Source organism: Tursiops truncatus, chromosome 12, assembly GCF_011762595.2.
Source record: "Tursiops truncatus isolate mTurTru1 chromosome 12, mTurTru1.mat.Y, whole genome shotgun sequence".
Lineage (NCBI taxonomy): Eukaryota > Metazoa > Chordata > Mammalia > Artiodactyla > Delphinidae > Tursiops > Tursiops truncatus.
In genome coordinates, this window is record NC_047045.1 from 28,766,847 (window position 1) to 28,827,794 (window position 60,948).

The 60,948-nt window shown below is 36.6% G+C and overlaps 1 non-coding gene and 1 pseudogene across 1 annotated transcript; both read right to left on the minus strand.

Moving 5' to 3' along the window:
- Positions 1 to 4,848: 4,848 nt before the first annotated feature.
- LOC117307562 (U6 spliceosomal RNA) lies at positions 4,849 to 4,955 on the minus strand. Its single transcript, XR_004521329.1, has one exon. It is a non-coding gene; the product is annotated as a U6 spliceosomal RNA (small nuclear RNA).
- Positions 4,956 to 46,567: 41,612 nt separating this feature from the next.
- Positions 46,568 to 46,855, minus strand: LOC101325620 (COMM domain-containing protein 6 pseudogene; annotated as a pseudogene).
- Positions 46,856 to 60,948: the final 14,093 nt, after the last annotated feature.

Consider the following 60,948-nt stretch of genomic DNA (forward strand, 5'->3'; position numbering starts at 1 on the left):
TTTAGCCCCCATTCCATCACTTTTTAATGCTTAAATGCTATTCTCACAGGGCTGCCCCAATTCCATTAGAGTCCTTAGAATCCCCAGAGTGCTTTTTCATTTCCAATTAGTCAGTCCTATTTGTCCCTGCTTTACAGAATGGCATTAACCCGTTGAAGCTTGCAGATACTACAACCAAACACCGTAAGTTTAGTTTGCTTACACACTGGCCACTGTAGATAAGCAGGCATCCGTGTAACATCCAGGCCATACAAACAACCCTCGGCTCGTCACCAAGCCTGGCCCACTCCTCCAGTCCTATCTGGAGCAACGTTGCTAAGGTCAAGACCCTGCTCTGGTTTCAGATCAGCAGCTGCCTGTCTTGGATGCTGTCATTCTTCATAAGTTTCAAGGGAGAATGGTTCTCTGTGTGGATGCCCTCCACTGCATGACCATGGTCAGCTAAAGTACTGTTTTGGGCTCGCAAAGGTATAACACTTCAGCTTTGCTCATGTTTTATCCTTCTTTGGTATAAGAGGGCTAGATAAGGACTAAGTTTGTTATCAGAGGCATGCCTACTTCAGAACCACTGGCCATGTGCAGAGACCAGCCCACTGGTCCCATCCTTTTTCTACCATCTAGTGATGTGAATATCAAGGGCTTCTTTGTTCTTCCCTGTTTCCAAGTCTTGGTCAAGTGTGCTCTGCCCATTTAACAGATTTCAGTAACTTCGAATCTCAGGAGAGTTTAAGGTTTCTGTCCTTTGCCTCTCAGGAGCAATCCAAGCTCCTTATGCAAAGTTACCAAATTCCTTCCCTGCAAATATCAACATCTATATATCAAATTTTAAAAGAATAATTAAAATTAAATTGGGTTCACTGGCTACCCTGTCACATACACATACATTGTCAGGATAATCTTCAAAGGTGCTTCCTTGACCATTCAAGTCTCCCAAAGATTTTGTTGTAAATCATCTTCACGGTGTTTGCTGGCCCCTCTTCTCTCACTAAGATACAGCGCAGGCTGTATAGGGCCAGGCCAGAGAACAGGGCTCTAAGACAGATTCACAGGGCTTGCCTCCTGTTTCCCTCCATCCCTGTTTTAAATACTCTCTCTATTGAATGGCTCTCTGTCCTCCTCTCTCTGCTTCTTGTTTTTTGCATCTCCCCTAGCATTCAGTCAAAAGTCCATCTGGCCAAATTCTTGATTATCACTTCTTCGAGTTTTCCTTCATAAAATTTCTTTGCTTTAAATGTTTAATAAACAGTAGATAATTTATTATAAAACATTGTATATAGAGTATATGACAAATACTTAGAAAATTGTTTATAAGTAATGGTTCTAATGTAATTTAATATTTTTACTATATGCTCATCTGTATTCCCTTAAGTTTCTAAAATGCATACATATTATTTATAATAAAAAGTCAATTTTTACAAAAGTGCTTAAATGCTCAAACTTCTCTGTCCAGTTAATCGGCATTGACTCAGCCATTTACTTGTTACAAAATATTTATTGAGCACTTACTACATGCTGGGTACTTTGCTAAGCACTGAGTTACAACAATGAACATGCAAGAGAAGTCAACTGAGCCAGAATGTCCTATGCATTTTAGGCTTAAGTGAAGCCCACAATAGCAACAGAAGCAACATGATTTAATCAGGAAGCATAATTGTTTATAAAACCAGTGTTTAACATCACATGAGGGATAAGTGATCAAACTTTTCTCTGTAGGGATCTTACAGATAAAGTTGGGCAAGATTAAGATTAATAATTGTTAAAAATTATTTAATGTTCTTAAATGGACTATTCTTTACATGTTTTCTTTGGAATTACCTGTCCATTATTTAATGTTTATGTTCAAGAATTTTAGAACAAACACTTATGTTTATCAAAAATAGTATGTGCTAAAATATTTATATCGGGCAAGCCATAACCATGGCATGTATCTACTCTTCAGAACACTCACTGTGGCTATGATGGAGGTTCCACATTATACCTCTTTATGACCTTTTATGTCCATAGCAGTCAAAACACCTGTGAGGAACTTAAAATCTTCATGAGTGATGAGGTCACAAATCAAAATAATGTCCCAATTGAAAATGGAAACAAATTTAATTCATAATGCTCAAAAACTAGGTAGGAGATAGATGTGAGGAGGAACTTTGAATGAATCAAATTAAGTATGGAATGTTCAGACTGTTTAAAATAACTGATAGGTGGAGGAGCAATACATTATTGATAATTAGTTAATAATTATTGTTAATTGGATAAAAATTCTTAAAGCTCCTCTTGTTTTACAGTGGGACTTGATGTTGAGTTCTGATACTTCATCTTACAAAAGTTAAAATTGCAATTAAATATGAGATTTAAATTTTCTTTCAACACTGCAAATGGAATCTAAGTTTTATTTGGTTATAAAGGTTTATTGACCAACTGGAATTTTAGAAAGTATTTTTCCACTTGGAAAATGACACAACATATTTTCAAATTTATATTATGCAAGGCAAACCACCATCTTCCATGTTTTGAAGCAGGTAGAGACATAGCAAAGGAAATGTAGAAAGAATGTGAACAACAGATATTATGGTGTATGCCTTATAGGGTGCTTCTAGGACTATTGCTACTACACAGTATTTTTTAAATGCCAGTTAGGTGCTAATTGTAGGCTATGTCATTTAACTCAAAATGTTATGAGATAGGTACCACTTTATTCCCATTCAGATATGAAGAGAGTAAGGCAGAGAGATATTAAGTAGCTTGCTCAGGGTCAGCCAGCTAGTGAATGATGGAGCCCAGAATTTCAGCCCAAACAGTTTGAACCTAGGCTTTTTAGCTGCTACTTGGTACCACTTCTTTCCAAGGACTTATACTCTTCAATGGCCCTGTGGTTTTAGGTCGTGACAAGCCACAGGCTGATGTGATGCCACTGAGACTAACTGATCCTTGAGCCCTCTGACTTTAACCCTCCTGGCACTGGCACCAACAGGTGCAGCTTTTAGCTTATCTGAGCACCTAAAGTAATTGTTCGAGATTTTGGCTGTTTGCTGGGAGAATCATTGAAAGGGCAGAACCTTGCCTTGCTTGTTAAAGCACTTTACACATGTGCAAAGACTTGGTGGAAAAAAGGACTCAGTTGGAAAAAGGACAGTTTCTGAGTTTACATGGCATTACATAGACCAGAACAATTTCTGATTTTTTTAAATTCAACATTTAAAAACTGAATTGAGTCAATAATTTTACTTTGCTAAACAAAACACAAATTTATTTGGGGCAATTAATATGAAATTACAGATTACCTCAAATGTTCATCCTCTGCTTAAATGAATACCGTCCACATTTGCCAAGTTTTTTTTCTTATGTAAACTCATTTTTTTCTAAATATAAGCATTAGTGATTTAACTAACTCTTAAAAAGCACGTCTTTTTCCAGATTATAGAGTCTTATTGTTGTATTAAATGTCTCAGCTTGTAAGCTTTGACCACACAATAAACATAGCACCACATGATATTAAAATTTAATTAGCCAATTCCATATTCATAATTCACAGTCATCATAGGCAACATCTTACACATTCTGAAACTTTTTAGTTTATAGGGAATTTTTTTAAATGCCCAGTACCTTTTGCAAAACTCAGTTGAACATTTCCCTGCAGTTTTGCATTATTCATTGATAAAGATGAACCACCTCAAGAGAATTGAAAGATAACATATCCTTTATTTTACCTTTAATCTTTCATCAAAAGAATCTACATATTACTTTCATAGCACTAAATTTTATATATGATAAGGTCTATTAAAGAAACATGCACTAAATATTCCAATTTCAGAAAGAAGGGCCAAAAAATGTAAGCTGTGTCTCTGGTTCATTGAATGAAGTGTCAGGCATCTCATGCAGCACAGTGAGCAAATTATTATTTCTGAATTGTACATCAACCCAAATCTCCTAAAAGCTCTTTCTTATACCAGCTGCTAAATGATTAATAGTGTTGCATTGATAATTTTCACAAAAGACACTGCTGAATAAGAGAACAGTGTGTCCAAGAAAATGAGTTTGAGGTTCAGGGAAACAAAACACTTTTTCATAGTTTTAAAAGAAACATAGTATTGAGTTATACAGACTATCAGTTTCTCCCAGTAAATAAGCATGTGCCAACCCCAACTTTCTTCACTAGGACATGGCTTAGGAAGTTTATTTTCAGTACTCGGCATATATATTAATATTACATATTAATATAAATTAATATAAAATTATATTATATATTGTATTTTTTTTCAATATTTTATATGCTGAGTATTGAAAAATAGATATTTGTATACACACACATACATATGTGATCTTGACTATGTATGTTAGACTGATGGTTTTAATACAGATATCGTTAATAAAAATATTTTCTTTTGAAACTTTACTAGTGATTTGCTTTATGGCTTTTAATGTGCCAACTTTCCATCTCTCCTACTCTTAGCAAGACTGTCTGTTTGTGGTCGGAAACCATGGACTTTTAAGGCATAAAAAACTGGACATGAAACAGAGCTTCACCACTTAGTTGGGTGATCCTAAGGAATTTACTTACCTCCTTTTTATTTATTTATTTTTTTAATTAATTTTTATTAGAGTATAGTTGCTTTACAATGTTGTGTTCGTTTCTGCTGTACAGCAAAATGAATCAGCTACACATACACATATATACCCTCTTATTTGGATTTCCTTCCCATTTAGGTCACCACAGAGCATTGAGTAGAGTTCCCTGTGCTATACAGTAGGTTCTCATTAGTTATCTATTTCATACATAGTATCAGTCATGTATATATGTCAATCACAATCTCCCAATTCATGCCGCCCCTCTTCCCCCTTCGTATCGATACTAAAATATGGAACACTTTCACGAATTTGCATGTCATTCTTGCGCAGGGGCCATGCTAATCTTCTATGTATTGGTCCAATTTTAGTATATGTGCTGCTGAAGTGAGTACTACTTACCTCCTTTTTAAACTGTGAATGGTCAGCTTCCTAAACTGAGAAATGACAAAAATTATACCAACCTCATTAGATTGAAAGAGGATGAAATCAAGTCTGCAGGTTTTGCAGTCAGTGATGTAAAATGAAATCACATTTTCTGTAATTCTCCAATTCTAATGGCTCTCTAGCCAACATCTTCTCTAAGAAATTTGCACTTTCAAAAATTTCTTTGGCTCAGATAATACAGAGAATCTCATGTTGTATGTACATTTGCCATTGTAATCCACAACAAACATATTAGCAAATCAAACCTGTTAGAAAATATTTGCATAACATATATCTGATAAAGGACTTTTATCCAAAATATACAAAGGATGTTTAAATCTCAACACTAAGAAAACAAACACAATTTCTCAAATGTGCTAAAGATCTGAAGACACCTCACTGAAGAAGATATACCAGTCACTTGCCCTTGGGCACTAAGAAACCACTACACACCTATTAGAATAACTAATATCCCCATAACTGACAGTAACAGTTGCTGGCAGATGCCTATAAAATCTGATAGTATGCTAGTGCTAAGAAAGAAACAACAACAGATAAGTAATTCAGTATAAGGCAGGTAAGGTGTTCAATCCCAGCCAAATGCAAGAAAGAGTGGCAAAACAAAGTTTGGGAATGGGAAGAATAAGTAGAAAGCTTGCCCCCGCCAGGTATGACAGTGTACACAGGAAGACGGGGATCAGCACTGTGGAAGCCATCAGAAGCTGGAATAGCCTCAGAGGAAATAACTTTCTGATCGTCAGATTTCAAACCCATGAAACGTTTAGAGGAAGGATGGAAAGGAGCTTGGCGTGTATCGAGCACTTACTTGTTAATTTGCAAAATCATACTATGAGGAAGGTTATGTTTCCATTTGAAACAGATCAGAAATGGCACTGGTAATAATTAGACAATCTAGAATTTGAGCCAAGCTGCCAATGACTTTATGACTATCAAGCCAAAAACACTGATGATCACACTGACATTCGATGAAGTTCTTCTGGTATCCAAGTATGATGGGGTAAGTGTCCTAAGAGCTATTACTAAAATTCTTCCTAATAAGGGGTGTGCCTTTGTTTAAAAACGGAACTTAAGGAACCATTTAGGGAGAAGGTGGGACCTGAGGTTCAGCTGAAATGAGGCTGTAGATGAGAGAGCTAAAGTGGGTCTGGGGTAAGGAGTAGTCAAGAAGAAGGCAGGGAAATTGGAAAAGTGGAAAAGAATGATGGAGGAAAAGAGAAGGTGAAGTCATGTGACAGGCGGATGGTGCCTCGTTACTGAAATAGCCAAGAGACTTTTAAAACCAGGAATATCTTACTTTGATTTTGTAATTGTTTGTATTGCTGCCATGTTCCTTCATCTTTTCAAACCTTTGCCAAATCCATCTACTCAAATGCCTTTGTGTGAGTGGTTTGTTTGGCAAAATTTAAGAAAAGGTATTGAGTTTCACATTTAGATCAACATGGTATGAACCAGGGACCACACAACAAAAGTGGAAAAACAACCTTTAAAAAGAACAAAGGCAGCAACCAGAACTAGAGAGCAGAAAGAAAGCATATGCCCTCTAGGAAGTCACAAAAATGTTCATAAAGACATTGTGATCTTCAAGAGTGGAAGGTGGATTTTGAGGATTAGAGAGATGCTGACAACCAAGTAGCCCAAGTGATTTGGAGAAATCATTTATGAGTGAACATCCTTGAGGAGGACTTTAAATATCAGATTTATTCCTTAGTAGTAAATCAGAACATTACTATTTTTGAATCACAATTCTTTCTCCTCCACCCAGCAAACTGTCATGTTGAGTTTCTTTATCAGTGTCTGTATGTTGATATCACTCCTAAGCAAGTTTAGGAATTGCCTACAGAATAAGCCAATGAAACATGTTCCTCGTGTAGTCTATATCTCAAATTAAACAGTGAAGTGTTGTTATATATAGAGATGTTGCTATAGAAATGTATAGTTGAAAATGTGCTTCCTGACAGTAATGAAATTGTCTGCTTTTTATTTAAATGTGTTCTGATATGAAAGTAATAATGCACCTTTCAAATAATTCCTTTAAACCTTTCATCAGTTCTTTTCCAGTGATGGCACACCTTTGGAGTAATTAAAACTTTAGCTTTACGTGTCAAACCCAGACAAGTATTGTAGCCTCTAAAAACAGAATTGAATCATTGTGTAAAGACAGCAGTGCCATCAGAGTGGTGGTGTTTGAAAGTGAACCTGTCATGAATTCTAAGTGTGGCGCAAATAAAATCATTCTCTGCTTATGTCAAACCAGGACTCAGATAGCAAGAATACTTAACTATGTTCAATGGGGCTTAATGTTTTGTCAGTCATTTATCTGCACATTGAAAATATCCTGTCAAGCAGAGGTAGACTTTTACGAAAATGAATTCCCTCCAGAGGGAAAGTACCCCATTGCCCAGCTGTAAAGTATCCACAGAGACCCAAGAGATTGTTTGTTTTCCTTTCGTTTTTTAACCAATGGCAACTCTAGTACCCAGAAATGCTCTTCATTATAGTAAATATTTAATAGATTTATTTTTCCAAGGTTAGTTTTCGAAGGATGTGTTTATAACTGGTGTTTAGTGTTTAATAATTAGAAATAAGTATAATAAAGCGCCATCTATTGGGAATGCAAACAACCAACAGACTCAGGTAAATGGTGCTTTAGACATTTTTAATAGGCTGAAAAAAGTTAACCTGTCATTTCAAGAATTTACAGGAAAATTGGACTAAAAATGAGTTTCAAGTGAAGACTGGATATGTCTGTTTACTGATTATAAAAAAGTAAGAAATTATCGAGGACATCAACAGAGGACACAGAGGCCACTACAGAATAGAAAACTATGTGAAAAGAGTAAGGGAAAGGTGATGGAGACTTATTCTTTTTTTTTTTTTTTTTCCAGTACACGGGCCTCTCACTGTTGTGGCCTCTCCCGTTGCGGAGCACAGGCCCCGGGCGCGCAGGCTCAGCGGCCATGGCTCACAGGCCCAGCCGCTCCGCGGCATGTGGGATCTTCCCGGACCGGAGCATGAACCCGTGTCCCCTGCATCGGCAGGCGGACTCTCAACCACTGCGCCACCAGGGAAGCCCGAGATTTATTCTTTGGTATGCATTTTATTATTTGAGACATTGTAACCGGAAAGGTAAGAGACGAAACTAGCCAGAGGGGGGGCGGTCTATGTACATAATTATAAAATCAGAGCGTTAAGGGAGCAAAGGTGAGCTCAGGAGGTGCTGTGGGTAAAAGAATTGTCATTCCATGGATCTCAGAAAATTGTGCTGGGCATGGTAGGTGCTCAGTACACTGACTAAATGAATTCTGAACTTTAGATGAAGGTGAGACTGGATATCCGCAGTTGACCCATGCATACGGATGACAGAATACGATAATATGGACTTTGGTCTCTGGAAGACTTTGGTTTAAACTCTAGTTTTGCATTTTTAACCATGTGAACTTTGTGCCTTTCATCAAGTCACTTGACTTAATTAACTCTGGTTTTCCTTAGGTGTAAAAGAAGGATAGATAACAATAGGAGAAGCTATAAAAGGCTGCTGAGAGGACTGATTAGGGTAGTATATGAAAAACATTCAGCAAAGTGATTCGCAAATAGTAACCTCTCAAACAATGGAGGCTTAAAAAGGATTGATGATCTAAATTGTGACTTTAAAAAAAATTTGTATTGAAGTTATTTTAGACCTACAGAAGACTGTGTACAAAGGAAAATAGTACACAGATGTTCCCATATACTAGGGGTCTGTAGACTTCTGTAAAGGGTCAGATAGTAAATATTGTAGGCTTTGTGAGTGAGATGCCTCTATCACAGTTATTCAGTTCTGCCACTGTAGGGTGAAAGCAGCCCTAGACAATAGGTAACACAACGGGCACAGATCCGTTCTAACGAAATTTTACAAAAACTGGTGATGGGCTAGGTTTGGCCCATAGTTTGCAGTTTGCCAACCCTAAACTAAGCTATAGACTTTATTCAGATACCCCCAGTTTTGGCACCAATTCAGATACCCCCAGTTTTGGCACCAGTGTCCTTTTTCTGTTCCAGGATCCAACCGTGATTGATAGTTACTTGTTGTTTAATTTTCTTCATGGACTTGACACTTCTGAAGAGTACCAGCCATTTTGTAGAATGTCCCTTAATTTAGTTTTTCTTATATTGTTTAATGATTATACTGAGGTTATGAAATTTTAGAAGAGTACCAAAGAGGTGACATTCCCTTCTCATGGCATCGTACTGGTGTATATGATATCAGCTTGACTTATTATTGATGCTGTTAGCTTTGACCAGTGGTTAAGGTGTTGTCTGCCAGTTTTCTCCAATGTAAAAAGTATCGTTTACCCTTCTAAACTCTATTTATCACAAACAAATCACTAAGTCTGGCCCCCTTAAGAGGAGCGGAAACTAAGCTCCACATTTTGGAGGGAGGACTATTGCTATAGACTGAATATTTGTGTCCTCCTAAAATTCATATGTTAAAACCTAAACCCCAATATGAAGATATTAGGAGGTGGGGCCTTCGGGAGATTATGAGGGTGATGCCCTCATCAATAGGATTAGTGATCTTTTAGAGACCTCAGAGAGCTCCCTTCTGCCAAGTCACAACTCAAAAAGGGAGGGTGGTGGTCTGGGAGGGGAGGTCTTCTCTGATGTTCCGCTTAAACCTCATTCTTAGGCAGTAACTGTGAAGCTGTGCCTAGATGTTTTGCTTTCACCATTATTCCTGTTCCTTCTCCAGCTGTAATGATGGGTCTAGCACGTACTCTTGCCCTTTTCCCAGAGGTGGAGTATTTTTTTTATTCCCCTCCTCATTTTTCTTCTCCCTTCTGCAAAAATCCAGTGCTCCAATGCAACAGTTTTTTTCTGTTCTTCCCTGTGCATATCAACGCTTTTGCTCCATAGATGAAATAGAAAACATGGATCTGGGTGGCCTTTTGTCAGTGACTGCTATTCCCCTCATCCAGTCAGAACCACAGGGAACTGTTCTCAGGATTCTTTATGATCTTCTGTGTGAGCATTTGATGGCTGTCATGGAGAAAAAGCCTACAAAGGGATATAAACTACCTATCCTGTGGCCCCCAAAGGCTTCACACTCACACTAGCCCATATGTGGCTTTTAACAACGCCTTCAAAAGAATGTTAGCTCCATGTTCTTACTGGTCAGTATGGTTTTCTGGCAGCATCTACCCAAGTAATCAAATTCCAGGGTCCCATTTTTCCCTCTCTCACCATTTTTTTTGGAGGTAGTTGTTTGCTCTGAAAATTTTAATTTGTAGTTAGTCCATCATTTTTCTTGTTATAAGGGTGGGAGCAATGTCCTTTCCAGCTCTCTACATCTTTGAGCTCTCAGCTGACATTTTAAAAGATCCTTTAAATATATTCAAGGATATTGCTAAGATTAGAGTCTTTATTCAGCTCAAAGAGCATCATGATTTGCAGTGATGCCACAGATATGGAAATAGGTGAGTCCTTATGTTAGCAAGATATAGATTGGCAAGAACTATGATATGAGTATATAAGGATGATTAAAAAATTCAAAATTTAATCACAAATGCTACAACAGATGTTTTGCAAATGTTAATGGCTTAGCTGTTCTGACGGTAAAACATACTTTATAAAATAAAAGTGAACAACACAGGGAATGAATTTCATTAGAGTTACATCAACAGTTGTATAAGAAAAAAAAAAAACCTATAGCATGGCATTTACAAGTAGTGTCACTCTACAAGTTGACAAGAAAAAATATCCAGAGTGTGGACTTGGCACTCAGGAAAAAAATGGCTAAGAAATCCCAGAAGAATGTGAAGAGAGTTCAAACAACAACCTCCAAACACCCTTCAAGGCACAGCCAGAGAAGAATCTCACTCTAATTGTCACTTTCACAGAAAGTCTGGATGCACGTATGCTTACAAGGTAATCCCAATAGTCATTTACATCTCAGCTTTGTATAAACCAATGAACAATATTACAAAAATATTTACAGATAGAAAATGCTACACAGACCTCACAGAAAAATAACTATTATATATAAATACAAGTGCCTCCAAAGGAGCAGGGATATTGTTAATTTGTACTCCGTGCACTTTTATCACTGTAGATTTGCAAGTTTGGGCCAGGAACTAGAGATCAGTGTTGCTCTACATAATGGTGAGAAAGTCATAAGGAGAAGTGATGGGAAGATCAGCAGAAGAGCAAGGAAGTTGGCAGTCAGCCCGGGTGCTACCTGGATAGGAACAGCTACAGTGGTCTCTAAGTGGGAAATAAACTGTGTGATTTTATGTTATTGTGAGGTGAGCAAGCTGACCCTTTAGTAAAGCTTTAGTAAAAAAGCTGCTTCATGTAATTTCCTTCTATCTGTGGTGCTTTGCAGTGTTCTGATCCCAATGTAGAAGATGTTTCCACATTTGGATCAACCCCAGGGCAAAGATAAAGGACTTTGTCCCGAAACAGGAATTAGTCAAGAGGGACTTAAAGAATTTGAAAAAGAACAGATACATGTATACGTATAACTGAATCACTTTGCTGTACACCTGAAACTAACACAACATTGTTAATCAACTATACTCCAATATAAAATAAAAATTAAAAAAAAACGAATGAAAGTCCCTTTATCTCTTCCCACCCCCATTCTATGACACAGAACTCAGCAAAGACTTGAAAGGGATTTTGGATTTTCACAGTTCCTGAAATGAGGCAGTCTCCATGCCCCCTGTGTCTGCCAGCAGCCATGTATCTCCCTATGTGTCTCATTCTATGTAACACTGGAGTCCCATTGCCCCCTTCTTCCCAGCATATATCACTCATCTGGGAAATTAGGAGAATGTACTTGGTGATTTTGTTTATGACAATTCCAGTGAAGAAAAGAATCCACTTGCTCCTCCATCCTTGCAGCTTCAAACACATGAACCACAAAGCCCCCAAAGGGAGCACGATGACCCAGGACCTATAGAACAAAATGTTTCATGAAAAGTCATCACAGCAATCCACTGGTACTGGTTCCTGGCATTATTTACAACACACTGTTCTTTGTAAGGATCTCATGTTTTCCTAAAGCTAACCCAGTAAAATGTGCTGTAAAATCTTCAGGGAACTTAGGTATTTGACTCTAAACCCCAAACGCTACCCACCAACCACAGCTGTCTACTCCTCACTTTATCATCTCAGCCAGAACTACCCTCCTACAAGTACACAGCATTATCAGTCATGAGCACTGGTATATTTTCAACATGCTCGTTAGCTGTATAGAAAAAAATTGAAAAAGTTCCTTGAGAAAGAAAGAACACTTTCTCTTAAACATGAAGTGTTTAGCTAGTTGCCTAAAAAACCTGAAAATAAGGACTTTGAGCCATGTCATTCAACACTGAAAATACTTATGGATACTGACAGACCATCAAATTTAAGTATTAAACTTCACATTTTCTCTAATTGTAAACAACTAGAAGACAGTGTTAACAGTGCCCCTCAAAAATTTCAGAACAGAACAAAACGTATTAAAACTGTATAACAATATTTCACTGTTATCTCTCTGTGGTGAATTACCTGTGATTTTTACTCCACAAATTTTTTTTTTGGTATTTGTCCAGTTCTCTCCAAGTTGTGTGAATTTAATCTGTGAACTAAAGAAACTAAGAAAAATTTGGTTTTTCCACTATTAGATTCTTTGTGGCAGATATTTATATTCTATAGTTAGAAGGGTTTTTCTCCCACACAGCTTAACTGTTCTATAATTTTAAAAATGAAATGTTATTTTAAAAATAGCCAAGAAACTATTGAATATGTAGAGGGGTACACTATCTTAGGTAAGCCAGAAAGGTCACAAGCTTGGAAGCAAAAATCAATGTATTGGGCTTCCCTGGTGGCACAGTGGTTGACAGTCCGCCTGCCAATGCAGGGGACACAGGTTCGTGCTCCGGTCTGGGAGGATCCCACATGCCACAGAGCGGCTGAGGCTGTGCGTCTGGAGCCTGTGCTCCGCAACGGGAGAGGCCACAACAGTGAGAGGCCCACGTACCACCAAAAAAAAAAAATCGATGTATTTTAAAGTAGGATCTTTTAAAAAGGCCAAAATTATCACTTTAGAAAAAGCAGCTAGTCAATTTTCTTCATTTTACAAATAGAAAACTAACACTGGAAAGGCAAAACGACTTTCCCCAAAGTACAAATGGAGTGGGATGCCCAGAAACAGAACTTAGGTCTTTCCCTCTGCCCTGTGCATGATTTTTACCTTACCAAAGAAATTTTAACTACTTAGTACAAAATGACATGTGGTCTTTCCTAAAGGTACCTAATGCCAGCATCTTCTCCATTTGTTCATCTTAACGAGGGTCAAGTCTAGAGAATTAAAAAATAAGCTTATAAAGTTGAAATCCTGGCTCATCCCACACAATTAAATTCCATCATCATACATAAGCAAATGGGAAATATCATTCTATTTTGGCCAAACAAGGATGTCATTTGTCATGCATTGAGAAATAAATGTGTGTGTGTGTGTGTGTATATATATATATATATATATATATATATATATATATTTTTTTTTTTTTTTTTTTTTTTTTTTTTGGCTGTGTTGGGTCTTTGTTGCTGTGCGTGGGTTTTCTTTAGTTGTGGCGAACGGGATCTACTCTTCACTACGGTGCATGGACTTCTCGTTGTGACTTCTCTTGTTGCAGAGCACGGGCTCTAGCACACAGGCTCAGTGGTTGTAGCTCGTGGGCTCTAGAGCACAGGCTCAGTAGTTGTGGTGCCCAGGCTTAGTTGCTCCATGGCATGTGGGATCTTCCCGGACCAGGGCTCGAACCTGTGTCCCCTGCATTGGCAGGCGGATTCTTAACCACTGTGCCACCAGGGAAGCCCCAGTAAATGTATATTTTGACAGCTGGCTCCAGATTCCTAGAGAGAAATACCTTTGCTTAGGAAATACCTTGATAGAACTCTCAGGAGGGAAACACCAAAACCTGAGCGTATGTTCTTCATGGAAATAGCAGAGTGAAAAAAATAAAATAAACAAAACACCTAAATTCTAGGGCTTTATGTAGCCATTTAACAGAAATTTGGAATTGGGGGAAGAGCTGTGGATAAGGAAGAATTAGTCCAAATTGTATAGGAGGATATTGGACAATGTGGGTATAAATGAGAATGTTGATGATGGAGTCTCTAAGATCTTTTGGAAACAGTAATGCTTAATTTAATTTATTTTTTTGATAACAAGATAAATGCACAAATAAAATTTCTAGGGAAATGGGTATCATGAGAAAGAGTATATATGTGGCTTATATAATTTATGCCTGAAGCAGAAAAAGAATAGCAGCTCTAGGAGGAAAAAAAATAGGTAAGACTGAATTCCATGGGAACAAAAGCTTGGTAGGAAAAGATGAGAAGTTACAGAACTCTAACGTGCAAGTACATCTCCTTCAAGCAGTCCTGACACATTAAGAGAAACATTGGCCTCATCATTTTTGTGATAGAAGTTTAACTCAATTTGCATTTAATTCTTAAATGTTGTGACCCCAGTTGGCATCTGGGTTATACTGATATGAATCATAAGTGTAAAAATAAAAATGCAAACCTAACACCAGACAATTCTTGTTTCTCACTTTTATTGTCACCATGTATTTGGTGCTTGTCAAAATCGGGTGATGCTTATCTTGAGGCAAGGCTTAATTCACTTTAGTTTAGTTTAGTTTGCTTGTTTGTTTTGGTGATATGTAATGAAGCTAAAATGTTTAGGAAAATTATTTAGATCACACCTAATGACATTTACAAAGCAAACTTGATGGCAATTAAAGAGATATATTTAACTTCAGGGTAATGAAAAAATTAAATGTAAAATATTAAAATTAAAGAAAATGGCAATAGTGAGCAGAAGAATTAGAAAAAATTATATCATCCGTTCAAAAATGCATTAACCAGGACTTCCCTGGTGGTGCAGTTGTTAAGAATCCACCTGCCAGTGCAGGGGACACGGGTTCAAGCCCTGGTCCAGGAAGATCCCACATGCTGTGGAGCAACTAAGCCCGTGCGCCACAACTACTGAGCCTGCACTCTAGAGCCAGCGACCCACAACCACTGAGCCCGTGTCTGAAGCCCACACGCCTAGAGCCTGTGCTCTGCAACAAGAGAAACCTCTGCAATGAGAAACCTGCACACCACAATGAAAAACAGCCCCCACTCACTGCTACTAGAGAAAGCCCGCACGCAGCAATAAAGACCCAACGCAGCCAAAAATAAAATATATATTAATTAATTTAAAAAATACATTAACCAAAGGAAGAAAACATATATAACTTTGACTATTATGAAAAACATAAAATGAAATGGAATCTAACAGGTGGCAGATAAGGAGTAATGCCAACATTATACAGATTATTATATCAGTCACACAACAAACAGGATTCAAATAGTTAAATGGACAAAGAACATTAAAGGTTATTCAAAAGAAGAGGAAATCCAATTTTAAGTAAATATTTAAGAAAATTTATAACCATATGTTGACCAAAATAATTAGTGTTGAAATACGATGTTTATTACCTGATAAGTTGATGAAAGTAACTTCTTTAGTGATAATATTTCATGCTAACCAGGATATCAGTTCATCACCAGGATGTGACCAAACTTGGTTATATTTGCAATGCACAATGTGAAAAAAACCTTACATTAGTACTTTTTTGGGAAACAAAATGACACTATTTACCCAGAATCACAACAAAGTGTTTACCCTTTGACCTAATAATTCTAAAGAAATCATAATTTTTAAAAATTTTTGTTGTATATATTCTTTTTTTTTAATATTTAGATTGCACGTATAAGTGATAGCATAGAAGATACATGTTTCTCTGTCTGACTTATTTAAGTAAGCATAATACTGTCTAGGTCCAACCATGTTGTTGCAAATGGGGGAATTTTATTCTTTTTTATGGCTGGTATTCCATTGTGTGTGTTATCTATGTTATCACTTATATGTGGAATCTAAAACGTAAAATAAATGAGTTTATGTAACAAAACAGAAACAGACTCACAGGTACAGGGAGCAAACTGGTGGTTACCAATGGGGAGAGGGAAGGGGCAGGGGCAAGAAAAGGAAATGAGATTAAGAGACATAAACTACTATGTATAAAATAGATCATCAACAAGGATATATATTGTACAGCACAGGGAAATATAGCCATTTTTTGTAATAACTTTCAATGGAATCTAATCTATAAAAATACTGAATCACTAAATTGTACACCTGAAACTGTAAATCAACTATACTTCAATTTAAAAAAACCAACAACAAACAAAAAACAAATTTAGGTTAGATGTCACATTAAAAAAAAAAAAAAACCTACCCTAAAAATTAAAAAAATAAGGATGAAGTAAATTATGAAATAGATCAATGAAGTGCCATATAACAATTTTAAATGTTGAAAATAATGACATTTTAACATATCATTTTAGGTAAAAAATACAGAATGGAAAATACAATCTAAGGTCAGCATACACATGCATATATGCATACATATGTTTGTATATACATATATATACATGTATGTATATATATTCAAGCAACATGGGGAAACATGGTAAGATTAAAGCAGTTTTTTGAATTAGGTGAAATATATAGAGAATTTTTTTCTACTCTCTTTATTGTTGTTATAATAGTCATACGAGAAATGAAGTGTTTTTAGGGCAGAAGAGGACATGTTGAATAAGGCTCATATATATCCCCTGCTTTCCTAAGTTACATCATTTCACTGTTGACATATCCCATATCCTCATTAATTAAAAGAAATATGAAAGCTATATTCCTTGCTCCAAATTTTTATTTTCTTTACCTAATATAGAAAACTCATTCTAAGCAATAACAATTTCTTGGAAGGAAGTTGTCTCCCAGCAATAGTGAGATATACTGCCCTAATTAGGCATTAACACCAACACTGGAAATGAAATCATTTATTCTAAGGTGAATTTAGACATGCCCTGATATTACCAACTCAATTTTTTGGGTTATGAATGCTAACAGATTTTCTAATATTTCACTTATTTATTTATTGAGGTTCTATTATTTGCACCCAGCAAATTGAGTTCCAGGTGTTTCACATTTTTCCCCATACCTTATTATCTGACTGTTTCATTTTAGTCATTCCGGGGGGTTTGTACCACATTGTGGTGCCAGGTGTTATTTTAGGTGCTTTATTGGTAATATCTATTTCATCTCTAATAAACCCATATGGAAACTGAGGCACTAATAAGCATGCCACTAGCGTTGGAATGTGAGGTGTCAGACTGCAGGGTCTGGGCTCATGACATTTGTGGTGAGACTGCATCTACAAACACCATGCCAGTTCTCTACTTGGTAATTCTGCAGGCTATTGCACCAGCATGGTTGTTTTAGTGAGGGAGGTTAAAATCAATCATTCTTTTCCCATTAGCTCCAAATATTAATAAACTGATGTTGCATTTTCTCCCTTTAACCTATGACATTCATCAGCTGTCTTTTGAGCACTAAGAAATCAGCGTCCAAGCTGAAATATCAGTTAACATGACTGATGAAGCACAGAGGAATTCTAGAGCTGTCAGCCAACTATAATTATATACAATTTAAAGTTTTAAATCATAACTGTGTGATGAATGCCTCACTTAACACACCTAAAAATACGTTTGTGGTCAGGCTGAAAGTTTAACCAGTCCTTATGGCATACTAATTTACTCTTTCAGCTGTTCTCCATAGAATGTCTCAAGGTTGCAAACGGTTTTCCTAGTAGCAATGTACATAAATGAAGTCAATAACTCCTTCCCTTGACTTCTTGCTGACTTTTCTTTTTTCATTAAATAAAACAGACTGCTTAAAAATTCCAAATTTTATGATGTTGTATTAGATACATTTTTCTTTTAACCTTTAAATATCTTCTGTTAATGACTTGTTACCTTTTTTCTGTCATTTAAATGAGCCTACCATACCAGATAGTAGTTGGAGTCTAAGGAACATGTTTTAGTTCAAGTTTCTAGAGGTTAAAAATTAATTTCATATCTAATTTATAATCTAGAGACAGAGCAAAATGTAACAATTTATTTTGCAATTTTTTTTTTGAATTTTGGTTGGCAGGGTCGGGGGTGGGAAGAGGTAGCATTCACGAATGCACAGTTCTTTAAATGTATTTAAGCAAAAGTAAGGGGAAGGGAGATATGGAAGAAGGGAATTACAAGGAAAAAAGATTAATTTGGGAAAGAAAAACATTTTCATTAAGGCTTAAAACTCATGTATCAAAAACACTGCGGTGTTTTAACTGCACATTATTCTGAGTGCACATATATTAATAGCATTTTTCTAGTGTAAACGATAAACATTTGTGGAAAGTTTATCTTTATTGCACAGTACTGTGACTCCTTTCAAGACTTAGTCATTAAAAACTATGATCTTATACATGGGCTCGAATGGACATCTTCATGAGCTACTTGAGGTGATGAATCATAATATTCACGTAGCTCATTCCCCATGCTAGTTTTCACAAAGCGCTAAGTAGTACTAAGAGTAGTACAGAAGACAAAAAAATCACACTCTAAAGTCAACACGATTTTAATGAAGAATAGTGTATTTGTTCTCTAAGTGTAATGGAAAAAAACTGGTATTTTGCAGTGTTGAAAATATAGAGAAAGACAGGGAAAGCTGTTTCATTATAGAAACGTTAGTCTATAATGGTCTAATATGATGCTGAGATCACCATAAACAGAATAGATTATTCAAATTGAATTTTCAAGGCTCTATTTCAGTTTTTGTTTTCTGTTTTATTTTCAAGGAACCCTAAATGGGCAATTGAGTCTAATTTCCAAACTTGTTCCACAGTTACATATTTGAATGGGGAAATTTTGTACACTAAAGTCTTCTATAATATTATTTCATGTTTGCAAAAAATTGAACTATCAAAACTAAACTCATGTTTGTCTGTGAATCTTTCAAAAATCAATTCTCAATCAATCTGGTCGCTATCAAGTAGAAATGATCCTAATGTTAAGATGTTAAGATCATCGCTAATTATTAGAGAAATGTAAATCAAAACTACAGTAAGGTATCACCTCATGCCAGTCAGAATGGCCATCATTAAAAAGTGTACAAATAACAAATGCTGGAGAGGGTGTGGAGAAAAGGGAACCCTCCTACACTATTGGTGGGAATGTAAGTTGGTGCAACCATTATGGAGAACAGTACTGAGGTTCCTTGAAAAACTAAAAGCAGAGTTGCCATATGATCCAGCAATCCCACTCTTGGGCTCAAATCCTGAAAAGACGGAAATTTTAATTTGAAAGGATACATGCACCCCGATGTTCATAGCAGTACTATTTACAATAGCCAAGACACAGAAGAAACCTAAATGTCCACCAACAGATGAATGGATAAAGAAAACGTGGTATATATATTCAATGTATTATTCAGCCATAAGAAAAATGAAACAATGCCATTTGAAGCAACATGGATGGACCTAGAGATTATCATACTAAGTGAAGTAAGTCAGAAAGAGAAAGACAAATACCATACGATATCACTTACTTGTGGAATCTAAAATATGATGCAGATGAACTTATTTACAAAACAGAAACAGACTGACAAACATAGAAAACAAACTTATGGTTACCAAAGGGGAAAAAAGATAGGGGAGGGATAAATTAGGAATTTGGGATTAGCAGATACTAACTACTATATATAAAATAGATAAACAACAAGGTCCTACTGAATGGCACAGAGAGATATATTCAATATCCTGTAATAAACCATAATGGAAAAGAATATAAAAAAGAATATATAGATACACACACATATATCTATAACTGAATCACTTTGCTGTACACCAGAAACTAACACAACATTGTAAATCAATTATACTTCAATAAAAAAATTCTTAGGGACTTTCCTGGTGGTGCAGTGGCTAAGACCCCCCACTCCCAATGCAGGGGACCCGGGTTCGACCCCTGGTCAGGGAACTAGATCCCACAAGCCAACTAGGAGTTCGAATGCCGCAACTAAAGATCCCGTACGCCACAATTAAAAGATCCTGCATGCTGCAATGAAGATCGGAGATCTCATTTGCTGTAACTAAGACCCGGTGCAGCCAAATAGGTAAATATTGAAAATAAATAAATAAATAAAATTAAATTAAAAAAATTTTTAAAGATGTTAAACAAGATCAAAGTTGTAGACCTGTCATTATGTCTTAATTTACCACATGCAAATCAAATTGTACATTCAGTCACCAATATTTTACTTTAATTTATTGACCTACATAGGTTTGATTTAGTCTTTTATAGGCATGAAATTATATATGCTTCCTAAAACTTCCAAGAAAGCTTGCAAATTTTAAATATCTACTATCAGATATACAAAATAGCAGCACTTTCTCAGTAATGATGTCATATTAAATATTATGCCATTAACAATGTTTAGATCATTCTTTTTTTTTTTTTTTTTTTTTTTTGCGGTACGCGGGCCTCTCACTGCTGTGGCCTCTCCTGTTGCGGAGCACAGGCTCCGGACGCGCACGGGCTCAGTGGCCATGGCTCACGGGCCCAGCCGCTCCGCGGCATGTGGGATCTTCCCGGACCGGGGCACGAACCCGTGTCCCCTGCATCGGCAGGCGGACTCTCAACCACTGCGCCACCAGGGAAGCCCAAGATCATTCTTAATAAAACTAACTAAACCATTAAAATCTATAGAATGAAATCTTTTCTCATATAAATCATATGGGTAAATCACATGTTTTTATTGAACTACTTTAGAACAGCTTTCTTACCATAAGCAAAACCAACTTGAACTAAATTCATCTCCCCATCACAGAGTATTATCAAGCTGGTCACTAAGCTATAATTGGTCTATATTTTTAATATAGTTACAAAGGGATTCAAGGTCCATGTTATTTTTTAAAACTCTGGAGGCTGCGATTAACATATACACACTACTATGCATAAAATAGAAGGCCAACAAGGACCTACTGTATAGCACAGGGAACTATACTCAATATTATGTAATACCCTATAAAGGAAAAGAAACTGAACAAGAATATATATATATATATATATATATGTGCATATATATGTATAACTGAATCGCTGTACTGTACAACTGAAACTTACACAATATTGTAAATCAACTATACTTCAATTTAAAAATTTTTTTAATAAATTTAAAAAAAAACTCTGAACTCTAAAACAAACAAAATGTAAAATTTTTCTAGAAATTTTCATTTAACAGCAGACGGTGTTAGGAGAAAAAAGAACATTTTGGACTAAATTAGGAGACTATTTTCAAGTGAGATGTAAAATGAGAAAAACATGAATTTCCCACCAGAGCCTAAATCATAAATCATTTTCAAGGAAATCAATGTACATTCCTTTCTGTGTCTGGGATTTCAGTCCATTATATAATCCATCTTTCTAATACAAATGAAACTCTTTTATAGCCTTGCTAATAGAAAACTAATGGTAGGTTATACCTCAGATACCTCATGTATAATATTTCTATGCTTACCATTTTGTATCTCTATAAAGCTTCATTTTTATGTTCCACTGCATAATTTTTAAGGAAAGAAAATCTGTTCTAAATCATTAGTTTTGTGTATTAGAAAACATATATTCACTATATACCATGGCATGTTTTTAAAGTCAATTAAAATCAAAAGTAAATGTGTTGCATTAGATTTGCAAGGCCTAGTCTTTAATAATAATCTTTAAAAAGCATTCACATAGATCTAAGCGGCTTTCATAACTTCTTTCAGGGTTGGATTTGTTCTGGAAAGAGAAATAACAATAGGATAGGATTAGATGACTATTGTGCTTTCATCTCTAGCTTTCAAATAACCATGTTATTTAAATTAAGAGGTAGGATTATGCTTTATTTTGTGTGTGGAGGGTATCGAGATTCCGACGTCAAAGAACATAGAATCTAAGAGAAAACGTAAAATGTCCTCAAATAACACCAACACAAGATGAAAGCTAAAATCACCCATAAACTGGGTGCCCATAAAGAGCAATAGAAGTGCAAGGGTTCCTTTCTGCTTGGGAGGAGAAGGGTCAGGGAGGACAGCCCAGAGGGAAGTGGTATTTGAGCTAAACCTTGAAGGATGAGTACAAGAACAGAGTGTCAAAGAGCATGGAACTATTCTTTCACAGCACACTCATTAATGCCTAGTAGTATCTTTGGAACAGAGCACTGAGAAAGACCAGCTTGGGAAATATCACTGTACAAAACTGGTAGCCGTGATATCCATGAGGCAAGTAGGGGCCATGCTCTGAGCAGTGTTGTTTTATTTTAACTACCAATTTAATTATATGATATTGATATATTCATTAATTAATATGGTAATATTTAACTCTGCAATCTAGGGCAAACCATATTTGTCTGTGGTATATTATTTACACATTTAAACTGTATTCCCTAAAAACCTTTTTTGACATTTTTACATCTATATTGAAAAATAAGATGGGTATGACATTACTTTGTGACATCTTTACCAGTTAGGGTTTCAGGGTTGGGTTAACTCTGTGAAACAAGATGGGAAGCATACTCCACCTATACACAGACTGGTGGTGGTAGATGTGGCATACAAATTACCTATGGCAAAAAAAGTTCAAAAGAATTCACCAATTAGGCATTCTGTTTCCAGAGCATTCAGTAGAGTTTTTGGATGATTTTTCAGGTGTTATCTGTTATTTTCTACTTTCTATGTAAGAAAATTCTGGAAATACATATATATGTATTTCATAGGTATATAAAAGCATACGGATATTTTCTAAATATATTAGCACAAAGCATAGCCCAGTCAATGTAGCTTGGTGTTAAGAGCCTACTTGAGTCAAAGTCTCTGGATTTGAATCCCAGAACTTGAATTCCAGTTCTACCACTTACTGAACATGTTAGATTTGGCAAATAAGTTTACTTCTTTCTGCATCACGTTTCCCAACAGTAAGAGAGGGTGTGTAATAGTACACATCTCTTTGGGTTGTTCTGAATGATTTGACACATATAAAGCGTATATGGAATGGAAACATAGTATTTAGTATTTCAACTTCCTGTGGGCTAAAATGAAAATAAAACCACCCCACGAGTGATAGACCTTTTTTATGATAATTGAGATTAGCTTTATTTAAATTTCTGGTTCATGCTTATGCAGCACGTGCTTTGGAACCCTTTAGCTTTTTGGGTCTCTCTCTGCAAGAATTTAATGATCTGTAACTAACACTTGATCAGGTGCTATATAAAAGGAACCTATGATAATTTTGTGATGTGAGGAATTCACTGTTGAGGTGAATAGTTTCACCTGCTAATTTATATATTTATCAGTAAGGCATTTAAGTTGCATTAACCATTCTGTTTGCTAATATGGTGGGGCACCTCCTGGGTTCGCAGCATCAGTATTTCTTGGAGAACATCAGGCCAGCCTCCTAATCTCTAGTTTCTCCCCGGGAGGTTTCACTTATCATTCCTCTATCCTCTGCCACTCAGAGTTGCATGTTCCATCTTCCATGTTCTCAGAGCTCTCAGTTTTTTTCCTCAGCAATTTTCAGGATCACAATTGTACTTTTGCAGTTATTTCTGTAATTAGTTTAAAGTCAGAATAGAATGCAGGCTCCATAAGCACATGGACTGTATCTGTCTTATTTACATGCTGTATCTTCATTACCAGTTTCAAAATCTGAGAACTAGTAGACACTCAATAAATATTTCATAAAATAAATGAATGAATAGATGCAGTTAATCAGTACTTACCAAACAGTACAATATAGTGCTTAATAATATAGACTTTGGAAGGAGAAAATTTTGATTTTGAGTCCCTCTCTGCCATTTTGCATGGATAAGTTTCCTCCAAGAGAGTTACTTACATCTTTCTAATATTCAGTTTCCTCATCTGGAAAAGGGGTGCAACAAAAATTCCTATCCTCACAGAACAATTGTGAAGTTAAAGTGGGATTGTATTCCTGAAAGTCTCAGCACAGCTGCCAGTACATAGAATACAATATACCGTGGTTATTATTATTAGGATTATTATTGAATAGGTTATTACACCTTCATTCTGATTATACCATTCATTAATATGAAATGAACTTCTCTATCTGACATTATTTGGTTTGTGTTTAAAATATATTTCTCTGGAAAAATTCTGAACATTAGTTTCTCTTTTGTTAAATGTATGTGTTTGCTGTGAACTAAGTCAGTTTGGTCCCCTATGATTATTAGATTCTTTGGACGGCAGTATTTCAAATGGCCTGAAATATCTCAAGACTGAAGAAGACTACAGGCCCTACCTCACTATCCAGTAACAGGCTGGATATTTCGGTCTCAGTCCTGTCACATCTGCCCAAATTAACAGCAAGTGGCACAAGAACAGTCATAGGATCTGCTCCTAGGAAGCTTGATGAAGTCCCAGCTCCCTGTCCTTTGAAGCAGTCTGGCAAGAAGAGTCACATGAGGCAGATGTGACAGTTTTCTAGTGGCAGAATCCAGCCAGGTTTTAATCAGAATCAGGTGGTAGAATCCTTTTTTTTTTCCTGTGGTCATCTCAGGGCCAGGCTGAATCTAGGCCTTTGGATACTGCTCCAAGGGAATGAGCTCCTTGATTTTAAACCTTATTTATGCAAAGGCACTGGTGCTTGATTAATATCTCTGGCCAACCCACAAATCTTAAACATCAGTAATTTCACCAATGAAAATGATTTCTCACACCCCATTATACTGATTAGTAAACTATCTAGTTCTAACCAGAGATAAACAGAGTTGACTTGCTTATAACTGCTGCCTTTGGAGTCACAAATGACAACTCTAAAGAAGTCTTTCAAATTCTGATTACTCTCTTACCCACCCACCCACCCCATGTTAACAATTCTGGGGGCGTATGTAAATCAAAACTCACATACACAGCATTTTTAATTTAGCTGAAACATTTTAAAGTAAATTAAAGCAATGTAATGTATTTGCTAGATCATTTTACATTTAACTCTTTGCATCCTAGACATATTTATGTACCCTCTCTGTGCCTCAGTTTATATCTATAAAATGAAGATAATGATAGCAATTTCCTTACAGGGTTGATGTGAGTTTCAAATAAGTTAATGCCAAACAAGCACTAGAACAGTCTGGCTTATATTGAGGTTCGATAAACTTTGGTAGCAGTTGCTACCAGTACTGCTGCTATTACCATTTTATAATTATGAATATTTATTGGGATTACAAGCAGATTTAAACAAATTCTCTGGGTTCTAGTTTGTAGTTCTTTTGGACGACATTATTTTTTTTCTGAGTTCTCAGAATCCTGCTCCGTTATTGTTTGTGGTTTTGTTTTGTTTTTTTCCTTTTTTGTATCACTTAATTCTCTCTTGGTTCCTATATTTATTTTTCCCATTTACCCATTTATGAGAAGACAGAACTCTCCCTAGAGAGTATGGGTCAGATGTGTGGGTAACCAGCAGCTTCCCCACAAACCCTTCTTGGACTGCTCAGGCAAGTCCCCAGGGAACTAGGGACTCCCTAGGAAATCAAATTTCCCCTCTCAGAATGGAAGCAAGAATGAGGGTTGGTATGTACTGTTCTTTGCCTGATTTCTGGTTTCTCTGAAGCAACGAACAAATGCCAATTGCCCTTATAGGTGTGAGACCAGGTTTTTTGTGGGTTTTTAAAAAAAATATTTATTTGGCCGCGCCGGGTCTTAGTTGCGGCACGCGGGGTCTTTTAGTTGCGGCATGCGAACTCTTCGTTGCAGTATGTGGGATCTAGTTCCCTGACCAGGGATCGAACCCGGGCCCCCTGCATTGGGAGCGCAGGGTCTTAGCCACTGGACCACCAGAGAAGTCCCGTGAGACCAGGTTTTAAGCCTCCAGAACAGAAGCTCCCAACTCATGGCCCCTAGGTTAGATTTAGATGTCAGAAGTAATTGCTTGTCATACATAGTGCTTTTGTTGTTGCTCTTATTTGCTTTGTTTCATAGAATTTAAGTCAACATTTAAAAATTGGGAGATCTGGGCTTCCCTGGTGGCACAGTGGTTAAGAATACACCTGTCAATGCAGGGGGCACGGGTTCGAGCCCTGGTGTGGGAAGATCCCACATGCCACGGAGCAACTAAGCCCGTGAACCTAGAGCCTGTGCTCCACGATAAGAGAAGCCACTGCAATGAGAAGCCCACGCACCACAAAGAAGAATAGCCCCCGCTCGCCGCAATTAAAGAAAGCCTGCGCGCAGCAACGAAGACCCAATGCAGCCAAAAATAAAAAAAATAAAAATAAAAAATTTGGAGATCTTCCATTAAAACCCACATTTCAGGTTTCTCTTGAAATACGCAAAGATCAGGCAACAAACAAAAAAATTTGTGTAGCGCCAAGAAGCAGCTGCCCCTGCACAGAGGGCATGTGCTTTCAGTTTGCCTGCGTGCTTCCACCACGCATGGACTCCCCACCATAAGGTCAAGTAGTCTACATCTAATGGCTCTGTTCTTTCACTTATTCTAATACAGAATATTTCCTGTACTCAATCTACCTGTATCTGTATCCCATGTCCCCTGCCTTCCTTAATGTTAAAAGGGATAAAATGTCAGGCTTCCGCCTATGGCCAACCCATCGCTTGTGCTGCTTTGAATTCCATTCTCTTTTTTGCGTACTCAAAGATTTTGCACTCTCTTGAACTATCAGTTTTCCCCTCTCAACTGGCTTATTCTTATCAGCATGCAAACATGCAGTAATATCTTCCATTTTTAAAATACTCCATTTTTTCACAACCCACATCAAACTACTGCCACATTTCCCTTTCATAATAAAATTGCAACTAGTTGATGCATGAGTTGTCTCTCCCTCTCTTATTCTCTTTTCAAAGCCACTTCAATCAGACGTTTATTACCTCTACTCCTCTGAAACCACTCTTGTCAGAGTCCCCAATAACTTCCATCTTGCTAAATCCCAAAAGAAACTCTTTGTTGTTACCTTAACTAGACATCTCATCAGCATTTGAAAAGTTCTTCAATAATCCTTGTTTAAACACTTTCTTCTGTTGGTTCCCATGACATCACACTTTTATGTATTCCTCCTAACTCACTCACCCTTTTCAGGCTTCTTTGAAGGGTTCTCTTCAACTTATCTGCATCTTACTTCTTACTCTTCCATCCATATTTAATGCCCTACATCTAATTCCTCACATCTCTTCTCTTCCCTCGCCTTACCCATGTTGTAGGCTTCGAATATTCCTCTATATACTGATAACACTCAGGATTCTCTAGTTTCAAATATTACACTGAACTCTGTGCTCATGACCCAGGCTAATTCAACATCTCCACTTGAATACAGATTAGGCTCTCAAGCATACATGTCTGAATCCAAACGCTTGAATTTCTTCTTCAGACCTGCTCTTGCCTCAATTATCCCCATCTCACTAAAAGGAACCACAATTATCCAGTTCTTTGTTCCTGACTCTTCTCTCTTTCTCTCATACCTGATATATAATCTATCAGAAAATCCATTCACGCTCCTTTCAAGATATTTGTCTGAATCTGACCACATCTCACTATGGATCATCACTAAAACTTTAGAAAAGGCTACTATCATCTTTCACTTAGATCATAGCAATTGTTACCTAACAAGTCTCCCTGCTTCTACTCTCAGCTTCCTAGTCAGTTATCTACCATAGTGACCTTTATAAAAGTTAAATCGTATCATATCATGGTCCTTGTTTAAAGCCATAACTAGCTTGACCAAATCACTTCAGTTTGCCTGGGACCTTGCTAGATTTAACATGAAATTTCTATGTTCCAGGAACTCCCTTCATCCAGGGCACTGAGGTAGTAGGTCACCCTATCTATTATGTACAGAAAAAAATAAAATCAGATAAAACTAAAACCCCTACTAGGCACTCAGTCAACTACATGATCTTGTCTCTGCTTTCCTCTTAAACATCATCTCCCATTACTCTTTGCCTTAATCATTCTACTGTAGTCACATTGGCCTTCTGCTGTTATTCAAGCACGTCAAGATTGTCTCTGCCGTAAATATTTGTTGAATAATTGAATGAATAATATAAAGTAGGAAAGCAAAAAAAAAAAAAATCATGATGGTGGCATGTTTTAAGAAAATGCAGTATATATTTCTTTGAAATAAATGAGAATCATTTCTATTCACTTGATATTGAAATGTCTATCTGCTTTGCTAATTTATATTACCAGTCTAGTCCCAGTAGCATCTGAGTTTTCAGCTTCTGCTCTAAGCCATGCTAAGGAGCTCAGGCCATGGAGACATGCTGTATTAGGTAAATTAAGTTCAGGAAGATAGGAGGCCTCAGCCGTGCCTAGCATCCAGTTACTGAGTAGTTGATGGACACTCTTAATTAGCTAAGAGAGTATGGTTAGAAAGAGAACTAGATTTTCTATCAGGGAACATGGGTCCTAGTCGTGGTTTTGCCATAGTCTAATCATATGACCTTCAATGAGTCACTTATTCTCAGGCATTAAGTTTTCGGATTTTTTTTCTGCTTTTTGTTTGTTTAGTTGGTTGGGTTGTTTTTACTCTAAAACGACAGGTTGAGTTGTAAAGTTGTCTCTAGATTCTTCCAGCTCTACAATTTTTAAATGATTGATTTTCTTTGGCTTTTCCCCATGTGCCATACATTCATATTTTCCAGATACAACAGTAATAATAAGTGCACAATAATGTGAACCTAATCTATTAAGGATGCCACAAATTAGAGAAAAATAATGCTGGCTACATGGGGCCTCTCCCACCAAACCTAGGCAGTATTTTTTGCATGACTTTTAAAAAGATTATTCATTGAAATGCAGACTGGTTACAATTATTCATGTCATCAAGCTTTTAGCACTTCTTTGGGGCTCTGTTTCCCTGTCACTGTCAAGCAACTTTTGGATGGTAGTATAAAGTTGCCCTGCTCAATTTCCTCCTATTTCTTTTCATTATTCCATTTCAGATAAGACAGCATTCTCCTTCCCATCTTGGTGCTTACAGTCTTCAAAGATTTTGTAGTAATGTGCCATGACCTAGTAGCTTTCTAAGCTAATTTCAAAGCCCTGAAGTTTCGTGAAAATTCTGTTGCTTCCATTTTTCCAGAGAGGTAGACTGTAAATCACATTATTAATATTTCAAATCTAGCTTCATGATCCCATATTTTAAATTCTATTTTTGTTTCGAATAGAATAAATTCTGTCACATATTCCTTTCCTAAATGGCAAAAATCCTAGGGAAACTGAAAAGTCATATCTCCTGTGTCATTTTCACTGCAGAATGGGAAGAAACTGTCACCTAGCTAGTTCATAGTTTGATACTTCAGAAAACCTATTCCAACTTACATTTTTCTTTCTCTTTCCCTAACTTCCCCTTAACTATGAAACTTGCTTATTTTTATGCTCCCTGAAATATAATTTTCCTTGCTTTTTAATGTTAATACACTCCTTTCTCCTCCTAGGTGTTTAGCTCTTTATGGGTGTTTCATTACATTTTACTCATTTTATAAACTCTGCCCATTCATCTGTATGAGACTCACTTTTCTTTTCCTTCCAGTGAAGGACAGATGACAGTTGTCTGTCATCAGGCAACTTTATGAATTTATGTCTTGTCTGTTTTGTTTTTTAGGAAGGCACTTAATAATTCTCAGTATTACTGCAGCATCTTTCATTTTATAGCTCACTGTATTTTAAAATGTATACAACAGTTATTTATATAGTAACTACTGGAAATAATTAAATGGTGGTGCACAGTTTGTAAATATTTAGAAATTGGGATTATAAACAATTATATACAGCAATTGAAAGTAAATCACTCTTCTTCCTTGGAATGCTTAATCTGGTTATGGCCTGGCCCACCCATGAGTGTCTCATCACTTAGGCCTCCTTTGTTGTTATTGGGTGGCAGGGATCTTCAAACTGGTTTGTTTCACTCAGCTTCCTTTCAAGCCAGAGGTGGTTTTGAGTTTATCTGGAACATGATAGGACTTAATAAATACTAGTTTCCTGTCTCTTCTGAGCAGAGACCCATACACATTCTATCCCCTAGGACTGACTCTTTTTGGTAGAATTATAAAAATCATGTGCAACTTAATAGGTCATAGGATGAAGATAAATTTCTCATATTATGCCACTGTGTGTGATTATCAGTGATGCTCATTATGTCTGTGTTCAGTCAAGTGAGAGAAGAAACATATACACAAATGATTACCATCCAGTGGGAGTATTGGTTCTAACAGTATTTGTGAAGTGCAGTGAAATCACTAGAGATGAAGTCATAAATTGTGCCTTGGAAATTCAATATTTACACAAAAAGCTAAGATTTGAGCATTATCGTTTGCATCCCAGAGAGGGAGAGTAGTCTGAGTAAAAGCAGTTCTGAACAACTGAAGCATAAGATCTGAGTAAAGTCAAGAATGGTTAGCAGCAAAAAGATGAAAGTATCTTAAGTTAGTGTAAGCAAACTATAATATTATAATTATACATATGCTACTAAGCCCAAAGAAAACCTAAACATCTAGAACACAAAAGATATGGAAACTAGAGAGGTGCTGGTTACAGGACTGATAATTCTTGGGAGTCAAATGAGTTTTTCTCATGGTTTTGAGAACAGAAGAATATAAAAGAGCTGAGGTTTGTGTTGGCAGAGGATGGAAGAGGAGTAAAAAAGGATTTTAAGAAAGAATGTTGATGATTTTTTGTGCCTTTCAAGATGTTTAATAAATGCAAGTAAAGGATTTTTGTATTCTTTTCAAATTACTTCAGGTTCTCCTGCCTGGTTGTTAAGCACAGAATATACAAGGACCAGGGAGTGCACAACTGGGGGACCTCAACCCAATCAGGGAATCAGAAGACACTTCACTGAGATTAAAGTGTTGAAACTCATCTTTAAAGATGAGTGTCCAGAAAAAGGTAGAGGTCCCAGGGAAAATGATTAACATTTTAAAAGCCCACAGGAAAAGTCTGTAAAGTACTTCAATCAAGTAAATAAATCTAGTCTGCTGAAGCATTCAGAGATATATCAGTGAGCTCAAGTTGAAGGCAACTATGGTTTAAAAAGTGGGAAAGACATGATATTCACCTTTGAGGCATGGATTTTTACACAGCATATGGATTAGACTCGAGGCTTTAAGCCTAGACCTAGAATGGGACCTAGAACTTGGCTTTTGAGGATTTTTTAAAAAAGGCTTAGAGCCATACCAAAATTTTTCCACCCTTGCTTGGGGAATAGATAGGGAAATAGTCAGTGTTCATGAATTGGAAGTTTCAATATTGTTAAGATGTCAAGTCCTCCCAACTTGATCTATAGATTAAATGATTATATGATTAATCTATAGATTAAACCAATCAAAATCCCAGCAAGACATTTTATAAATATAAACGGATTCTGATTCTAACATTCATATAGAAAGGCAAAGACCTAGAATAGCTAAGACAATACTGAGGAAGCAGAAAAAAATTTGAGAACTCACATTTCCCTATTTCAAGGTTTACTATAAATCTACAGTAATCAAGACATAGTATTAGCTAAAGTGGGATAGAATAGATTGACAAAAAATAGATCTACAAATATAGTAAATTGATTTTCAACAAAGGTACAAAGACAATCTAATGGAGAAAGGATAGCCTTTTCAACAAATAGTGCTGGAACACTTGGATGTTCATATGCAAAACAGTGACCCTAGACATAGACCTTTCACCTTTTACAAAAATTAACTCAAAATAAATCATAGATCTAAAAGTAAAGTACAAAACTACAAAACTTCTTGAGGAAAACAGGAGAAAATCTGTGACGTTGTGTCTGATGATGAGTTTTTAGCTACAACATTAAAAGCATGATTTGTAAAAGAAAAATCATTGATAAACAGAACTTTAATCAAACTTAAAATTTCTGTGCATTAAAGGACACAAACAACAAAGTGAAAAGGCAACCCATGCAGTGAGAGAAAATATTTGCAAATTATATATTGATAAGGGGTTATTAACCAGAATATATAAAGAATCCCTGCAATTCAACAACCAGAAAACAAACGAACAACCCAATTTTAAAATGCACAAAGGACTTGAATAGACATTTCTCCAAAGATATACATGTGACTGATAAGCACATGAAAAGATGCTCAACATTACAATTATTAGGGAAATGCAAATCAAAACCTAACGATTGGATACCACCTCACACCCATTAGGATGGCTGCTATCAAAAAACAAAAACAAAAAAACCCAAAAAACAAAAACAAAACAAAACAAAAGAGAAATAACAAGTGTTAGTGAGGATGTAGAGAAATTGGAACATTTGTGCACTGTTGATGGAAATGCAAAATGGTGTAGTCTCTATGGAGAACAATATGGAGGTTCCTCATAAAATTAAAAAGAGAATTAACATTTGATCCAGCTATTCTACTTCTGGATATATATTTAAAAGAATTCAAAGTAAGGATTCAAAGAGATATTTATATACATATGTTCATAGCAGCATAATTCACAATCTCTAAAACATGGAAGCAACCCAAGTGTCCATCAAGAGATAAATAAATAAACAAAATGTGGTATATACATACAATGGTATATTATTCACCTTTAAAAAGGAAAGAATTTCTGTTACATAATACAATATGGATGAATCTTGAGGACATTATATTAAGTATCAATAAGATACGCCGGTCACACGAAGACAAATACTTTGTGATTCCACTTATATGAGTTATGTAGTCAAACTCATAGAGACAGAAAATAGAATGGTGTTTGCCAGGTATTGGGGAAAGGGGGGAATGGAAAGTATGGTTTAATGGGGACTGAGTTTCAATTTTGCAAGATGAAAACTGTTCTGAAGATAAACGGTAGTGATGGTTGTACAACAATATGACTGTACTTAATACCACTGAACTGTACACTTAAAATGGTTAAAATGATCAGTTTTATGTGTACTTTATAATTAAAAATAATTTAAAAAAATTAAAAACATCTGTTCTGTGAAAGAGAATAAGAAGACAAGCCAAAGACTAAGAGAAAATATTAGCAAAACACGTATCTGATAAATGACTGGTATCCAAAATACACAAAGTGTTCTTAAAACTCAACAAAATGAAAATAAATAACCCAACTTTAAGAAGAGCAAAATATATGAATAGACACCTTACCAAAGAAGATATAAAGGAAGTAAATAAGCATATGAAAAGATTCTCAATGTCAATATGTCATTAAGGAAACGCAAATTAAAACAAAATTAAGATGCCACTATTAGAAGGGCTAAAATCCACAAAGTTTGAAATGCTAATTACTGGCAAGGATGTGTAGCAACAGAACTTCTTATTCGTTGCTAGTGGGAATGCAAAATACTGCAGCCACTTTGGAAGACAGTTTGGAGGTTTCTTACAAAGTAAATGAATTTAATCACATGATTCTGCAATAGCTCTCGTAGGGTATTTACCCAACTGATTTGAAAACTAAGTCCTTGTAGGGACTACAAAAGCACCAAACTGACTTGGAGACAGACCCCCTGCCTGGGCCTAAAGTAGAAGGAATAATCCTCTACAAACCAGAACCAAGGCCTTTGTCTTGCATGGGGATGAGACCCAAATTCACAAGATCCCTGAGGTACAGACACCTCTCACAAGAACTACTATAAAACATAGGTCTCAACCAGTGACCCAATAGATCCTGGTTACATGGAAACAGCAACATAGAGACTCTTGAAAAATCTAAGGAATGTCCAGGCTTTTAGAGAAAAAAAAACTCCCACTGGAGACTAGCTCAGGAAAAGCCGCAATGGGATCATTCATACTAAGGAAATAGAGATCAAAGAGATTAGAGAGAAGTTTTAAAATAATTATGTTTAAACTATTCAGAGAGATCAAGGCAGCAAGAGATTCCATGAAGAATAAAGATTTTATGAAGAAAAAAACTCAGATGCTTTTGAAAAGGAAGCAAATGGAGATTCTGGAAATAAAATAGTCATTGAAACGTTAAAAAAAATAAATAGATAAGTTAAACAGCAAGCTACTAAAAGATCAAACCAGTTGAGAACTGAAAATGTTCAATAGGAGTAGAAAGAAGTGGAGAAATTGAAGAAGTATTTAGAAAGTAGAATTAACAAGATTTGGTAAAGGTACTTAAGCCTCCAAAAAAATTCATTCCTGACCCAGAAGAGAGGCACTGTTGCTGTGGTTTAAGCTGATGTGGTAGCTTCTTCACAATGCCTAGCCCTTGGTAAGCACTCAACAAATGCTATTGTTTCCTTATTTTGTTGTTGTCCTATTATTAACATTGGTTAACAAGGCTGAAAGGTAAAGAAGGAGGTGGTGAGCCTCCTGATATGTTAGGAAACAGGGAGCCTATCTTTTGTGTTTTCCATTGTCAAGCTAGTTTACAGATAGCCTGGCACTCCAGAGCTGCTATGTTTTAGTCACATTATCCAAAAGAAAAATAGACTGAAATATGAAATAAACCAGATAGCTCAGAAAACATATATCAGTGTATGTAATAATGTACTAAATGATTAAGGAAGCAACCCAAATCAGCCTTGGAGAGATAGGATGGTTAAATCAATGATGCTGGTGTGGCAGCAGCAGCAGCAAAGAACAACATACTATTATCACCTGGTTATGCTGACACGATTTACAAAATGAAAAAAGCATATAGAAAAAAATTTATTAAAATTAAAGAGATGCAGTTTTAAAGATTTCTTTTGAAAAATACGCAGCTGTTATTTTTATGGACAAATCCTCATCAAAATAAATAATTTTTATGGGAATATGCAGTGCTCAACAGTGTGCAGTAAAATAAGCACACGCGCACATTGCTGGTGGAAGAATAATATGTATGGCTTTAAGACATTATTATCAAGTTTCAAAAGGCCTAAGAACATTTGTACTTTTTAATTAAATTAAGTAAATTCCCAAGAATTTACTCTAAGAAAATTGTAGAAATAAATATATGCATTGCCATGTTGTTTATAATAGCAAAGACATTGGACACAATCTAAGTAGTTAATCAAAAGATAGTGGTTGTAATACATGGTATGGTTATATTGGAATATTATATGGCCAAAAATGTATTTGTAAGCAATTTTTAATAACTGGCATGCTGATTATTCTCCGTTTGGCTCCCTACTCTGCCAGATCCATTCTCTTCCATTCCATTCCTTGATCTGCCTTTGAGAGGTCAGCTGCTACAGACTGCATCGCACAGATTCATTGCCACTCGAGTGCCCACTGAGCTCCAAGAAAACATGTCTTTATTCTACCCATTGGGCCCTATAGCTTCCTTTGTTGCAAGTCTCTGATGACTCAGCAACCCTGTTTTGTTTCTTAATCCTAATCACACTTCCGTCTGGAGTCCCTTCACGAAAGTCTTTTTATTTAGACCTTCTTAGTAAATTCTGTATCCAGACTGAGATGCATGTGAATTTCTTATGTCATAAAACTGCATGGTCTACATGGTCTAATGTGAAAATATAGAGAAAAACTTGTAAAGAAACACTTAAACATGAAGTGTTTTACAACCTTCCATTGATTTACAATAGTTCAGTGTTCTTTCACAGAAAGTTTCCTGTTGTCCACATCAAAATAGATGTCTTGCCAGAAATTGCTATCACTTTTCACTTTCAACTGAGGTCTTTTTTTTTTTTTTTTTTTTTTTTGCGGTACGCGGGCCTCTCACTGTTGTGGCTTCCCTCATTGCGGAGCACAGGCTCCGGACGCGCAGGCTCAGCGGCCATGGCTCACGGGCCCAGCCGCTCCGCGGCATGTGGGATCCTCCCGGACCGGGGCACGAACCCGCGTCCCCTGCATCGGCAGGCAGACTCCCAACCACTGCGCCACCAGGGAAGCCCTCAACTGAGGTCTTTTTATTCTTGAAAGATTTCAAGAATATTTTGTCCCTGCTTTTTTTGTGGCAGGAACGTAGGTATATTACCACTAAAGACATCTTCATCGTGTATAATTGCTCAAGCTTCCCTCTACTCTTAATTTTCCTTGTATTGAGAGAGTTCGACTAATGTACTTTTGGCATTTTTTTTGTAGTTCTTGTTAGTCACTTTCTTCTTAGGAAGATGGAGTGCTTTTTCTGCCTGAAAACATAGGAAGAATAACTAGACATGCCCCACCCTCCAGTTTTCTCTTGAAGCCAATCTCTGGTAGAGACCGATAGTCTTCATTTTCATTTTCGTGCTGGAAGTCTTGCAGGAGCCAGTTCTGGGAAGTGTGATGAAAGGAGACCTTGCCCAAGTCCACACTTTCTGTAAATGGATGAAGTCCCCTAATTCTGGAATCCAGGTACCAAGTCCATTTGGCTAATGGACCTAAAGCCACAATCTGCATCCTGGTTTCCAGCAATGATAAAGGTGGTATTTTGGCTCACATATATTTTTTTGTTCTATTTCTCAAATCATTTAGCAATCATGTAGGAAAGATGTATGTATGGCATTAATAAATAACATCCTCCTCAAAAACTCCAGCAAGATGTGGTTCTTTTACAATGATAAGTGTTCATGTATAACCTTTATGTAAGAAGAAAGATTTTCTGGTTGGTTCAAGTTTTGTTCTATGTTGTCATAATTTTGGATGCCAAGGGGCCTCACACCATTCTTAAATAGTCCGTGGTAATCTCTTAGAGAATGCAGCAAGTCGAACAGCAAAGAAAGCAGAGTGGAGATCATTTGGGGACCTGGTTACTCCCACATATCAGGACTATGAAAGTGACTCAGTTACTGAGCTGTATGTTGGCTTTCCCTTTCCTCTTGCCCTTTTAGCCCTGGAGTCCCCAAAATGCTGGCAAAATAAGTATTCAGGACCTATATTATTCTCCTTAAAACTTTATTTTTTTATGTGATTCAGTAATGCATCATTTAAGACTTAGGCAATGAGGCTACTTTAATCCAACAGATATTTCTTCTAAATATCAAGATAGTAAATTAGAGCACTGTTGCCTTTTAGTTTCCCATATCTTAAGTATTAGTCATTCAAATAATTTTGAAATCTTTTATTAGTAATTCTGTTAATTCCACTTGAACAGATCTTAATTTAATTAGTCACTGGGCACCCTTATTTTCTTCTTAAATGAAATAATTTTAATGCAATCATTTTGTGCCTATTTAGATTTTATTATTATTAATAATGCTATATTTTAATGTTATATTCATTATGTGATCTGTTAATAAAAATCTGTTGAAAGTAACCCATTAATTCATTTCCTTCAGACATTATGAAAAACGTATTCTGTTGACCATTTGGCAAGAAGAGATTATTTATCATGGGACATAGTTCATACCAAATGATGAAGTATGATTATTTTACTTGCATGGGATGGATGAGAGATTGTTCATTAATCTCACAAAAGTGTATTGAGAACTTAGCATGCATCAAATACTGTGCTAGTTACTGGGGATACATTGTCTCTGCCTTAATGGAGACTAAAAGGAAAATTATACAAATGATAGACATTAATTGAGTGATCACACCAAAAATTATGTAATGAAAAACTATGAATAATACTAAACATAAAAATGTATAGTATGACCAGGGTTGGCAGGGAAATGTAGGGAGACTTGGTAGATAACTTAAGGATTCCTTTGGCCTACAGTTAATAAAAACTTTCAGCCTCTAAATTTTACCTCTTGTCTCTAAGTTGAATCACCACAGAAACTTGTAATATTTATAATCAAGTTTTTTCCTTAAAATTCACCCAAAGACAATTATATGGGGAACCATTTTTTTCAAAGTTATAGGCACTGTGATCCAGACATCAGGACACCTGACCTCCACAACTGAGCCTTCCCAAATTCCAATGGGAGCCTTAGGAAAGTAATTTTTTACCTTTGAACCCCAGTTGCTTAGCTTGAAAAATGAAGTTGTTGGACAGGTCACCTCAAGGACTACACCAATCTAAATAGTCTATGGTCTATAACTTAAGAGAAATACTCTCTATTACTAGAATAAGCTTGTGCCTATAGAGGTTACCTGTCATATAGAAGCTACAAGAATATTGATCTTAAGTGAAAATACAGAACTGTATCCATTTAGTCCTTCATTAAAATAATTTATAACTATGCAGAACTATTACATGAGGTAAAAATAGCAATCGGTTTCTGTTGTGGATATTGCATCTGATTTTTCTGGGAAATTGTTTCCCAAAGGTATATCTGTTCCCCAACAGAAGTTGGTGTAGGATATACTAAGTAAAGACTAGAAGCTAAATTAAATTGATTTATATATAAGTAGTAGCCACCCCAGAAGATTTTCCTCTTCCCCCAGAATAACGTAAGTCTACCTGCTATACATGTTTGTAGAAACACTCCATTTCCTCAAAACACAAAGAACATTGATAACTACCTGTTTAATAATGTCTTTCTTCCCCACTAGACACAATACCTCCTTCACTGCTGCATTGTTTAGTTTTTGCTGCATTAACAAACAACCAAATTTAGCGTCTTGGAACAATGAATATATTTATTCTTCATGATTTTGTGATGACAGCTTGGCCCAACTGGACACAGCTGGGCTTGCCTAAGCATAACTCTAGGCTGCTGGTTGGGTTTATATCTGCTCCACATATTTTTCCTTCTGGAACCCAAACTAAAGAAACAGTGACAACATAGGGCATGGTTTTATGGCAAATGGCAACAGTGAAACAGGAAACAGAAACTCGTGATGATTCTTAAGCCTCATTTAAAAATGGTCACACTGTCTCTTCTGCCCATATTTCACTGGTCAAAGCAATCACATGGACAAGTCCAAAATCAATGGAATGGGGGGGCATAGTTTGCCTCTGTGTTGAGGGAGGGGAGAATGAATTGCTGAACAGTAATAAAGGCTACAACAGCTGCCCTACACTCACTGCATAGCACAGTCCATGGCACATAGTAGATGTTAAGTGTTTTTTTTGAGGAATTCATAAAATTTGATAACATGTCATTCATCTTCCCAAAATAGTCCATGTTCTCTTGTCTATCTTTGCAATGCAAATGTTCTTTTCCCTTCATATGATAATACTACCTGAATACTTTAATTTTCCCCAGTTCATGGGCCAGGAATGGTTTACCATCATTTCCCTAGTTCTGAGTTCAGTGACTTTCACATAGTCAATTCTCAATAAGCATTTTTAGATAAATGAAAAATAAATTAATGAAGCCATAAAACAAATGTTATATGGTTTGTTCATTTGTTTGTTTTTGAGGTGCTTTTTTGTTGTTTTTTACAAACAATAAAGCTAAGGCTGATATCTAGTAAGTGGCAAATCCTAGGATGCTCTAGCATCTTTCTATATAAATCAAGAAAGTAATCACTCTCTTTTGTAAACTCTACTTAAATCTTATGGTACGCTGGTTGGAAATAGTTTTGAAAGCCAAATATACACTATTGAAATTATATGGGCACCGTGGAAATGTTCTTATAGACCAGTAAATTTCAACCCTCATGCTTTAAGGATGATCATCATTATCTTAAAAATTAATATTTACTATCTCATAACACTACCTTATTTTGATATACTAGCCATTACTTCACATTAAAAATATTTTCCGTGTACCTATTAGACCCAAACCACTGTTTGATATACAAAGATACATAAGAAACAGTTTCCTTTGTTCAGGGTGTGCTCTCTGGTTGAGTAGATATGCTATGATCCAAAATAGCTACAGTAATATCTGTGAGTATCAAATGAATAAAACATAAACCTATACGAATTCAGATAAAGGAGAAAACATCATAGAAAAATGATGGAAAATCTCATGGAAGAAGAAAAATTTAATGGAAACTTAGAAAATGAGTCGGATTTCTCATAACTGAATTAGAGAGGGAGGGTATTTCAGGGAGAAAGAATTCAATAAATTAAAAAGTAAAAAGTATCATCCAAGAACACCAAGAAAGTCATAGTAAAAGCTATATGTAGGAAAATAACTAGAGACAAGGCTGGAAAAATCAAGAATAGATTGTGGATGAAGGCATAAAATGATAAACTAAGGAATGTCAATTTGATTTTGTAAGCATTGTAGAGTCATTGGAGTTTTTCTCTAGGGAATGCATCACAGGGAAAATATATATTTAAGACTGTTAATTTGGTAATATCATAGACAATGAATTTGAGGAGAAGTACCATAGAGGTAATTTAGGAGAATGTTTCCGTTATCAAGGTATGAGGTAATTACACCTAAATGAAGGCGGATGGCTACAGTGTAAGAAAGGACTACATAATGAGTACAAAATCAGATGCCTTGGGACTAAAATAAAGAGCAACATGGCCATGGTTTCATTCATGGCCCCAGAATTCAGATCGGAGGACACTGGGGCCAGAGTACTGAAAGCACAACAAGTTGTGCTAAGGCCCAGAATCTCTGAAAATGGAAATAAGGGCAAGGGTTAGTTACTCCAGAGATGAGCATGCTTCCTAAAGCAGGAACATATCCAAGAGACATAGCTCCGGGGCAGGATATGAACATCATTAGCCAGAGTCCAAACTGAACAGGCATCTAGATTGTGGATTTTATAAGAGAGAGGCCATAAGTTCATTCAAAAGTTCTACTATTGGACAGAATTTATTACGTGAATAAATTGAACTAACATTGAATATTCTGGCTCAAACCTAAGAGAAATTTCTCTCACTGGGGAGTAAGAACAATTCAAGATGATGCTTGTCGGAGTAATTGAATGGTCATGTTTGCTGTTGCCACACAGTCCAGCCTGAACACAGGCAGTCCGTGCATCTGGGCACTAGGACTAGAAGCAGAAGAGATGAGATGGTGGTGATTCACTTCAGGGAGGTGAAACTTACATGGTCCACGTTGAAACTTAATTCATGTATTTTTATCAAGTGAAGAATAACTTGCATGATCTGGGACATCCAGTCATTTACTCTTCAAAGAAAGGCATGTTTTCTATTCTAAATCTTAGGTTATGTGATTCTGAGTTTTTCATTCTAGTTTTTTTAAGCAGTAAGATCTCTTACATGAAGGAATAAAGATGCTAATGAGACTACATACAGAGAGAAACAGAGAAAAGAGTGTTGAGGTGGTACAGGAGAAAGAGAGGACAGGAAGAAGGAGAGAGAGAGAGCCTTTGTATTAGGTTAAACTGAAATCATTAATAAAGATATAGTAAAAGTGTACTTTGCAAATATAAAAAAATATATCTAAGATATAGTTCCTTCTCAAAAGGAAACTTTTAAAAATATTTTCATTGCTGTGGATTAGTATATTATCACATAGAATATTATCAAATGATGATTTTTTCATCCATGAGTGTGCACATTTGTTGTATGATTCATAACTCCAATATACAGAAGCCTGACTTCTAAGTCGCTAAGGGGAGATTTTAGATGCAGCACTGTGCCTCTGTTCCTTGAAAACTGTCAGCAGATACTGAAGAAAATAATACATTCTCTACTTAACTCTAGGTACCAGGATACCAAAAAATAAGATTTCTTCTTGTTTGTGAACTGAAATTTCTGTGGGGGAAATCTAACAACACAAGAGTGCAGTGCCAAGAGAATTCACTGATGATTAATGGATCACAGAATTACCAAAAAAGCACAATGTAACTGTGGCAGTAAGTTTCAAAGATGTGGGCATCAACCACATGTCTAATTCAACCGAAAGCAGAACAGTACATCTGTAGTCACCATCGACACATCTCTATCTCTTTCTGAATTGAAACTCTTACTCACCTGTCTATTCTCTACACCTACCCAATCTCCACTCACCTTTTACTTGTAATCATCTCTACTGTTTGGAGTTTTTTGGTCATGCTGCTTAGTTCTGTAAATCGTTTCCACTTTCATCTCTACTTTGCTTTTGCTTTTCTAAATGTGTTAGGCGTTGGTGTCAATAGATGGAGATATGGTATGTGTGTAGGGGGGATTGTGTGTAAGAATGAAATTTAGAAAAGGTACCAATTTCAAGGTCAAATTGTTGCTTTCTTGCCTCTCCACCCCAACGTCAGAACCCACCAGCAACAGCATTATTGTCCAACAAACAGGAGTCAACAGCAAAAACATACTGAGTGTGAATTGATAAGTTAAAGGAGAAAAATCTGCCTTATTGTAACTGCCATCTCCTAAACAGTCACATGAGTCAGAATCTCCTGTGGAGCTTGTTGAAAGTACAGATTCCTCAGAATCCACCCCCCACCCAGAGATTCTGATTAAATAAGTCCGGTGTGAAGGTCAGAGGTATAAATGGTCAACATGCTCTCCAGGTGATCCTGGTGCATGGTCCTACACATTGCAGTCGTTATTCTAGAAATTAAAGAAATAAATACTTCTCCTAATCTGACTGAGAGCAAGTAATAGCAGAGCTGATAGTAAAGGAGACACAAGGAATAAAGGTCCAGATAATCAAAAAGCTGTCAACACGTGAGAGGAAACACAAGGCCAAAAGTAGACCTCTTCCTTAGATGTTAGGATCTCAGACTTCCTAAAAAGTAAGAGAAGAAAATAGATTAGATCATGGAAGTTAAAAAGTTTCACATTCCTTTCAGGTTGCTGCCGTGTAACTAAAATACATTAGATCCTACTCATTCCCATTTTCATCCCCCAACCGCCTACTTTTCCAGTTCTTTCACTACTTTTACCATTTACTACGTTACCATCTCTTTCAAACCCAATTCCTTAGCCCTTTTCTCCTTGTCTATAAGTCTCTACTAGCTTCACTGTCTTCCCTCAGCTTCCAGTTCCAGAGCCCTTTTCACCAAGCCTACTGTCAACGCTCTTACGTACGTTTCACTGTTGCCCACACCACTTGTTTTACTAAACCCCTAAGCTAAGATGAACCCAATCCTACCTCTACTTCTCTGCATCCACCGAACACCACTGAATAAAAACCACACAACCATACACACTGATACCACTACACTATATGATCTTTCCTCTCAGCTGGGCCTTTAACCCCACAGCAATCCTTTTTATGTGTTTCTAGTCAATTTGGCCTGTTTCCTCACAGTAGCTATTCTAAATCTTTATCAGTTCACTTGAAGACCCTATTAATTTTCCCAACACAAAAAATAAAATCCATCACATAGGAGCTACTTTAACCATCTCCCTGCACATAAATGCCCATGTCAGCATCCCTAGTCAAATACTTACACCTGTATCCACAGCTATGCTCACCTTTCCCAGAAAACTAAGTGTTTCAATACAAAGCTAATGGATCTATCCCATCTTCTCCAAGACTCTGCCTCATCACTTTTATTTACTTTCATCCTTATCTACCTCTCTTTCATCATTGTACCTTCCCCTTAATATTTTCATGACTGTCCCATATTTTTTTAAATGCTCACTAAATTTGCATTACCCCATAAAACGACGCTTCTTTATTTCCTTATTTTTTGTTGGACATTCATAAAATGGGTATTTAAGCACTCTGTTTTTTACATCTTCCATTCATTCTTTAACTCTCAATATTCTGCCTTACTACTCCCATCTTCTTACTCAAGTTGATCTTGCTAAGATCAGCAATGACCTCCTCATTTACAAATCCAGGGAACACTTCTCACAACCTAGCTACTTAACTCTGAGGCATTGACGTCATCTGTTCTTGATGTGCTCTCTTCCTTTCAGCTCTATGACAGCAGTTTCCCTGGCTTTCCTTTTATTTGGCTGCCCCTTTCATAGAGTTGTGGGCATGTGCTAAGTCTACCACTTACCAACTATGTGACGGCTCTGATCCTAGTTCCCTCCTCACATAAAAGGGAGATGATAATTATATATACTTCATTAGGTGGTTGTGAGAATCAAATGATAAAATATGTCATAAGTGCTTAACACACAATGCCTGACAAATAGGAAGGTGGTACAGTAACTGAGAGACAGTGTGGTATCGATCCATGTATTGTATGGTTTTGTTGTTGCTGTATTATTACCACTGTCACTATGATTATCTTAACTATTCCTTATCTCAGAATTTTTCCAAATGAATACTTTTTTTGTGTTTCTTAAAATATAGATTCCTGGGCCTTACCCCACACCTAACAAATTGGACTCTTTGGAGTTGATCTCAGTAATATGTATTTTAAAGAGTTCCTTGGGTGACTTTTGTGCTCATTGAAGATGGAGATCCACTGTCTTATCCTCTTCTGTTGGCATGGACCCTAGAATCAGAAAGGCTTGCAATCAAGTTTAAGGATAAAGACTTAGCTTAGTTTTAGCTTTCTTAGCTTTAGCTTTCATGTTAGCAAATATAGCTTAGTACCATCAACTACATAGGTTTGTTGAGAAGATAAAATTAGATGGTGTATATAAAGGGTCTAACACAGTTCTCTTCATATAGGCCACTCAACAAATATTTATAATACATTCGATTTGCATCCTCAGTCAAAAGGTGAAAAACAGTATGAATACAGTAGAGAGAGCAAATCCTCTCCCACCTGTGTACCTACTCCCCCAAGATATATCTGTGTAAGTCTTCTCCAAAGATACAGCTTTAGTTGCCTTAGTTACTGAGAAGTCCAGTAAGTATGACAGTAAATTAGAAGGCAATAGACCAGGAAAAAAACTGTAAGTATGCAGTAACTTAGAATGAATAGACCAGGAAAAATGGAATGAAGTTAGAGTGCCTCGTATTGTGAAATACATATATAGTGAACTAGGTCATTTTAGCAGGTAGGTCTCATCTAACAGTGAATAATGTTCATATGATAAAAATCTCCAATGTGATTAGAACTATGCTTGCTAATGTGGGAAATTCAAAGAAAGTTCCAGATTTGACCTCTGCCCCAAAGGATCTAATATCTAATGGGTTGAAAGACTAAAACGCATAAAAAATTGATACAGATTTAAATCGTATTTTTCTATTGAATTAAAATATTATCAGCACTTAGCACATGTAAAGTCATACTATTTACATAATGATTCAGTTGCATAACTATCTTACAACAAGCAGCCAAGCATGATATCTGTATAGATAATATGAGGGTAACTGAGGGAGGAGAAAGAAAGGAATTTCAAAGAGTCAGTTAATATGGAAGTAGCCACTCTGAAGTTTCCATATCAGAATTTCTGTAGTGCCACACCTTTAAATTCTCTTCCAGGTTCATTGTTCTGGGGGCAGGGGTTTCTTTGTATGATTAAGTTGTATGACTGTTAAATTAAGTGCATTAATTTCTCTTTTCAGTAGTGAAAGAGAAGAAATGTTGCAGAAGTCATCATAGAGTGCTCCATGGAAAATTTGGGAACTGAGATGGAACCGTAAATGAGGTTTGGGTCACAAAGAAGACAAGATTGTGCTCAGGCAAAGAAAACATTACTGGAAGGATGGGGTAAGATTGAATATGGCTTGTCCATGGAATAATGAGAAAGCCAGTATGGCTTCAGCAGGTACCTAAAGTCATGTTAAATAGAAAGGATGTGATTGCACTTGCAGAGACTGAGAAGCCTGGTAAGGAATGCAGATTTGCTTCTATGGAAATAGCATAGTTCTTTTTTTAAAACTGGTAACAAAACAATGGATAATATTAGTCTGTTAGTCGAATTCATGCACTCGACAACTAGCCACTGACAGTTAACAAAGCAAAATGCTAGGCATTGTAGGAAATAAAATTGAATAAGACATAGTACACTGCTCTCAAATCCATTTAAAAATTAAGATATAAGATCATGACAAAAATAATTATAATACAGCAGAATATAAGTGCTACCAGAGTAGATACATGACAGTACTATGAGAAGAAGTAGGTAGTTAGTTAATGAATTGTAGTAACTCATGATATTTGGGTAGAACCTTGGAGATAGGTGTTACATAGGTAAAGATAAGAGAGGACTCCTGGGAGGAAAACAGTATGAGCAGAAGCAGTTCGTTTCGACAACTATTGCGTACCCACTGTGTGCCACGTCCTGGGTGATGGGGTATAAAGACTCATCACAGCCTCTGCCCTTATTGCTTAATATGGGTGAGCAGAGCACTTGTTCTCAGGGACATTTGGGGAGATCCATTCAGGCAGAGCATTTATATATGAGAAAGTAATCGAATGAGTCTGGGAAGATAAATTGAACCAGTATATTAATGAGAGCCTTAAATGTCAGACTAATTTATACTCAATTCTACTGCGTATAAGTTCACTGAAATCTGTTGCCATAGTTTTTAGCAGCGGAGTAAAATTATGACAATTGTGTTTTGGGCAGTCTAAGCTGGGAAATGTATAGAACAGACCTTAAGAAAGAGACTTTAAAACTAGGAGGCTATTATTACACTAATAAAGTATGGAGTGATAATAGCATGGGATAGCTGGTGACAGCAAGGTGACAGTAAAAGCTGACACATATCAAAAATATGCTAATGCTGTAGTCACTTGCTCAGGGCTTAAGTGAGTTATCTCACTGAATCCTCACAATATCCCTGTGTTTTAGATACTGTTATTATTCCCAATTGACAGGTGAGTAAACTGAGCACAAAGACATGAAGGAGCATGCCCGTGACCCACAACTAATAAATGGCGAAGGCAGATTCAAGTGCACCCAGTCTCTAGAAATTGTACTTATTTTTTTCCTGTTTGTCTCATTTTCTTTTTTATTATTTAAAAAAATGGAAAACCAAAAGTGTAATTTTCATTCAATAAATATCATTTGATCCTTAGGCAGTTTTGTTGCAGGAAGTAAAGTCCATGATTTTAGAATGATGGTAGCAATTCATCAACAAAGCAATCAGTTTTCACACAGTTTCAATAACTGCAGCAATTTCCTTGAACTGTAGAAATTCTGAAACTGTGGAATTGTCATTTCAAAGGATTTGTTCTTTACTTGGCCTGAATGATCTGCCACTTTGAGCATCACTGCAACATAAGGATACTTAAGTGATCTGCAGCTGTCTGAGCTCACAGCCATACCCAGCTTCCACTGAAAATCTATTAGCTGGTTGGTGACCTTGGCCTTAGCCTCCAGCTGTGGCTCGCTACACCCCTCCATAGCAGCATCCCGGAATCCCACCACCTCAGAAATTGTACTTATTAACCACTGGCTATAGAGTTGAAAAGAGATATAAATTTTGAACTTGCATGTCTAAGTAAAAAAATAGCTCAATTAACAAATACAAGGAGGTTTAAAAACCTTTTTCACTTAAAACTTTACCAGTTTGAACAAACGTTATATCATCACTTTCCTAAACCAGACTCACTGAAAAGGTTAGTGGTTTTAAAATTCAATAATAGAATTTTACAGCAGAATATATCTCAGAGAATACAACTTTACAGAAGAGGGAACTGAGACCAAGATTAAGGGAATTGCCCAAAGTCAAAAAGATAGCTAGGGACTGAACTCAGAGTAAAACCCATACCCCCTGTTTTCTGGCCTACTGTAACACAGTACCCTGATTTTATCATACAGAAAAGGATGTAACTCTTCTATTATAATTTCCATAGCAAATATGGAAGATCATACTGAGTCATAGAGGGAGAACAGTTTTTACTCATAAATTCCAGAAATATATGTGATTGGTTGCATACCTACTAACTCAAAATCAAAATTGTAAGGATATTAACCATTAAGCCCATTTTTCATTTTAACAGTTTTAACAGATGAGTTTATCTGCAACAGTGGATTTTCAGGCAATGACGTTGAGCAGGTCCACTTCTATATAATACCAAATTCTTAGTGAGCAAACAAAACAAAATCCTTAAACTACTTGGTACCTCACGATGATAAACAAATATCAGGGCTTGTTTTTTATGATGGGAGTGGGGATCACCAAAAGGTGTTCAGGTTTGAAATGCATTGCTGTCTTGAGTGGACATCTTTCCAGGAGAACTTTGACCTTTTTTCTTGTCTCATTACCAGGTGTTTCTCCTTTTGCAGGAGCAGATTAAAAGCTTAGCCAGACCAATTTGCTCTAATTTATTTTATGTTATTGCCAGACTCAGAGACAAAGAACAAAAGGAAGCACACCCATTTCATGTCTTTTTAAATGGAATGGCACTCAGTATAATATCTTCATAACATTAAGTATGTAAGAGAATGTCCCAGGTTAATGTAGGACCAAAATACTTGGAGAACTCTGGGGGTTCAAGGCTAATGGAATGTACCAAGAGGGCCTCCATACAAGCAGAGAGGGGACACTGGGAGGCTCAGAGAGCAATGATGCAGGTTTCTCTGCCAGGAACAAGACAAGTCCACATAACAACTCTGAATATTTGTCAGTTATTTCCCCTTAACCCTCTCTAGCCACAGATTAATAATAATAATAAGAAGAAGAAGAATGATGATGATGAAAGGAGTTCAGAAGTAAGAAGAAAATATGAACCAGTGAGCTTGTACAGAAAGGCTTGATTCACTTCAAATTCATGAGATTAGCAATTGATTAAAGATGAATGCATTAATAACAGAGTTCATGACACTGGGGAGAATAAGAAAGATATCAAAGAAACACGTTGAAGTGGGGTGTAATGAAGAAAAAAAGGAAAGCCAATAAAAATTTTAAAAGCAAAAGAAGGGGAGAAGAGAGAAAATGAAAGAAATTAAGCTGACAGGAAGAAACATATGAAATGCAGCTGTGATGCTCATTTGCTCTTCTTTTAAAATGTAAATCACTTCTGATTTTGAAGTCAAGGTCTTGATATTTTCCTGTGGAAATATAGCCATATACACTCTAAATAGTCTCTTCTACAAAGGAGAGAAAATTAGAAAAGATAATGTAGTTGTACTGTAAGGACTTAAAAAATAGTTCTAAAAAAGCTAAAGGCATTTCAGTGGAAGTTGTCTGCAACAAACAGCTTTAAAAACCTCCAAATTTCCTAGCCTGATGTAGGCACAGAGAGAGCCAGAGACTTGGTTGCCTGGCAACCGCGCTCATCACAGGCAGCTGGGGTAAAAGGAACCGGCTGGTGCCAAATGGCCTTTCACCTGCTTCGTTAAAGGGAAATCAGAGTGAAAGAGTTACCTCGGAAGGTCCAAAGTCCCCCTAGAGAAACCTTTCTCTAGCTTCACTTTGTTTGAGGAGTCACTTGAAGGGGGGTTGCTAATGCCTGAGTAGTAAGGGGCGCTCTTTTCCTCCCCTCCCCCTCCTCTGGGTGCCATTCTGGACAGAGCAGGCTGAAAGCTTGGTGTTGGGACGTTGTATTGCAAGGGAAAGGAGATCACCTTTTTCTTCATTCCACCCTACTTCGATGTAAAAACAGAATACTTTTTATAGTTATTCCTAACTCGTGTATATACATTATTAGTCCTGGTATTATCAGAAAGCAAATTTAATGAAAAAATGAGATGTTCATGAAAGGTCATCACTAAAAAAGCTACAAGCATTTTTCCTGGTTTTCAGAATTTTAACTATCTATTTGTAGCAGAAAGTATTTAAATATATATATCTCTCTCACATAATTCACCTCCCCACTCCAACTGCAGAGTTGAGAAGTTGAAGAGGAAATACATTTTTATTCTCAACATGACTTTCCCAAGGCAGTTTTTTGTGATTGTCAGTAGCTATAGAATCATCCAGGAGACTTTGGTCAATGAAGGTGAAGCGGTGTCAAGCAGCTAAAAGGAAACAGGGAACAGCTTATCAGCATTCCTAATACTTCTCCCAGAGGGCAAATCAATTACGAAAGACTTGGGTCAAAGTAGATAGGAGGAATGTAATTTTGCTCTAAGTTGAAGATACATCTGACCGCAAGGGCTTTCACCTTCTCAGGAATGGCTGTGGGGACATTCACTGACATTACTTGTCTAACCTTATCTTAAAAGTAAAAACTCCCAGAAAATGTATTATGTGACAAAATGTGATCTATTTGGTCAACCAGTGGTTCTTAAGTAATTAAATGTTTAAGTAGATTATTTGCTCTTCTAGGACAGTTAGAGTGTTTCTGTAATAATATATTATTAAATAGCTTTTTAAAAATAGTCTTCATTTACAAAGTTAAAATGGAAGATGATTTTTTTTTCTCTATTTAAAAAATCTAACACCATAATTCTTTTGGGGAAAAGCAGTTTAGGGTGGAAAATGAGACCCTGAGGCCATAGGTTAGCATACAGGTCCTTAACCTTGGCTGTACTTTAAAATTACCTGGGGAACTTTTTAAAAACACTGATTTGCTACTCACATCCCCCTCTCCATCAGGGCTGTGATCTTGATTTCACATCTGAGTCAATTCTGTATGAAACAGCATCAATATGTGCCCATGAACTAAGTTAATTTAGATTTAAAAGTTTTAAAGCTGTCTTATTTTCTGGGAGATGGACTTTAAGAGACTAGTTACAATATTGTAGAAAAATGAGCACAATGTTTAATGTTATTTATGCCTAATTGCTTTTCCCAACACCTGTGTCTCTCTAGTAGCCTTCCATTCTATGCTGTATCTCAATATTAATGTCCTAAAAGAGCTAAAGAGGCAATTAATGTTAGCAAAAATATTCTACACTATGTAGAAGTATAAGTAGTAAAGCAAATGGTAGTTCTTACTGTTAGCATCCAGCCAGGTTACGCTTTGGTAGCAGAGGGCCATAATAGCTAGACTGCCACCGTACAACTCCAAGTGCCCACAATTTACTTCATAGAGAAAAAAAAAAAAAAAAAAAAAAAAAAAAAAATATATATATATATATATATATATATAGGCTGAGCTATTTTTGCCAGAAAACCAATACATATTTCTTTAACTTGTAGTATCATTTTCTGATAGAATTTTTAGAGTGCGTGTAATATTATAGTGTCCTATGAAAGAAATAGAATGATTGATGTTGTTAATAATTCTCTACTTCTAATATTTCTGATGAAAACTGGTGATTTGTATGCAAGAATTAGGATACATCTTTTGTCATTTGCTACCATACACCATTTACAATAATCTATAAATTTCATCATTCCATGCCTAATAATAGAATAAATTCTAGACCATTCTATGTTAAATATACTTACCTGACTTACTGCTTCAGCTGACTAAGAAGTTAGCGCTATTGCTACCTAAGTAATAAGACTAAGAGATGCACTGGATTTTCATTTACCGAAAGTTCTATTTATTGGCTACAAACTGTCCCTGAGAACTTTGTCCTTGAGTCTTGTAACTGTTAGGGTTCCTACTTTCAGGGGAGAGAAATCAATGCTGTCTAACTTACTGGAAGGACGTAGGATATTAAGAATTATTAGGAAAACTGGAACTCGGGCTCCCCAAATAGGCAGAAACCAAGCAAAGAGAGGCAGAGAGCATCAGGTGAGGTCACTCTGCAGAACCAATCTGTTCAGAAAGCAGCCATTAGCTCCACTGCCCTGAGCATTGTAAGACACCACTGCCACTGGGTGTTACTGCAGAAACCACCGGCTGCCACTGCAGTCATTGTTCTACACTGCAACTAGAACTAAGTTTAAAACTGCCCCTCCATCTTTGTATTTACTACCCCAGAGTCAATGTTCCTGCCAGAAGAATTCAGTCTGCTGAGCTATTATCACCTGCCCAGAGCTCTTAATGCCAGGGGTCAGGGGAAGGAAAGTTTTTCCTCCATTGGCTGCTGTACTGGAAGCTGGGGCCCTGTATCCCACCAAGATTCTAGGATGGGATATTTCTTAAAATACAAAAGGGATTTGAAAAATGGACAGCCAAGAAAAGGGGACATGTTTCTACCACACCTCCCAAGGAATACACATGTAATAACTCCATCATCAATAAAAGTTGAGGGAGAGGGGGCATACATTCCACTGATAATGAACTTGTCCATCAGTAGGAGAAGGGATAAACCGGTATTTCATACAATGGAATATTACTGAGCCATTAAAAGGTATGAGGTACTGATATATGTAACAACATGTGAATCTCAAAAACATTTTATTTCACAAAAGAGCCAGGTAAAAAGAGTTTATATATAATATAGACATTATTATATTGATTGAAGTCCTCAAAAAGGCAAAAACCAATCTAAAGTGAAGAAAACAGAAGAGTAGTTTTCTCAGGGTTTGGAAGAGTGCCTGGACCAGGAAGAGGGATTAGAGAACTTTTCGGTGAGGAATATCTTCTATAACTTGTTAGAGAATGGGCTGTATGAGTATATTATTCTTTTCAGACCTCATTGAATTGTATCCTTTATGATTTTACCTCAGAAAGAAAACTGAAATATAAAACTCTAGTTAATAAGTTTGCTTTGCAGTTTATCAGTTCTAAAATTCCCTTTTGTGTATTCTAGGCTTGAACAAACAAATAAATATATCGATGATGATTAGAGCAAGGTTTCTCATTTACACACCTATATGATATTTTTTCATTCTATTCACTGAGAAGGCAGAGGAACAAAAACACAGCAGTAGCAATGGCATGCCTACTTTTCAGATCCTGGTTTATAAATTCCATTCTCCACTAAAGGGAACCAGGATTCCTAGGAAAAATAGATGATATCAGAGCTAAGGCATGGGAAGTACAAGACAAGCCTTGATGTGACAGAAAGTAAGGAAGTAAAGATAAAGGGACAAGTCAAACAAATACATGAGTCAGCTCAAAAAGACACCCACTGGTCAAATCTGGGACAGTTTGACCACCAAAATAAATATTGATAATAATGGATTATAACCTGGTGAGTAAAATAAAAATCCATGACTGCACTGACATAAATAAATAGATGAATGAATAAATAAATAAATAAACAAAATAAAGGAGGGGGGAAAGGAAATGAACTTTTTACAGTAGAATTCAGACCAAAAAATGAAGAAAGAACGATGGAGTCAGAAAACCATTAGTGGATAGCAAATCTAGTACATAAAAGTTTGATGAACAGTATATTTACATAGCCTCAAAGTATCTCTCCACAGTTACCTGTTGATTAGGAAGGGGAAATAGTGAGTTTATCATGGAGAAACCTGGTGGACACCACTTTACCCAAGCAATCAAAACTAATATCACTAATATTAGTGCAGTCTGAGTTGTGTGCCACAATATGACTCACTGAGAAAGCTAAAATATCATTTCAGTGGAGTTCCAGGCAGAAATGCATAGCCTGAAACTAATAACAATGAAACATCAGATAAATGCAAATTGAGGGATATTCTGCAAAACAGCTGATCTGTAACTTTCAAAAATTTAAGGCAAAAAACACTAAGTATGGCTGAGGATCTGTTCCAAATTAAAGGACACCAAAGAGACATGAAAAATAAATGTGATCCATGTTCCTGATTTGGATCTTGAAGAGGGAAAAAATAAGAAAATGGGGCTTCCCTGGTGGCGCAGTGGTTGAGAGTCCGCCTGCCGATTCAGGGGACACAGGTTCGTGCCCGGGTCCGGGAAGATCCCACATGCCACGGGGCGTCTGGGCCCGTGAGCCATAGCCGCTGAGCCTGCGCGTTCAGAGCCTGTGCTCATCAACGGGAGAGGCCACAACAGTGAGAGGCCCGCGTACCGCAAAAAAAAAAAAAAAAAAAAGGTTAAGAAAATGTCCTCATTTTGATAACTATGTTGTCAACAGGTAGGAGAATAAACACATTCTTAGGAAACACACAGTGAATTATTTAGGGGTAAAAATTCGTCTCTCTGAGTTACCTTCAAATGATTCACAAAAATTATAATAATATGCAAGTACATAGAGAGAAAGCAATGGGACAAAATGTAAATAATAGAATCTGGGTATGGTATAGGTTATATGGATATTCCTAGTTCCTTGTACTGTTCTTGAAAACTTTCTGTAAGCTTGAAAGCATATCAAAATAAAAAGTTACAAACAAATAAATAACTTATGTCAGATCCTCTCCCTACTCCCCCTCAAGAAAAAGCTGTCCACTGGAGAGACAGTATTGAGTCAAAAAAATAGTACAAAAGAATAGTACACAATTCCAGTGTTTCTAGCTCCAGGGTCTATGAAGGATAGCTCCTAAACATAGGATGGAGGAGAGCTCTTCTTCCGCTCTACAAGGAAAGGTCCCTGAAGGTAACACACACCTTCCTCTCAAGTCTGGTTCTATCTTGTTTGATTGCAAGAGTAGGAGTAAGGAAGCAAGAATCAAGCTGATTATTCTTTTACCTTAGGGGAAAAAATCTTTTATTGTTGATGAAAGACTTTTGATGCCTTTCTTATAAATGCTAAAGAAAACTTGTTTTAAAGTAGCTGGATATTTGTAAGCCTATAGCTATTCTGAAGACTTGAAATGCACACAAAGGTTTGAGCACTGTCTATCACTAAATGTGCGAGGTTTAAGCATTCTGTTTAATGAGATCAATATTCTTTTTGTTTGAGAAGAAAATGGACTGTGTTTGCTGGGAGTGGGATCCCAGGACATTTGCATCCTTTTCCTTGCTAGAAAATTTCTTCTATTCATTTATATCTTGTGGTCTATAGCTTTCTTGTGTTAAGTTACAGCACATTTTTCACTCATTAATGAACTCTGATAAGAATTCAACCCTTGAAGGTAATATTTATGACAGAGTCACATTGCAAAGGATGTGTGTATTTTAGATAAGCTCTCAGTAACTCTTGAAAAAATCCAAAATAATAAATTATCTGTTCTTTTCCAAATTTGCCATATTTATTAGAAGTGACACTTTCTGTCACTCATTAGATCTAAAATGTCTAGGATATAAACTTATCATAAGAAGACATTCACATAGTCTTGACATTAGCTCAGGCTAGTCTGGTGGGATGAAAGACACTCTCTCATTGTCTATTTTCTTATAGTTGATTAAACATTTTCGAAGTTAAATTCAGTTCTCATTGGAGTAAAAATTTGTATTGGACATCTTATAATTATACCATCCTTTATTATCTCTCTGATTGTTGGTTTCCTCATGTGTAAAATGGAAATTATGAATGTTACATGAAATAAAGTGCTTAGTACAATGTCTGATACATAAGTGCTCAGTAAATGTTACATAGTTTATAGTTTATAGTACACAGTTTCAAGTTGAGAACACCATATTGAACACATGTTTATCAGCTCCAAGATTAAGAAACAAGAGATCTCAGAAAGATTTTAGCAGCTAGAGCAGCAAAATGACATTGGTAATTAGAATCTCAGGCTCCTGCCATGCAGCGGGGGAAGTTGATAAAAAGTTAGCTGGTTTCTACCACCAGCCCTTTCACTATCCCAGCAAAGCATAGGATTTGGAAAGATCTGATTCAGAGGTTGGCAGAAAATTACAGAGAAGAAAACAGGTGTGGGGAGTGGGTGTAGGAGAGAGAAGGTAGCTTGAAATTCTATGTTCAGTACCCTCACCTCTCCTCCTCCGCTCCCACATACTGAATACAAGTCTTCAGGTACTCCACCCCGAGAGGCCAGAAACTGAAGGTTTAATCACTGGTAACAGATGAAAATAAAATCACTGGAATATAAGGTACATTAGTAAAGCAAGAATGAGGCACATACTTAGAGTAATTATTGACCCACTGTACACATAATAGCCTGATTCCAAGACCTCTGCCCCACCTTGCACAGATTACTAGAAACCAATGGTCAGGCCTCAGGTAGAATATTAGAGAATTTTTTTCTGTAGGTATTAAAATATTCCAGAGGTAAACTTCCCTGCATTGAAATTGGGGGGCCTGGGTGACTGGCTGCCATTTGGGCCAATTTCACAAGAGTGAGGAGTACTCATTACAAGCACAGAGATCACAGAGCTTCCAACCAAAATTGGAGAGCCTCGTTGTTAAATAAGAATGGTCACCAAGAATCATGAAGCATATTCAGAAAGTCTCCAGAATATAAGAGGGAGGCCAAGTAAGCAAACCCAGAAAAGAAATTCAGAGGAAAGATAATGCAGGAAATGCAAGAACATTTCAAAATTAAACACAAAATGCAAATTAACACATCAGGGAGATAGAAGTTTTTGCATCAATAAAAATGGATGATATTTAGAAGGAAGAACTCTTAGTTAAAATAACATTGTTGAAACAAAAATTTCTACAGAACTTTAGAAGTAAAGAAAAATGTCAAGAAGATGGCAAATGTGAGAGAAAAGCTAAGAACTAAGAGCATCAAACCAAGAGCTCAGCCTATTAATATGAGTTTCGTAAGAGAATAGAAGGAATGTCATGGGCATAAAAAATATTTTTTAAAAAGAGACTTTTTCAAAACTAAAGAGTATACATTTACAAATTGAAAGAACCAAAAAGAGTACCAGTATACTTAATATCTTTATCCAAAACAAAGTATATTGTTACGACATTTCAGAATACTATGCTAAAGAGACAATCCTAAACAATTAATAATAATAAAAAGAGATCACATCCAAAGATGGAGAATCAGAATTACTTAAAGATTTTCAAAACCAGCACACGATGATTCAGAGAGGCAATAATTTTCAACCGAGATTTTTTTTCATTTAAGGATAAAAGTGAAATAATGATATTTTCAGTCATGCAAAGATTTACAAAATTTGCCTTTGTTTCTAAGGCAGCTGTTGGAAAGGAGTGCAGAATGAAAAAGAAAATTCTACACAGGCATTCGTGCCAAAGTTTGACAAAAGTACTATTTCCTTGTAATTTAAGTAATAGGTCATCTATATAGAAAGGAAGAAAAAGGGATAATCTATAAATGATAAATCAACAAAATTTTAAGCATTATTATTTAAAATGATAAGTTAACCAATATAGAAAATAAAAAGTGATAAAAATTATATTGAAAGGGGAAAAAAAGGAGGCGGGTGGTGTAAGTAAAATGAAATTTTATCACTCAGAGAAAGGTCATAGATCACGTTTGAAATTAATACACAAAAACAGTTTTCTAAACATATCTCCATAGGCCTATAATTGGGATTTGGATCTATAGTGACATACCTGAAGAGACTGCCCATTTCCCATCTTCTCGTGGAAGCAAAGTTCTAAGAAAAGATGAGTAGATTAAGAGAAATGTGGAAGTGGAAGCAGTGGAAGCCTGCACTTGAAGTAGATCACTACTTCAAGTAGATCAAGTAGTGATCACTTGAAGTAGATCACTACTTGAAGTAGATCACTCTCTAGCTGCCAACACTGGTGACATCTCAGGCAGGATATGGAAGAGAATACAGTTCACCTATTGGCTCTAGAGAGTTGTTCACAAAGCAGAACTAGAATAAATATTGAGAAAATGCTAATACTTAGAGCATATGATACTAAGTATGGTTCAGCTCCACCCCGTGGGTAGCCCAGCAGAACAACAGCAGGGATAGCTCGGCCATTTCTTTCTCTTCAGGAGGCACAAGTCACTACTGGCGGCAAAGGATAGCTGATCATGATTATAGGTGTCACGTCCACCTACACTGCAGTCAGATCGCTTTTGGAAAATCTGAGACACACAGGAGGTGGGGTGTGCTGAGAGCCTACCAGTCAGTTAGGTGAAGCTACTTGCTCCGTGGGCCTAGGCACAAGCTGTTAAAGCAAGTCTTCCTAGAAAATCCTCCAATTCAAAAGACCTAAGGGGACATTTTTCTACCTAAGATCTAAGATTATCACTACACTGTAGTTCTCTCTACAGTCCCTGATGGAACTGTGAGAATTCGCTGGATCCCATGTTGGATGACAACTGCACAAAGCTCTTTGTTGTTATCAGCCAAGCCACAGATAACTGCAGAAACATGCTTTTTTTGTGTGAGTGACATACCCTGCAAACTCCAAGCTTCGTGAGTGAGAGGCATCTCAGCGGGGATGGCTGCAGTCAGTGGCTTCAGATAGCACATCACAGTGCACTTTCCTCGGATGATATTATACACACACCCCATCCACATCATCCTGTAACGTCTGCATAAATCGGAGGAAAAAGAAAACTCTAGAATCAAATATGAAATATATGATTTGGGCTTCATAAATCTGAGTTCTGTTTGTCCTGCAACAGTATACATTTTTTTTTTTTTTTTTTTTTTTTTTTTTTTTTTTTGCGGTACGCGAGCCTCTCACTGTTGTGGCCTCTCCCGTTGCGGAGAACAGGCTCCGGACGCGCAGGCTCAGTGGCCATGGTTCACGGGCCCAGTCTCTCCGCGGCATGTGGGATCTTCCCGGACTGGGGCATGAACCCGCGTTCTCTGCATCAGCAGGCGGACTCTCAACCACTGCGCCACCAGGGAAGCCCCTTTTCTGTCTTATTTGATTCAGCATCCTAGACTCTCGCTTTGTCCTTACCATAGGTTCTATACTCACTGAACCCTTGGTTTTAACCATTTGCCTGATTCTCTAATTTTCTGTCCTGAGCAATAGGAATAACTAACATTTATATCTTGTATGTGTACAAAGCATTTTCCTGTAAGGAACTGGGTTTCAGGAAGAGATATAACCAAAAACCAGAAAAATAGTGGTCAGAGAAGTAGAAGCATCCAGGTAGTGCAGGATCATAGCAATGAGTAGTTTCAAGCATGCAGTGGTCAGCCTTGCGCTTTCCACTTAAAACTAGAGTCACCAAATCACCACTGAAGATCTAGGGTATTATTTGTAAAACGCAGAGTTTTATCATTTGGTTCTTTTTGTAAGTTTAGTAAATCAGGTATAGTTGATTACTATAATAAACACAGAGAATTGTGAGAGTTGTAAATCTTAAATAGAAAAATACCACATTTATTTTGAATATAACCATAGAAACTGAATTAATATCAGGCCTCTTTGCTTATTAAGGTCAGGTTCTGACAGTGGTTGCTATGGTTGTGTTTGATGATTTTCATTGACTGCATAACAATTAGAAACGTTTTTTCTGAAAACTGATTTTTCTGGTAAAAGGGAACTGAAGTGAATTCAGGGTCCAGCCACCTTTTATACTTTGATCTAGCACTTCTTTCACAGTCATAGTCATAGCAACACATAAAATCAATCAGCAGAAAATGCTTATTTATGTCACATATGGATTTTCCAACAAATAGATTATGAAAACACCTTTCATGTGGATAATAACTCAGAGTAAAAGTGGACTGTCTGATTCCCAGTAATTACAGTCTGATGTTGCTTTAATCACGAGTAAGTAGTCTATCCTTAAGAAACTAACAAGCCCAAAGCAGGTCAGGACACAAAGTGTGGCTCACATGAGGAGATAAATGGGAAAAAGAAGAGATAGTTATTTTATTCTGTCTTGTGTATTCCCCCCTCCACCATACCATACTGTATTGATTTAGGTGTTTTTCATTTCAATAAAGGTATTTAAGTCACAGCTGATGAACAGTGTTTGTATTCCATGAGCACACTCTCACAGATTTGGATTACATACAGATGAAAAATAGCCCATATGGCTTTTGAACAAAATGAATGGCTTGCAAGCCCTGAAAAATTCCAGTGGAAAGGTTGTCATGCTAAAAGGTTAATTCAAATTTGACTCTGCATGATGGACACCTTTATTTATAGAACCTTTGGCTAATTTTCAGCAGCCATGTTTTCTTCTAATTAAAATAATATGAACAGCTAATAGCAATCAGCTTTAAAGAACTGAATATTTTAGAGAAAGGGATGATTAATAGGCTTTTTAATAACCATTTTACACTAGGTGTCTCCACTAGAGAACACATAAAACATTTGTATTCAGCCATTGGCTGGTTCAAATGTCAGGAAATACTAAGGTGGAATAAATGAGAAGCGAATTATTTAAAGCTGTCTAAAATAAGTCATTGATATTATCATGTAAATTTGATATTTCCCTAAAGGTTCTAGAATCTTTCTCTGACATGGCATAACTCATAAACTCAGAGAAAGTAGACCATTAGAAGCATTATTTTTAAAATGGAAATTTCCGTATTTATTCACATACATAACATATAACAGCAAAGCAGCAAAAATTTGTCATGGAAACGTTATGTACACATTCAGACAGATATAGAGATAGGTAGGTAGATAGATAGAAAGATAGATAGATAGACAACAAGAATCATCTCATCATTACAACTTCTGTAGGATTTAGCAAACTTTTCCTCAAATCTCTGAGAATGACCAAAGAACTAGTTGAAAATCTAAAGTGAAAAAATGGAAAACATAAAAAAAAAAAAACTATATGCAAGGGAAGTAAAGGTTAAAAAAGAAAGAAAAGGAACATATCAGAAATGTAAGTTTCCCAGATAAGTGTCTACTCCCACTGTGACAGTAACAACCAACCCACCCCCAGCTCCTCACCCAATTTCTCTTTTCTGCTTCTTCCTCAATAATAAAACCCTGAATTTCATCTGGGTATACCTTTTTAAATTAAGACTACATATCACCACCTTCTAGGAAGCTAACAACAACCAATAGCTTGATCCTGACCAATGGAACATAAGTGGCAACAGTGTCCGCATCTCCTGTGACCTGTCCAGTCTTTCCTTTCTGCCAAACGGAATGCAGATGTACGTGCTCTGGCCAGAGCAGCCTTCAGAGGTAATGGGTGAATCTGGGGATGCCGTGCTGGTAAGACTGAGCAATAAAATAAAAGGAGCCCCGGTCTCTAATATCATGGAGGGTCAAACCAGTCCTGAATTGCTCTAACTTATACTTGAAGGGAGAAAGCAGTTTCTACCTCTTAAATTCTCTGTTGTTTTTTTGTTATTGCTGTTGTTGTCTCTTTAGGGTGAACAAAATCCTAATTAAATCACTCTCTAAGATGTGAATTTATTCTAGAGAAACAAGTCAAGCAACATTTCCACAGTGTAAGATACACTACTAAACTTTAAAAACCAAACATATTGTCTCCATGGAGAGACGTAAGTGCACTAGACCAATCATTCTGTTTCCATGTACGTCAGAATCACCTGGAGGGCTTGTTAAAACACAGATTTCTGGACCTCACCCCAAAAGATCTGATTCAGTAGGTCAGCTTGGGGCTGAGAATTTGCAGTCCTAATAATGTCCCAGGTGATGCTGACGGTGCCTAACTAAAGGACACATGCTGGGTCTCATTGTCCCAGAACACACCTCCACTTCTAACATATGCAAGATACAACTGTGCCTTGACCTATCATCAGGCTATTCTAATTTCTAAATGTCATGCAAGGCCACTTTCAAAATCCTGGAATACCTTACCATTCAAACAAGCTCCACATCTTCATTATTTTAAATTGATTACAGCTTATAAAAATAGTGATACGAATATAATACAAAGTCATGTTTTTATTCCTTATTTACTGTAATAGATTTAAGTTCCACTTCAGAAATCAGGTAAAATATAAACAATCTAAATTATTGAAAAGGGGTTTTGGGAGGGGGATAGTA